This window comes from Rosa chinensis, chromosome 4 (assembly GCF_002994745.2).
Source record: "Rosa chinensis cultivar Old Blush chromosome 4, RchiOBHm-V2, whole genome shotgun sequence".
Taxonomy (NCBI): domain Eukaryota; kingdom Viridiplantae; phylum Streptophyta; class Magnoliopsida; order Rosales; family Rosaceae; genus Rosa; species Rosa chinensis.
Genome location: NC_037091.1, coordinates 21,830,117 through 21,902,205, shown reverse-complemented (window position 1 = coordinate 21,902,205; position 72,089 = coordinate 21,830,117). Strand labels below are relative to the sequence as shown.

General features: G+C 39.8%; 2 protein-coding genes, 3 long non-coding RNA genes and 1 pseudogene across 5 annotated transcripts; 1 reads left to right on the top strand and 5 right to left on the bottom strand.

Moving 5' to 3' along the window:
* LOC112200780 overlaps nt 1-835 on the bottom strand; it is a 2,904-nt pseudogene extending 2,069 nt beyond the window's left edge.
* Nucleotides 836-15,053: 14,218 nt separating this feature from the next.
* On the bottom strand, nt 15,054-19,204 carry LOC112196249. Its single transcript, XR_005810485.1, has 4 exons — nt 19,084-19,204; nt 18,390-18,858; nt 18,112-18,207; nt 15,054-15,421 (listed from the first exon to the last, which is right to left on the bottom strand). It is a non-coding gene; the product is annotated as an uncharacterized LOC112196249 (long non-coding RNA).
* Nucleotides 19,205-20,352: 1,148 nt separating this feature from the next.
* LOC112200930 (probable xyloglucan endotransglucosylase/hydrolase protein 23) lies at nt 20,353-21,779 on the bottom strand. The gene is made up of 3 exons (XM_024341938.2): nt 21,287-21,779; nt 20,993-21,186; nt 20,353-20,887 (listed from the first exon to the last, which is right to left on the bottom strand). Exons 1-3 carry the CDS (start codon nt 21,557-21,559, stop codon nt 20,473-20,475), a joined length of 882 nt encoding a protein of 293 aa, XP_024197706.1. The 5' UTR covers nt 21,560-21,779; the 3' UTR covers nt 20,353-20,472.
* A 7,783-nt stretch (nt 21,780-29,562) lies between these two features.
* LOC112198985 lies at nt 29,563-30,478 on the bottom strand. The gene is made up of 2 exons (XM_024340060.1): nt 30,351-30,478; nt 29,563-30,208 (listed from the first exon to the last, which is right to left on the bottom strand). The coding sequence occupies exons 1-2, from the start codon at nt 30,476-30,478 to the stop codon at nt 29,563-29,565; spliced, it is 774 nt and encodes a 257-aa protein (XP_024195828.1).
* Nucleotides 30,479-62,752: 32,274 nt separating this feature from the next.
* LOC112196786 lies at nt 62,753-63,378 on the bottom strand. Its single transcript, XR_002935380.2, has 3 exons — nt 63,301-63,378; nt 63,152-63,217; nt 62,753-62,816 (listed from the first exon to the last, which is right to left on the bottom strand). It is a non-coding gene; the product is annotated as an uncharacterized LOC112196786 (long non-coding RNA).
* Nucleotides 63,379-64,577: 1,199 nt separating this feature from the next.
* LOC121052699 lies at nt 64,578-65,336 on the top strand. Its single transcript, XR_005809818.1, has 4 exons — nt 64,578-64,708; nt 64,862-64,905; nt 65,030-65,144; nt 65,288-65,336. It is a non-coding gene; the product is annotated as an uncharacterized LOC121052699 (long non-coding RNA).
* Nucleotides 65,337-72,089: the final 6,753 nt, after the last annotated feature.

Here is a 72,089-nt window from a genome sequence, read left to right as displayed (position 1 = left end):
TATCAATCTTACCAAATAGATACTCATTCTTGGACTGGAATCCTGACCCTGAGATTCTGTCGAGGTAAAGTATAAGAAGCTGGTTGTTGTTTAGTATCTTAGCTCGGCCCTCACCCCATGTAATCTCAAAATCTTGATTGAAATTACTAGCAGAAGAGATAACAACCATCAAAGAACCAATGATAATAGTGAGCAAAAACACCAGGCAGTAGCTGCTAGCCATTGCTGCTGTTTTGTAAAGAAACTTGGAACTGACACATACGAGTCGGTAAGGAGATGAAGGGAAGGGGTGAATGGGTATTTACACGTGGGCATTGATATACGGATAAACACACAGGTGGCAAAAAAACGAAAGAAGGGCAAAAAGAAGAAATGGGTTGTCAAGATCCAGTAGTTAGCTAAGCAGGACCAAGCTATATAGGACAAAGTTTTATTCTGAAATACAGGATCTAAGAGCGTACTGATGTCTGCCCAGTTATATCACAATTCATCGTCTTTATTATATCATAATATCAGAAACACCGCCAAAAGGAAATTGTATAACAATTTGATTTGGGGTGTGGGGAGGCGGGGAGTGTATGTTTGCCAAAGAATCCCAGTTAATTGGGACATGCAAGGATATGGACTTGGATGTTGAACAGTTGGCACTGCCTTGTGTGCGTTTGATGTCAAGAGGGTTACATATTGTTAATACAAGTAACTGAGGGGTCTAATTAACGATAAATAAAAAGAGAGAGAGACATACACACACAAGAAATATAGTGGTTCGTCTCCGTCTTAGCGGGAGACTACGTCCACTTGAATATTGTACTATGTATGTTCCTAAGGGGATTACAAAATGTGTAATGGGGTGATGATCTAAGTGGGTGGAGGTCCCTTTTATAAGTAAGGAAGCCTCCCCTCTTACACTTGTTTTCCAATGTGGGATGCTAAAGCCACTATTCTAGTGTAGAAAGGTATATTGTGGAGGCATGTTGGCAAGGCTGGGAAGGTGGCTTCTTGGCGAGGTATTGACCGCTTCCGACTACTGTGGCGTAGCCTGGACATCGGGCTACGGGATGCATGTCTCGGTTGGGCCCCACCATGGCTTGTGGGCCCCCAAAGAGGGTGTTACTTATGCTTGGTGAGTAGCAAAGTAGCTTGCTAGTAGAGGTATCTACACATATATAGGTTTAAGAATGTTCAAAAAATAGCGGGATGACCACTTATCAAGTATCCTAGTACAAGTATTTTGACCCAAAGACTCGCATTGAGCAACTGTACAATTCAATTAAAGACAACTAACATCACCTATTCAAAACATTCTCTTAAATTAATGAAAACTCTTATTATTCTTTAGAATACTAGACTATTTTACCTGCCTAAACATGTATTTGTGGTAGAACAATATAATTCTCAAAAAAAAAAAAAAAAATATATATATATATATATAGAATAGTCATCACGAGTTATAAGCTAAAGCTCGAAAATCAAATTGATCAAGAATGGCAAGACACATCACCTATTTGAACAATCAAACCAACTAACCCATGATCTTCCCAAGCCCAAAAGTTGTGATGCCCCGGAAATTCGTAATTATTTTCTGAAGATTTTTCCAGAATTAATTTTATAACTATTGGACGGTTTCGTGGCTCGTGGATGGAGCGGAAGTGTTTCGGACGAATAATTAATTGAAGAATATGGTTTTAGGGGGGTTGCTAAAGGTTGACTTTTTATTCGTCGAGATTTTCCGAAAACTTCCTTCACGAAAGTTGTAGAGCGCGTCGATACGAGTTCGTGGACATGTGGAACGCGAGAATCGGAGTTCGTATGAGGAAGTTATGGCTATTGGAAAAAGTTTCCATTTTAGTATATAAAGGAAAAATCAGTTTTTTTTTCATTATTCCTCATTTCCTTTTCCGGAAGCCACTCCCTCTCTCTCTCTTCTCTCTCGTCCGCTCCCTCAGTATCGAAGAAAACCGCCTGACCCGACCCGAACCCGGCCGATCCGACCCGACTTTTCCGGCCAACTGCGGCGGTCTCCGGCCTTGAAAATTGGCCAGCAGGGTCGTCTCCTCCGTCTGGTCGTCCCTCTGGTGTTCTCTTACGGCGATTCTCCGTCTCGGTGGCAGTTCAAGGCGGTGCAGACTGGAGAAATCGGACCCGACCGGAAAACACAGTTCCGACGTCGGCACGGCTTCGATTTTCTTGGGTTGAGTTCAGAACAAGCTCGCTGATCGATCCATGGTGGTTGTTTGGATCGATTCACGTGAAAATTCGATCAACTCAGTTGGGATTACTGTTCACGGCTTGTGAGGTAGTTTTCGATCCCTTAAGCTTGTTTTCTGACTTCGAGCTAGTTATGAGAATTCACAAGCATGCTTAGATGAAGAACTTTGATGTTGGGAGTTTTGTGAAATAATGTGTTTTGGCCGGTGGCGGTGCACCACCGTCTGTGGTGGCGTTCCGGCGGTGTTCCAGCCACTTAAGGAACTGTTTTTGGTATTATATATGTTCTACTCGTTGATACGAGCGTTTCGATATATAATATGCAAATTTTGGAGTTCGTATGGAATTGTTATGATTTTTGCAATTTCATACCGATCGATTATTCTATCCGTGAGGATTTGAGCGTCCGATCGACTTGTGGTTTGGTCACATCGATCGTGGACGTATTCCAGAGACTTCGGGAGGTCTCGGATGTGGTTTTGCCTCGATTGGCGCCACTTTGGGGGATTTTAGTTCAAAACAGGGGTTTCGGACTTAAAATTGGTTATGAATCGTTACTGATTTGAGATCATTGGTGAATAGGTGCTTCTAGAAGGTGAATTGGACGAGTTGTTGGTGATAGTGCACTAGTTCGGTTCTGTATAGAAGACGCAGCGGGATTCTGAGGTGAGTAATCTCACGAAGTTCATTTCACGAACGGGAATACCCTTATTATTTTGAGAGTTATTTAGTTAACTGCAAACTATAGATGGTATTAGTGGCACTTTTGAGTAGATGATTACGTGTGTATATATGTATATTATGGGATGTATATATATACATACGTATTCATGAATTAGTAGATATATGTTTACGTGAAATATATATGTTTTGGGTGGTTTGTGGATTTATGAAAACAATATGCATGAAATGATGCTTTTTATTGTTTTGGGGTGTGGCTTTTGGAAAACAAATGATTTGTGGAAATGATTGATTTCGATTTGTTTTGAAAAGCGTTGAGGTTTGAGAAAAGTGTTGAGATTTGGGTATGAAAACAATGGGCATGAATTGATGCTTTTTATTGTTTTGTGTTATGGCTTTTTCGGAAAACAATGATTATGGAAATGTTGATTTCGATTGTTTTCAAAAGCGTTGCGATTTGTGTAACATTTTGGGTCAGATGCGACTCCTTTAATGTTTTGCTCCAAGGGACATTGCGGCCCGAGGATCGAAGGTCTAAGACCTTGGGCAGAATCTCAGGTGACCACGTCTTTGGCCGGACGAGTGGTTACGTTTTTCAGTTAGAGCTCTAATCTGTCTGCCATATAGGTAATTCATGGGGTAACGGGAATTGGTTATTTACAACTCATGACATTACGTATTTTTAGGGAACAAGGTGTGAGTTGCTTCCTTATTAATGGTTTTTAAGGGGACAAGGTGTGAGTTGTTTTCCTTATTAACGTTTTGATAGAAATCAAGGTGTGAGTTGCTTTCTATGGTACGATTATGGTACATTTGATAGAAAACAAGGTGTGAGTTGTTTTCTATGTTCTACTGATAGAAATCAAGGAGTGAGTTGCTTTCTATGTTCTACTGATAGAAACCAAGGAGTGAGTTGCTTTCTATGTTTTACTGATAGAAATCAAGGAGTGAGTTGCTTTCTATGTTTTACTGATAGAAATCAAGGAGTGAGTTGCTTTCTATGTTTTATTGATAGAATTCAAGTGTGGGTTGTTTTCTATGTTTCGATTTAAAAGGAAACAAGGTGTGAGTTGCTTTCTTTTATTTCGATTTGAAAGGAAATTAAAGTGTGAGTTATTCTCCTTTATTTCATGTTTTAAGGAATCAAAGCGTGAGTTGTTTTCCTTATTTTTGGCGTGAGTTGTGTGTGGTTTGAGTTACTCATACGGGCTTGCAAAAGCTTACCGGGGTGTTGTGTGGCAACCCGGTGCACCATTCCAACGGTGTAGGGGTTAATCCTGCAGGTTAGGATAATCGAGGTTGAGGCAGCGAGCTAGCAGCTTTACGGTAGGAAGCCAATTTTGTGACTTTACCGTTATTTGGACTTCCGTTGTAGTGAGCTCTGAGGAGCATTACGTTTATCTTGTTGTTGACAATTTAATTCGTAAGCTTGTGTAATATATAACTCTTTGGAGCGAGTGTATATTAACTTTGAGGGTTCAGGGCATCAATAAGTGTGTAAGTTAAAGGGAAAAAGATTCCAGGTATTTTGTATTGATGACTGGACGTTCACGCATATATAATTATGGGGTTATATATATCGATTTTCATGTGTGTAAAATCAGGGGCGTGACAAAAGTGACCCAAGCTTAGAAGCCGAGGGGTGCAACAAATAGTAGCTTTGCATTCATAGATATTAGTTTTTACTATTTACTTAAAGAGACGATCTTAGGTGACATGCTTCATGATCATTTTTCACATGGAATTATAACAAATATTACGGTGCTAGTGCGGTCCATTTAATGGGAGTACTATTTTTCTTTTTCTTTTTCTTTTTCTTTGTTTTATTGTTGCAGAATAAAGTCGACAAACTAATCGTTGCCCAGCAAAAAATTGGTTTACAGTCAAAAAGTGAATAAAAATTTACTATCAAAATGTTCATTTAATTTTTTGAACACTACCAAACTTGGAGACCTCATGTTTTGGGATAGATTATGTATCCTAAGATAGATGGTGGAATGGGTTTTAAGAATCTCCATTGGTTCAATATTGCAATGCTTGCTAAGCAATGATGAACGATTTTACAAAACCCTAATTCACTTCTTGCTAGATTGTAAAAGGCTGTTTATTTTCCATATGGTGACTTTAGTACTGCAGAAGCGGGTGCTTGCCCCTCATTTCCTTGGCGTAGCTTTTAGGAAGTTAGTGTAGTGTTAGTATTGGAATTAGGATGACAGATAGGCAATGCTAAATATGTTGATATTTGGCATGATTGTTGGCATCCGGATTCTTTCTATTAGAATTTGTGGCTTTGATACCACTATTGTAATTTGTTGCGGAAGCTTTTGATAGTAATGGGGTAGGATAGTGTGTTTAGAACAAAATATTTAGGAGCTAGAAGTTGGGAGAAGATGTTATTAGAACAACTATGTTAGGAGGATATGATTTGGAGGAGAAGCAATTGTTGTTATAGAGGAGGAAATGATAGCAATACTTTGAAACTTTCAATTGTATTGCTTAACTTGCTTCTTGTTCTTACATTCCTTAATTTCTTGATTACATTACATATTTATATACCTTTATGGATCATTCTATACCTTGCTAGACTTGTTAGATGCTTCTAGATCTAAATTACACTTGCATGATTAATCTAGAGCCTTATCATTCTAACATGATAGTTCTAGAGACTTCCTACACTTACTTACATGATAAGTGTAGAAACTTCTTGCACTAGCTAACATGATCATCATATTCTAGATTACTCTAGCAACTCTTAGACTTCTCTTGATTGCTCTAAACTTGATGTACGTAGATTATCTTAGATGATCAATGTGCATTAACTTTCAACACTTTCCCAATATGTCATTCTTCTCCTCCAGTAAGAGATGAGACACCAAAAATTTAATGAAAGTAAATTCATTAAATAATTCGGTCAACACTCAAAATTATGACCGAACAAATTTAGTCGGCATGTGGGTCCCACAAAATGTTCACGTGGCTTGTGAGTCAGTAAAATCATGCAGACTCAGAGAATGACACTTGACAGCACATGAAAGGCCCGACGGCAATAAATGAATTTGCTCCAGCTAAATCAATTGATATTAAAGCGGATCAATCAAATTAAATCAATTGATTCCGAGTCAAATCAAGTATTAAATCTCGTTTGCTGATTAGATATCAATTTATTTAAATTGATCAAGACGACAATCAGACATCCAATTAATTGACTAAATTCCTTAATAGTCATAATTAAATCGGTTAACCAAAACGGATTGATTTAATTGTGATATTAACGAAATACAATTAAAATCAGCATCAAATTAATTGGTTAATTCCTTAATAGTAGTGATTAAATCAGTTAATTAAGACTGATTAATTTGATTACGTAATTAAGGAAAATACAATTAATTACGTGTCATCAAGGCATTCCAAATTGAGAGAGACGCCGACACTATAAATACCCCCTCTCAAATCAAGAGAAGGACTTCAGCCAGAAAAGAGAAGAAAATACTCTCAAAATTCCTGAAGCCTCCCAAGCTCATGTGAAGAACCCTCAAGCTGCCAAATAGCCGGTTCATCACCAACCTCAAGCCAAAGCACTCGTCACGTGTCGACTCTCGTGACCATCTTCCAAATCAAGATCAAGCGTCAAGCCCTTGAGTGAAATTCTTCGTCGGAGATCGAATCAGAGGATTACCAAAGATTGTAACCCGCACTTGAATTAATAAAATATATTATTTTTGTACACGTGTCTGTATCTTGTTTGTTTTCAGATTTCCGTGTTTACAATGCTCCAAAAAAAAAAAAGTTTATGAACTAATTGATTCATGTACAAAAAAGTGGGATGTGAAGAAGGTCAATATATATGTGGTTCAATTTGGCTAGTAGGGATTTAATTTTGAGCATACCACTGAGTCGCATAGCTCCAAATGAGAGGGTTTTTTTTCTCTCCTATATATATTTCTTTTATATTGACTATTCTCGCAAGGCACAAATATTTAAATAATAAAAATTATGATCAAATAATAATATTTATGTTCAAGTAAATCCCTATTTGTGTGTCTGGCCCAAACTCTAGGTTACTTGACTTAGTGGTAATAGGGTTTTAATTTGAGAGAATCTCGGAGAACATCTTAGAGATATCCATTCATTATATGATTACCTTTTCCTTGTACAATTCAGATTGTATGCATTGTAATCCTCTATATAAAGATGCCCCTATTATCAATGAGAACACACTGCAATTTTCTCTCAAATATCGTTTCCCTAAAACACGTTATCAGCACGAAGCCCTAACCCTGAAACCCTAAATTTGTAGCCTTCAAACCCTAGCCACCACCGCCGCATATATTGAAGCCCTCAATCCCAGGATTCCAGAACCGGCAGCGATACCACTAGAACTGGCCGGAAAACCACCGAACCGGACCGGAAGTATCGAACCAGCCCTCCAAGAAGAAAAAAAGGGTTCCCTGCACCGGTTCACCACCTTCCGGACCTCTGATTGCTACCAAATTTTGCCACCAACAGCGTCTCGATCCCAGGATCCCGGAACTGCAAACAAAAAAGGAAAGGAAAAGAAGCCCAGCAGCCCAAGACCAAGCCAAAAGCCCACTGACGCAGACCCACAGACGCCACCGCCACGTCAGAACAGGGCTCACAGCCACTTCAACAACACAGTCAGCAGCCACGTCAGCATATCTGCCACATCAGCACCTGGTCAACACCACCGGTGACTTTTTCGGTCACTTTTCCAGCCATTTTTTCTGGCCAAATTTTCTGGCGACCTATTTCGAGGTACTTTTAACTAAAAGTTCCTGTTTTTATTTCATTTCTCTTCTTTTTCTCAGGGACTTGCAAACTCCCTTTTTCTATCCCCCCTTTCTTCATCATAAGGGAGACCTAATTAAGCCGAACTGTGGGGGTTTGTGCTCACTCCAACCTTGGTGCTTGTTGAGATCTCCAAACTTAGAGTTTGTAGAGAATTTATGATCGACCAATTATGTCATTATTTCGATCTAATCCAATACCTCTTGGAATTAAATTTCTTGGAAGTGATTACGCTTAGAAATTCCTAATTTCTTCGAAGTGATTACGCTCAGAAATTTTATATGTTTCGTGGTAGCCTTTTACTCTCCGAAACTAATCCTTTTTCTTGTTCTCTTTCAGGATGAGTAACTTGAACAAATTGGATTTTGCTCTATTGGGAACAACTGGTTCTGGATATCACAGGTGGGTTCATGATGTCCGCCAGCATCTCAAGGCCGATAGAATCCTGGATACGATTCTCGAGCCTAGCCAGGACGTGCTAACTGTTGAGCAAGCTCAAGCTTTGGAAGAAAATATAGCAGCCTTAGAGGCAAAAAACCCGAAAGCTATCATCCTAATGACTCGTCATAATGATGATTCACTCCAGTACGAGTATGAATGAAGAAGACCCCAGAAGGCAGTGGGTCTCACTCGAAGAAATATTTGGCAACGTCCGTGACTCACTACTTCCTGACCTAGAAGTGAGATGGCATAGCCTCCACTTCTGTGATTTCACGTCAGTTCTTGACTACAACTTGGAAACACTTCGCATTAAATCCTTAATGGATTTATGTGGTAAAGAGATCACAGATGCTATGTTGATTGAGAAGACTCTCTCTGCATTCCCCGTCTCTGCATTGATGGTTGCTAAGAACTATCGAATAGATGCTGCAGGACAGATCACAAGGTTTCTTGAGCTTATTGGAGCTATGAATGTCGCTGAAAAGCATGATAACATATTTGTGAAGAACTATCATTCGAGATCCGTGGAAACAGAACATATTCCATAATCCAATTATAGTTGCGCCCCCTAAGAGAAGGAGCTAAGAGCGAAACCCTAATCTTAGGGATACTTCTGGACGTTCTGGTCCATATAATCACTCTACTTGGGAAGGTAACCGCCAAAATAGGTGAACACATAATCAAAGAGGTCAACATGGAAAGAGAGAGGGAGGGAACGCCTCCGGCCATGTTGGTGGCACCACCAACACTAAGAGCCATCTAAATGACGCTTTCAAAGCTCCTCAATCAATAGAGTCTGAGCAAAGAGATGTATGCTCTCGATGTGGAGTATCCGGTCATTGGGCACACATTTGTAGAGCTCGTGGAGAAATTGTCACCGCCTACAAAGCATATTGTGAAGCAAGAGAAGCTCACGATGTGGAACAAGAATATCTAGATGATGATCTAGAGTGAAGGATTATAGACTACAAATTTGGTTTGGATCAATAGTTCGCCAATTCTATTTAAGTCTTTATTTTACCAAGAGATGTAGTAGGCAATTGTCATATATTTTTGTAGTAAATGCCAATGGTTTAGTCTTTCTTCAAAGAAGGCTCACCGAAAGTAAGTGTGATGTCTAGGAAGATTCTGAGATTAGTAGTACTTAAGCGAGCCTTAGTCCATCGACATCTCTCTACTCATCTGGTCACATTTATTTTGGAATTACCGAAAGAAGTTAGACGACTACCATTGTTTTGCATTAGCTAGCATTTTGGATTAGATTTTCTTTGGTCAAAGAGACAATGATGTAACTCCGTTGACTTATGAATAAAATTTTGAGTTCTTTTCATTATGACTCCATTTTGATTCTGAGCATATGACTTTGTGACTACGATGGTTGGGTCATCAGTATTAATTCAAGGACATGGAATAGCCCAAGTTCCCCTTGCCAAATGGCACCTTGATTACTGTCACAAAAACTCTCTACACTCATAGGGCAAATCACACCTATGAATAGTTAACGAATTCTATGCGAAAACACATGTAGAGAACAAAAATGTGTTCCTTTGCAATACCTTTAACGATTACGAATAAAGGCGCATCTTAGAGAAGTTTATGTGTCTCTCTAGTAGAATCTATGTCACTATTCGAGCTATTAAATCCAATGAAGTTATGAGAGAAGATCTCTTGGATTTAGACACATATTGGCTTTGTCACGACAGGATAGTCATCCTGATCCTGATATGATGATCCGTCTACTAAAGATTTCACACGGACATCCATTCTCTCGAGCGAAACGAAGCATGAATCAAATGTTGATTCTTGGAATAAGTTTGACCACCGCTGCTGCCTCTGGCACTGCCGCCGTCCTCCACCAGCCTAGGGCTGGTACAATCTCTATCCATGACGCCATGGATGGCGTCCATCATGGTGATGGCACCCCAGGTATTGCTGCAATCATCAACTTGCTTAAAATAGAGTTTTAGACGCTCAGGCCCAACCAAATTCCTCATTGGTTGCTTCTAAAGCCTCTCACTTGTTTTACAAAGCCCGTTCCTTAGGGAAATTAGGATGAGACCGTCCTATGCAAAGGATACGAAAATACTCATACTGTTCTTACATAGAATCCGTAGGGATTCTGTGGACTGTTTCAACCAACCTGCGGACGTTTAAATATCTCATGATGTTAGTTGACACGCAAACACGTTGGTCACGTGTTGTGCCATTGTCCACTTGTAATACTACTTATGCTATACTCCTAGCAAACATCATATGACAACGGGCTCATTCCCCGGATCATCCTATTCAGTTAATCAGATTTGACTATGCTAGAGAGTTTACATCGAAGACTTTCGATGGTTATTGCATTGGGACTGATGTTGGACATCATATTCCCATGAACACACCAAAATGGTTTCGCAAAAACGACTATGATGGTAGTCCAGACATTGGTAATGCGCCCCAATCTCCTTATATCCGCTTGGGGTGATGCAATATCGCATGCAGCTATGCTAATTAGTTTTCAACCCACCGCCACTCAATCTACCTCTGCGTTACAGCTAGCTAGTGACTGGGTACAAGTATCGTACTTACGCATCTTTGAGTGTGTCATTTATGTGCTAATTGTGCCACCACAGCGCTCTATGATGGGTCCTCACAGATGAATGGTCAACTATGTTGGATTTGAGATTCCAACAATCATCCGCCACTTAATGCCCTTGCTAGGCGATCTTATTGCTAGATTTGCGGATGTCACTTTGATGAGACAGTTTTCTCGTCGTTAGTGTGAGATAAGAACTTGGATGTTCAGCGGGAACAACAGGAATTGTCGTGGTCTGTCTCCACTATGTCTCATCTCGATCCCCGTTAAAGTGACGAGATCACAAAAATATGCTGCAAACATGCCTACAAGGAAGGACGTCCCTACGAGAGGACGTAGCGCCACCATACACGGAGGTAGGCATGGCACCAACGCCAAAGAGAATGACACTCTAGAGTTATAGGCCATGGTCCCAGCTAAGATGCTTGGGAGGCCTGTGGGTCGAAGGATACTTTGGCACATTCCAATCATTTGATCATCAAGACTCAAAATCCATCTCATGAGAATCTTTTGGATTAAGGTTACCGTTGGGGGACGCCTCAACGTCAAAACCTATTCCTGAGAATATAGAGCTCTTTTAAAATTACACTAGTGTACATGAGACGTGGGATAGAAACTTCATCATAATTGATGATGTAGTTGCGCATGAGTTTGTTGAGTTCAATGATATAGAACCACGCTCCGTTGATGAATGAATGCCAACGTAGAGAAATTTGGCCTAAATGGGAAGATGCGATCTAGGTTAAGTTGGATTCTCTAACAAAGAGGAAGGTTTTTGAGCTAGTGATTTCAACACCTCCTAACATAAAACCTGTTGACTAATGGGTCTTCGTTAGAAAGCGTGATGAGAAAAATAGTTGGTAATCTCACCTTATGGTGCAAGGCTTCTCATAAAATGCTCTAGAATCGACTACGATGAGACATATTCTCTAGTAATGGATGTCACTGCACTCCACTACCCTGTCAGTTTGGTAGTTTCCGAATAACTGAACATGCAGTTTACAAATGTGGTCACTATGTATCTTTATGGGGATCTAGATATGGAATATACATGAAAGTTCATGGAGAACTTCATTTACCCAAGTCAAGTGGCTCTAGACCACGGAGTGCGTTTACAATAAGGTTGAAACGCTCACTAAAGTGACTACTTGATTGGGAAGGGATATGCCCACGAGTTTTCATAACAAGTTTCGGATTCTATTGCGGTTCATGTTGGACAAGATCTTCATTAGAACCCCTGAAAGAGTTAAGGGAAACTGCTGAACACTTGAAATCCGAGTTTGAGATGAAGGATTTTGGGAGAACACTATTATGTCTCGGTTTGGAACTTGAGCATCGTGTTGATAGATGCTTAGGTATTTTGACAAGGAACCTTCAAGAACCCCCATGATCGTCCATAGTCTTGATCTTGAAAATGCTCCTCTTCGTTTGAAGGATGATGACGAATATGTGCTAGAGGCAGAAGTGCCTTATTTGAGTACAATATGCGCATTATTGTACTTAGCTCAATGCACAAGACCGGACATCTCATTTGCAGTGAACTTATTAGCTAAGGTATAGCTCTACGCCAAGGCGACGCTATTTGATTAGTGTAAAAGATATTTTTCGGTACTTGAGATGTACGATTGATATGAGCTTGTTCTATCCCTACAAAGAGATGATGGATTCAGACCCATCACACACCAAAAACATAGCCAACACTGGCCTGCGTTCTCTATCCCCACCCCAAAATGACATAAGTGTTTTGGAAAGTTTTGTTGATATTGGGTATCTCTCTTACCCACACAAAAGTCATTCCCAAACTAGTTAAGTGTTCACCACGGGAAAAAACCGTGATATTTTGGAGGTCTACAGAACAGACCCTAGTCGCTATATCTTCGAACAATGCAGAGATCATTGCTCTTCACAAAGTGGTTCGTGAATGTATATGGATCACTTAGTGAATGTATATGGATTGGATCCATAATTACGCATATTCAAACAATTGTGGTTTGAAGTCTACCACAGATGAGCCTAGCTACGAGCAATTAGAATAATGCTACTTGTTTTGAATATGAAGCAAATGCTACATCAAAAACGACAACACCAAGGATAATCAGCAACGACAAACTCTCCTCAAGATCAAAGTGAACTAGGTTTAATCTGAGGACAATATGGGAGATTTGCTCACTAAGTCATTGCCTAAATTCCTCTTTCGAGAAACATGTTGGTAGCATCATTTACGAAAGTTATCCGAACTCCCATGATTATAGTCATCAGGGGGAGATGTCTATGCGTATGGTCTTGAAACTTGAAGGGTGTGTTGTGCTCTTTTTCCCCTTCAACCGAGGTTATTTTTGTCCCACTAGGTTTTTGTTACTTGACAAGGTTTTTAGCTAGGCAACGAGAAAAGCACCGCGTTTGGGCGACACAAAGGGGAGTGTTCAAGTAAATCCCTATTTGTGTATCTGGCCCAAACTCTAGGTTACTTGACCTAGTGGTAATAGAGTTTTAATTAGAGAGAATCTCAGAGAACATCTTAGAGATATCCATTCATTGTATGATTACATTTCCTTGTACAATTCAGATTCTATGCATTGTAATCCTCTATATAAAGAGACTCCTATTATCAATGAGAACACACAACAATTTTCTCTGAAATATCTTTTCCCTAAAACAATTTCCAAGATAAATTTATTAGTTCTTATTGGACAGGGTACTAATAAGTCAAAGGCATCGTTGTATAGACAATCATCAATATGCTTTTGATTGTAGAAGTTAAAGCTTGGTTCCTTTAAGGCCTCGTTTGGTTCACGAAGTTGAGGGCATGAGAATGCAAAGTTATTCATTTCCTATATTTGGTGCGCACAAGGAGAGGAACGACTTTCCTTTAAGAAAGGAAAATATGAGGGAAAGTGAATCCTCTCATCCTCCGAATGATTCATTTTCCTTTCCACTTTCCCCACATTAATTACATAGTATAAGTACATTTATATCCTTGTTGAAAATTATTATTGACAATTTTATTTAAAAAGTTTATGATATTTTGTAATTATATATGAGCGACTCCAAGCTTCTCGGAGACTGCTACGGGAGTTGGTAATTATCTAGAAGAATTGGCGCTAGCCTGTGTGAGTTTGGATAAGCTTATATGAGTCTTCTATGACGTTTCTAATTTCTTGCTTGTACCACAACTGCATGATTGACAAAGGAGGGTTAGTTAAATGATTTCATTTCCGTAGAGGGCGAGATTTATTCCTTCTTAGATAGGCTTGCTTAAATGCGAGCATCCCAGATATTTTAATGATCTGCTCTACCTTAGATAGTTTAGTTTGGATTTTATTGCCGAGTTTTACTTTTGTAAGTTATGGTAGAATCTAGCCTATTGGCTATTGATCTATGAAATCAACTTATAATTCAAAAAATATAGATAAAAATAGAATATTAGTATGGTTTTGTTTCCTTTCCTTACACAAACCAAACACTAGAATGAAAACAAACATGCATTTTCTCCTTACTTTCCCAACGTTTCCAAACAACGGAAATGAAAGTTAGTAGGAAGTTCGTTTTCCTTTCCCATCGGATTTCCTAAAGAAATGATTTTATTTCCGCGAACTAATTGCGAGACCTAAAGTTATACAATATATACATTATTCTAAATTTTCTTTGTCTTTTTGTTGTTGGTATTTAATAAATGCCAAATACTCAATGTAGTAGACAAGTACTGTCAATTTCCATCGTAAACTTGCAATCGATGAAATTGACATCCAGACAAAACACCACTTTTAGTATGCCTATAGAGCAAGTCCTTACACACATGATAATGACTCTCCCAGATTATCCACAATTCTACAGTAGGCAGCCACTTGAATAGTATTTCGTAATGTAAAACTAATCCAAGGCACATTTAGGATCAAAGCAGTGCGTAGGACAGAAAGGTCGATGATAATAAAATTGCACAATTTTTCATTTTATAGCCTTATAGGTCGCTATATTTACAAGATGACATTGTCATGGTCATCGGAACTCTAGTTAAAAATTAAAATTTACAGCTTTCATCAAATTATGCGGTAACAAGGATAGTAGGCCCACCTTTAGTTATGTACTTGAGTAAAATCCAATCCCAAGCATTTTTGGCACGAGGGATTACATAGATTAACTAGAATTTGTGCCCGCGCGTTGCTGCGGGTTTTAAAACTGATGAAAGTGTGGCCTTCTAGTGAGAACTAAATTTAAAAGGATAGAGAATGTAACTGGTATGATCACTGCATAAAGTACAATATTCTGACGGCAAATCATTTATAACAGAAGATGCAGATCATGTCCTAGTAACATTACCACCAATACAAATGTTGTGGTAGTGTTCAAAAAAAAGGTTGTCATAGTTTAAGGCTAACATAGTTACAGTTGCTGCTAGAACAGCTTGCAAAAAATAGTTTTCTCCACTAACGTAGATGTTGTGGCAGTGTTCAAAAAATAGGTTGTTCTAGTTGCAGACTAACTTAGTTACAATCACTGCTTGACCAGCTTGCCAAAAATAGGTGATGATGTCTATTAGCATGTGTATGCTGAAAAGCTGTTAGCCTAGTGGTGGGGAGTTATGGAAGTTGTCCAAAAAGTTGCTTCCTCCAATTCTGTCCGCACAAAAGTGTCATGACACCTCACTCGTTTTTCTCCTAGTTGATGGTCTCTACGGAGGATGTTGCTGGTTCAATGCTGGCTTCCCTGTCATTGTGAAAGTAAGAAATTATTAAGTGTATTTAGTAATCAGATGTCATGCAAAGGTAAACTATTAACACAGATATTGGCGAAACTGAAAGATTTCTAGATTGAAGATCAGAGTACAGAATATAAACTTTAGGGTACTAATATTGAAAGGGAAGTCAATCTATTGAGTGAAGTTGCAAAGTTTATTAACTGAATGTAAAAGCATTTAAATTTATGCGACACGTTTCTATCGGATAGATGAGAATGCTTTCAACACTTTCAATATCAGCCAAGTTTGAAACCAAGTAAATTGAAAGTGCAATTCAAAAAGGGCCAAAACAGCACAGAACTGTAGAGATTGACACTAAAATCGTATTGTCAGAATATATACCCAAACTTTACAGCATTGTTAAATACATAACTTCCTTCAAACCGTCAAAAAGGGCCAAAACAACAAAGAAGTTTAGAAATTGACATCAAAACCGAATTGTTAGAATATATATCCAAACTTTAACTGCTTGCATTATAATTTACACTCATTACAGACTTTTTCCTTCAAATAATGATTATCACCAGAAACTCCAACATGTTTCTTTTAAGCGATCCTGCTGATCCCACTTACTGCGCATATCTTAAACCTGTATGTTTTGTTTTTTATCTTAAGAAACCAATAGTTCTCATCTTAAAGTTTATTACAGGGGTTTGTAGAAAATTATAAGTCTATTGATGGAGGTTAGTTTAGAAATAACAAAGCATTAGGTAAAACTTGCACTTACGTGAACCTAAGTAAACTATTAGGTCCATTAATAAATTGAAGCATAAGGTTATAATTCGCTTTGAAGGTAAACTATAAACACATATATTGACAAAACTGAAAGATTTCTAGAAACACATAGTTACATGAAATTGAAAGGGAACAGATAGTTGAAAGTGGAGGAATCAACAGAGATGCATTACAACTATATATGGCATCAGCAAGTTAGAGTAGATATCAAAACAGATGATGATCTTCATCTATCAATTCATTACAACTAAATGCTAGTGCTATAAGTTAGATTGCTTTTGATTTTTTCAGCTATTGGGGAACTGATAGTATTTTTTGCTTGCTACTTGTACCAAGTAATTTAGTTGCCTTAGTATGCTTACTTGCATGAAGAATAATTCTTACTTCAATGTTCAAATTGAATAGATAAAAGAAAGAAAAGAAATGATGAGGACACAGGTCTCAGTAAAAAGAAGAGAAACCAGAAACCAAAAGTTACATGGCAGTCGTGAAAAAAAAGTAACAAAACCAGAAAAGCAAGAAGCAATACTCAGTATAAATGCCATACCATGTCTATCCTAATTTATATCAAAAAAAAAAATTTAAATACTATGATTCATTCCCTATTGCTATCCCGAGCTAACAAAGTAATTTGCCTTTTGGAGTTTTGCAAGCTTCACTTCATCCAAATACAAAGACTGCAAATTGATATCTAAATTAGATAGACATTGATCTATAAATCAGTAATAAAACATGGATATGTTAGGCCTCCAAATATTGAATGATCACCAAACTTATGCATTGCAGGTCCTTCTCTAATTCAATTCTTCTACGTAAATCAGTTGCCAAAAACAAAGTTTTTAGCACAGAAGTAATTAGTCCATGATTACTATTTGCTATCAGTTAATAATCACTGTCATAGTAATATTCAAAGAGTGGAATTACCATACAAACTGATTCCAAAGTCAAAAACTATACATGAGTATGTAACTTACAAATCTTTACATCAACATCAATGAAAAAGTGCAGCTGCCTTGAAGAATTGATATGCTAATTTCAAGTAACTAAATATGCATAATCATATATGCTTTTAGTCCAGAAATTCATCTAACAAATCTCAACACAAATCCATGGTGGTCATACAGTTCAAAAAGATTGCTATACTTCCATGTTTGGCTAGCAATTCTCTCAATAGCATATCCTGTAGTTGAAATTAGCTCTAGAAAATCTTGACTTCTACTTTTGGAAAGGTAAAGAATATATGATTTGATTGATTTGGTACAATCAAATATAGTAGCACAGATATTATCCAAATATATATATATATATATATATATATATATATATATATACAGATTTTATCCAGAGCGGAGCTCCACTTTGAAATTAACGTGTGAAGTTCGAGTTTTGGATAACTTTTCGGTCGCATATCAACATCTCGACCGTTCAGTTTTTAGGTATTAGTGTATAGATCATCTCTGCAAATTTTCAGTCAAATTGATGATCATTAAGGTATCTAACTCGATTAAACCAATGGATAGACTGAATCTGTTAACTTGAACCGTACTAACTTTAAGGCAAATATCAATGTCTTAACAATCATCATTTCGGCTGAAAATTTGCAGAAACGATCTATACACTAGCACCTAAAAACTGAACGGTCGAGATGTGGATATGAGACCGAAAAGTGACCCAAAACTCGAACTTCACACGTTAATTTCAAAGCGGAGCTCCGCTGTGGATAGGATCTGTGTATATATATATATATATATATATATATATATATAGAGTAGCACATGTATTACAAATTACCAATGATGCAGGTTATCCATCAAGCCAATGCACAAATTTTAGAACGTCCTCAATATCATATCCTCCTATTAAAGGAAACTTGTGTTTAGTGTGAGATTAATAGCACAGTGTATATGAAATCAGTGCCCTTTACCTTGTAGACTGTGGGATCAAGGATGTTTCAATGTGAAACAAACCTTATCTCATTCAATGAACCCTGTTTATCTCATATCATACCGTCTAAACACAGCTGCAAAAGGATTTCCACCATAAATTAGCAGATGATTGTAGATTTAATAGGATAGTCTCAACTCTCAAAGTTCATTTTTTTCAACTTTCCAACAAAAGACATTGCAGTTTGACATAGAGAGGAAACTAAAACTGGAAAAACATAAGTATCATTACTCCATTGTAAGAAAAAAGTAAACTTACATGCAATTGTTTCGAACAGGTGCATTGGGGTGATAGATACCTAATGATTGAACAAATTCTCCAAACTCAATAACCCCATTGCGCTTGACATCAAGTAAGTCAAAAATCTAACATAAATCGAATTCAGTATGTAAACTATTTTGTAAAAAAAAAAAAAAAAGATGGATATGGAACACAACATATAGCTTGGATGCAGATTGAATTAATAGACCAAACTATTGCTTTAAGAGATCCTGCACTATAGTAGTATTTGTTTGTCAATTTATTGCAAGTTACAACTAAGAACCATTGATTAAGAAAACAAAAGCAAAACTACAAAACCAATTACCCAGATTTCTCTTCTCCTGCCTCAGCCCAAAACACATTAATGAAGAACGATGCTCTTCCTCCTCACATCAAAAACCCAATAACCCAGAATCGCCTCCCTCCTCCTTGCTGATGACAAACCCAATATCACAACCCTAAACCCCTGCATCATCGAAACCCCAAATCAGTCACATAACCAAGATATCTACATAACTTGAAAATCTAGATAGAAATTGAACACAGAAGCGCACACAATCACCCACAAAACCAAATTCAAATGCCAAAAAAATCCAGATAGATAAACCCACATTCATATGCACCACCCACCCAGAAATTGCATGCACCGAAATTCAAAACCCAATCAACCGTACCCAAAATTCAAGCTTACCTTCCCTTTTCTGTCTTCTTTCCCTTCTTCCTCTGCTCTCTTCGCTCTCTCTGTCTGTCAAAACTCCATAGAGCAGTACGGCAGGTGTCGAGGCAAGAGACAAAAGGCAGGGGCAAAATCGTCTTTTCACAATGTCGGCTTGGCTCGAGCCGGCACTGTTACTAAGCCGATGAACAGTTAACTGAGAATTAGTATATAGTAAATTATATGATCACCTGAAAATTAAAGATGGCGGTAAGTTTCATGAGATTAGTCTTTTCTTGTGTCGGTGCTGTTATTTCATGCAATTCATACACTTAAATTGATTTCACCAAAAAAAAAAACCGTTAAACTTTAATAGAAAGATCTATGTTGTAAACTTTTATATTTACGGTTTGTTTTCTTTTATGACCAGTGAAATATAGTAAAATTCTGAAATTGAGTTGTTTAACATGGTAGCAGACAAGTTGGCTATGTGTGGTGCAGATCACATTGAATTGTCTTAGTGGGATGACCCCCCAAAATTTATTGCAGATCTTGGTTTGAAGTACTCTTGTTTTCTGTTTTTTCTATTATTAATGTATTTGTTAACTATTCAAGTTGTTATGTTTTTCAGGACAATTACAAATTCAGTAGATCTCAGCCATTGTTATTTATAGACAATTTTTTTTAATAATAAAAATATATACTTGATGTTATTCAATCAGCTATTTCAATTGATGCAAGTGCATGTCGGTGCACGGAATACTCTCTATTTTTCATGAGAGTGGTTTTGGCCTAACTCCTTTTGTACCTTCTTTTTTATCAATAAAATTTCGAATAAGAGCGAGGATTTAGACCTTATTTCACTTTTATAAAAAAATTTAAAAAAAAAGGTGAAATATGGTAAAATTAGTTTTTAGGAAGGAAGAAGAAGACTTTGTTTAGGACAACCCGTAAATCCATCTATACGGCTAAAAAAATTACAAATAAAACCATTATGACGCTAAAATCACTCACACAAACAATAAAGTACTAATAATAAATGTCACAAGTTTTTTTATTATTTTTTATTATTATAAATGAATAGCAATCATATTTTTGTATAGAAATGAGATCCTCTAGATCGAGTTAGAGCTTTTGATGCTGACCCTGTCCTTGATCATCACAAGAGTTCGTTTTAGGCCAGGGTTTCAATCATCAGTTCTTGTTTTGGGTGGCTAGAGCATAATTAAAACTAAAATTTAAAATTTATATTTTTGTTACGCTGCTTTTTCACTATGTTAGATTAACTGTTAGGCATGCAACACCTTGCATATGAAATATTTATATTAAAATGTATAATGTATAGATACAAAAGAACTTGATTAACAGAGTAGTTTACAGCAGAAGCATAGATCAAAGAATTCATCGTACATTCAAGTGATCATTTTACGACTTGCATTCAGTAGGGAGTCCCTGGGGAAATCTCTTAATGTCAGAGCAGTAATTATAGATCATGTAGTTCTTCTGCACCCATCTCAGCCTCCCCTGCTTCGTTGTGTCGAGATCTTCTGTGAGCCATTCATTACCAGGTATTTTAGAACTTGACGATGACGATGACGAGCTGCACGAAGATGTTTTGTTAGTCCTTGACCAAATACAAGCCTTGTCGGCATTGAAGTTCCTGTAGGAAGCAGTGAAAGGAGCTTTGCTCCAGTCTGTCTTCACAAGCCCTCCCCTTGTTGCCCAATCATCAGCATTCCAGAGACTAGAGGTTAATCTCATTGGCTGGTTCTTTGGGAATGGAACTCCAATTGATTCCATGTTCTTGAACTCTCTAATGGGAGTTCCATCCACAGAGAAACTGAAACAGAGCAAATACAAAAGTTAATCTATATTCGAGAATCATATGCAGTATGAAGTTTATTTCGTTCATCGAACACAAAATATGAATTAATGGGTTACTTACACAATGCGCTGTGGATTCCAGAGAATGGAATAGGCGTGGAAATCAGCAGTTGGGTCGAACCAGAGATAGAATTGTTGCTCTCTGTTTCCTTTGCCTTGGGTGAACACATTGGTGTGAAGAATGTAAGGGTCACCACTCAGGTTTCCCAAGAACTCAAAGTCTATTTCATCCCATAATGATCCTTCTGAGCGTAACTGCAAACATTAACAGAAATTTTGTCATATAACTCGATCAGAAAATAAATAAGCAAATCAAAGTGAAGATCATATTCAAATTCAAGATGAAAAATCATACATAGTAGGCGGTGACAGTTCCAGCAGAGTTCCCAGCAACAAGCTTGAGCTGCATATCGATTTTGCCGAAGAGATATTCATTTTTGGATTCGAAACCAGAGCCAGAGGCTTTGTCGAGCGTTAGAGTAAGAAGTTGGCCATTGTTGAGTATCTTGGCTCGGCCATCTCCCCATGTAATTTGAAAGTCCTGGTTGAAGTTACCCGCAGAGGCAACCATAACAAGAAGAGGTAAAGCAAGCAGCAGCAGTGAAAGAGCAGATTTGAAAGAAGCCATGCTTGTTTTGGAAGTTGTTGTGGGATTAATGTAAATGGCATGTGGTATATATAGTAGTGGAGGCGGAGATGAATTGACTGGGGAATTGTGAAAAGTAATGAAATATCTGAGTAAGCCGCTTAGCTGTGCACAGGTAGCAACAAACTCATAAATTATAGGCAGGCGAATTGGAATTTGGAGCCCAATATTATTGCAGGACGCGTTTTTCTATTCAGTGTTTTCCCGGGTAGGTGATGGTCCCAATTAATCTTTAGGCCTCCACCAGCTCTTACCAAAACTCTTTCTCACTAGTTCAAGTTTTAAACCACCCCACCCACCGACCTTAGTGAGCCAAAGGCTATCACAAACTGGTCAAATCAAACACGCAAGAACGAACCAGGTACCAAAGAATGTCCCAATTTGATTTTCTTTTTCATGATGGTTTCCAGATAGCTGAAGTAAACAACCGCGTGATATGATATCGATCACTCAACTAAAAATGCCTTCAAGGCAAGCCCAAATGCAGAATCTCCTTTTGACTTACCTCCTCAGGTTCTCAAAATTGCCACCTTACCAGACCATTCTCGAATGATTTTTCGCCATTAGTCATTTATATCGTATGTCACCATCAAAATAATGACATTGTCTTTGACGAGGCATACGAAATCATTCTAGCATATTTGATTAATTTAATTTTTGAAATTTTGAGGTGCTATGTTTATGTTTAAATTAGCCAGTTTTGGTGTTGGTCCTGGTGATGAGGGAGGATGAGAAATTAAGTTGGAATTAGAATAGGACACTTTTTTTTTTTTACAAGAAAGAAAGATTTTGTTAATCTCAAAGCTAGAACGACACATACAATAAATTTATATACTTTTCCTCAAAATCAGTGACCAAGTAGGTAAGGGAATCAATACAGTTCTTAGTATAATGTTGCTCACTCATTCGAAGTGAGCATATAAAGGCCAAAAAGGCTCTAATCATCTAAACAAATAAATGAATCATCCACCGCCAATGCCCAATGCAATTGTGGTACGAATGAAAAATTCTTCGATTACATGATTATACAAAAGTTTTTCGTATTTGCAATCTCAAAAACCAAGCACATCGAGGTCAAAGGAGAGAGTGCAAAAACACCCACCCTTGGGAAATTTCTTTGATCCACCTCAGTTGAGGCCAAGATGAGACCCAAGACCCTCACCCCGACCCAAAGAGAAGCAGGCCAAACCCACCAGGCCCAATATTGGCTGAAGGCAATGCCGACCAACATGGAGGATCCGGCTGCCTATATCGCCACCAAACCGTCGCTGCCACTGCTAGGAACAAAACTGTCGCTGACACGCTGCTACTAGAATGTTGTTGCTGGGATCAACACCGCTAGATTAATTCACAAAGCTGCTGTTGAGATGGCGAAAGATTACTGTAGTTGAGAATGATACACAAATTGCTGCTCGAACGAGGATTGCTGCTGCATTGGGCTACGATGCAGGAATCGACACACAAGCTGTTAGGATACCAACCTCAATGAAATATAATGAATTACCAATACCAAATACCAAAAAAAAAACAAAAAAACAAAAAAAAGACTGCCCAGAATATAACGAAATACCAAAACAAAACACCAAAAAAAAAAAAAAAATTACTGCCACAAGGCACAATATAATGGAGTACCAACCTTATGGATTCAATTGTATAGCCCAGATCAAAGAAAAATTCCCACGATCTGGTCAAAGAAATTTCCATGCCCGCGACATATAGTAAAATACAAAAGGCGCGGAGAAATAAAAATGAAAAAAAAAAAATACAAATTATAATCAAAATCCAGAAATTTTTTTTATTTTTTATTTATATTTATTTTTTATCGAGATCACACTGCATCCTCAAAGACTTTTTAGGTCCAGAGAATAATTCATGAGGGCAGGTCATGTCAAAACTCCTCATTTGTCATTACCACCAAAAATAGATTGAGATTTAAACTCCAATCAGCCTCGGTGGGATTCGAACCCGGGTGTGTTGGATACTCTTACCAACTCGACCACCTATGGTAGTTGAAACCCAGAAACTTTTATTATTGTCTCTAGACTTTTTATACTCAAATCATGTGTATTTTATATTAGATCTTACGTTTTTAAAAAATTGAATCAAGGTGTGAATAATAGTCATCAATCTCCTACAATAATAGTGATTTGTTAATAAATATGATCATTTGAATTGAGGGTTTGTATTGAACCAAAAGAGACATACTTAAGGTGACCATTGGAAGACTTTCCCTTTCCCATCTATCTCCTACCAACCCAGGGTTTCCTATCGTGTAATTGGGCGAGCGATTTAGGCATGTCTTTTGGTTAATCTACTTGGGACATATGTTTGAGTCCAAAATGAATATTTGGAGCAGCCCAAACCTACTTTTGTTCGATCAAATCTTAATCAAAATAGAATTTCCAGATCAGAAGTGACCCATGGTTCAGGTTCCGCGAGATTTAGTGTTTGTGAGGCAATATTGTCTCCTCGTTAAACTGGGAAAGAGGTTTCCTTTGCCTTTAAGCAGGAGCACTTGCAAACAAAAAAGAGAACATCAACCTTTATGGATTGTCCTTGAAAAACTTGTTAGTTACATCGCTACTCACCAACTCATTCAGGCAAAGTAAGACCGGAAAAAGTATTCCCCAAAAAGTCTCAAAAATACCATTGACTAATAAAAGGGTCATGTTGAGCTAAAAATAAATAAATAAATAATAATAATAATAATAATAATAATAAAAGAAGGGTCATGCATATATTGAATGCTATGGAAAACTGAAAATTAGTATAGTAAAATAAGTTGAGGTTCATCTGGTCAAGTAGTTTACTGGTCTTACCATTATCTTTAAAACTGTCGTCTGATTTGAAGTACTACATTATTTGTGCCTTACTATTCTTAATAAGCTAGGATAATTCTATAATTGCATTTGCCTTTGATTAAGATACCAATTTATACTTCAAAGATAAATTATGCATGTCAACTCTACTAATTGGCCAGTCCTTGTCAAAAAGTTGAATCATGTAAGAGAGACTGTTGATATCTGAAAGGGCATTGTTTGCTCATATTAGCAGCCTAACTGGAACTATACCTCCCCTGTTGGTATCTCAAAAGGCATTATTTGTTCATAGGAGCAGCCTAACTGGAACTATACCTCCCATGGTAGGTAACATGTCCAACTCGAAGATCTTCGCATTGGCATATAATAATAAAGTTGTTCATAAGAAAAAATAAGGAGCATATTTGAAAAAAAAATTTGACAGTTAGATTCAACAATTATTATTATTATTATTTTTTTTTGGAGGAGAACGGAATCAAGTTCCATTAATATAACGACTTCTCACGGTCAAGTTAGAGGAATTCGAAAATCCCTCATATTACATTTCAATGACCAAATCAGACTGCATATAGCAGATCTACTAAAAAAAAAAAGTAAAAAAAAAAAAACAAAAGCAAATTAAAGACTCCTACACTTGTTTCTGGTGGCTTTCTCCGGGTACCTCACACAGAATGCTATACCACCCGAGGTACGATTCAACTCCTGGTCCCTGTATCAGGGACACAATGTTAGAGGGGTAAACCGTACTGGACGGTTTACGCCTCTCCAATGTCTGAGTAAGATACTAATATATAAATGAATTGAGTAATAGTAGATAAAGGAGTTATTACCCTCAAAAGGTGGTTGTGCTGATAATTTAATACTCGAGCGTGGGAAAGGGGTTTCCCATCTTCTCGAGGTGGGACGCAAGTTGTTCTTCTGCAGTTCTGTCAACTTTCTGATGTACAATCAGATGGGGTGAGGTGATCAGGCCCGGGGCCCTTGGTGTTGGAAACGTTGCCTCTGACGAGCACCAGCATGGTGGGTCATGAACCCGGCCCATGGTATGGTGCCTTAGGTGTTCCTATGGGTACCAGCTAATTGTGCCAAAATGTGGTGACATCAACCAATATCTACAAGTCCCCCAAGTTCTCGTTCAATAGATGTTTTGAGTGGGGACTTGATAAATATAGGCACAAGGTTTAGCACTGATGTGCCGGTAGGGAGTCCCCCAAGTTCGTGTGCAAGAGATGTTTTGAGCGGGTTGCTCTACAGATAGCTAATCTACAGGCACCCGGTGTGACCTATTAGGGTTAGACGGAGCCTCTAGTCCCCGCTGGGGATGGAGTAAGGACTTAAGCCTTTAGTACCCATTGGGGTTGGTGAGGGCTTGAGCCTTTGGTACCCGTTGGGGTTGGTGAAGGCTTGAGCCTCTGGTACCCGTTGGGGTTGGAGTAAGGGCTTGAGCCTTTAGTACCCGTTGGGGTTGGTGAGGGCTTGAGCCTCTGGTACCCGTTGGGGTTGGAGTAAGGGCTTGAGCCTTTAGTACCCGTTGGGGTTGGTGAGGGCTTGAGCCTCTAGTACCCGTTGGGATTGGAGTAAGGGCTTGAGCCTTGAGTACCAGTTGGGGTTGGTGAGGGCTCGAGCCTCTGGTACCCGTTGGGGTTGGTGAGGACTTGGTGCATGCTGGGCACGTGGCATGTATGATCCGGAGGGTGTAATAAATGCTCGCCGCCTCTAGTTCTGGCGGTTGGCTTGCTCAAGGAGTTAGTGGGACACGTGGCGTGATCCGACAGTTGGCGACGCTTCGTTATCAACGGTTGTGATTGCAAAGGAGTTAAATTTAAGAGGGAAAACCTCTGTTCCTCGTTTTTATTCTTCGAATACTGTAGAAAAACTCTGCCGAAATTTTGCGCTGGTTTCTGATACCACTGTGGAGAAGAGGGACAAGCAGCTGACTTGATTTCGCGGAAGGCTAAACCAGACTAGTGACTGTAGTAGTGCAAGGTAAGAAATCGTTTCTTGGCTTGTAGATAAATCTCATTTTCCTTCTTTTATTTTTTTTGGGTTTGTGGTTTGAAACTATCTGGGTTTCTAGGATTTCGTTTTGTGTAAAGAATGTGGTTTTTGTTTACCTGTGAACTCTTGTTTGTGGTACTAAATATGCTCATTAGTAACTGAATTTGCGTTTTTCAGTGATAGATAGATGTAGGAATATGTCTAGATTTTCTGGGTTTGATGAATATTTGGGTTTTTTCTTTTGGTTTCTGGGTTGATGGTAGTGGGGAGTGATCCACACTACCACGGGGCCCTAGATCTGGGTCTGGACTGATTCCCCCTTCTTCTGATTCCAGGTAGACTTGAAGACTAGGGTACCCGTAGGCTAATAGGATGGAATCAGAAACAAGAGCCACACTTGGAGGAGAGTCGTCGTATCAAGCCTCTGAGAGGCAGGTGGAGCAGGCCATGGATACCTATCTGGCTAGATGTGGTACCCACGGGGGCACCGGGGAAAGGAGACTGCTTCGTCAGCTGGAGTAGTATCAGTGAGTTCAGGGAGTGAGGGAAGCAAGGGTAGTGAAGGAAGTGAGGAGGTTTTGGGAGGGCTTCCGGGTACCGGAGAGGTGACTGTAACGATTCCCGAAGGCGCCAATACGTAGGTACATGCTGGTGGATGGGACGACCTGTGATGAACCGGGCAGGAGCATGACAATGAAAGAGATAACCTCCGTGAGGCTGAAGTGGGGAATACCTGACTAGGTGGAGCTCAGACTTCTTGGTCCCTGAGAGTTGGCTTGTAACCCTTCTCAGGGGTAGGTAGCACTTTACGAGAACTAGCTGCACCAGGGGTTATCCCTACCATTACCGAAGCCAGTTCAGTACCTGCTAAGGATGCTTAACCTGTCCCGAGGTCAACTAACCCCTAATGCGTGGCGATAACTCCTGAGTATGTTGGTAATGTGGGACCTATGCAAACAGGGTTGGCTAACTATAAATGAATTCAGAGCAGTGTACCGGGTCGCATACTCTAAGAAATAAGGAGGAACCATGACCTTTAACGAGCGGGACTATGAGCCGCTCGTTACCGATCTACCCACGTTGCAAAGCAAGAAGTGGAAGAACAAGATGTTTCTTGCTGGGGGTAGGTGGCAGATAAAGAATAGGAAATGGCAGGCTACGGGAACCTTTCAAACCATCGAGGACCAAACGTATGTGCTATTGGAGGTGGAGAGGAAGCGCATTGCTAGGGTGTACTCCGTTTGGGCTGATGGTGAGGGGAGGGGTTCCTACAGATTCATCCGGTACTCCATACTTGATAGGTTAGGTTTAGGGAGAGTACCCGGTGAGGAATCATCCAAGAGTTTGTAATTTTTTTATATTTTTTTTTTACCATATAACCGAACGGGATCTTGTTTGTATTGTAGTTAAAGTGCCGAAGAGGAAACCCAGAAAAGGCAAGGAAGAAGATAAGATGGATGATCTGAAGCTGATGGACAGGTTGCTGAACCAAGGAGAGGAGGCTTTGAAGATCGACATGGACCTGGGGGGCAAGACGATTAGGACTTCTATTGAGGACATTCTGCTGGAGATACCTGACGAGGGGTATGGTGAACTGGATCCCAATGCCCAAATAGAGAAGCGAGAAGGTCTCGTCGGGCCCGAGACTGTAGTAGAGATTGTGGGCTTGGAGAAGTCCAAAGGAGTTGGGGTGTCCCAGGGGTCCCAGGCCTCCTTGTCGAGCTGGTCCCTTGATAGTGTGGGAGTGCTAATCCCAGGGGAGAAAAGGAAAAGGATTCATCGGCACCGTCATCGTAGTGGTGGCAATGTTGAGGTTACCTATACCGGGCAGGACTTAAGGGCAGAGGTGAAGAAAACCAAAAAGGGTCACCAGGCCCCTCTAGAGTCCACACAATCCCTGGGGTTGCTGTCTTCAGCGGTGCCTATCATCCTCAAAAAACAGATCAAGCAGCTACTCTCTGAGTACGGTGTGGCAGACGAGAGGTTCGTGAGAGCAATGCTCGGGGACCTGAAGGACATAGACCTAGACTGAATCTGGGCCCAGGATAATACTCCATAAGAGAACAGGAAGCTGGCGAGGGAGTCAATGATGCGGGTATGTATTTGACGGTTGTATTTTGTGCCTTCATTTTCTTTCTAGTGTTAATGGTACCGTTATGTTATTACAGGAACTGTTTAACGTGTACGCCATTGATGCGAGCGAGAAGGATACTAAGCTGAAGGAGAAGGTGAGCAGTCTCTTCGGGCAGGTCAAGTACCTCCATGAGGAGAAGGTGAAATTGGAGAAGGAGCGGGACTCATTGAAGAAGCAAGTGTCCTCCTTGGCCACTAAGATTGAGAAGCTGGGGGAGTTGCAGAAGAGAGTTTCAAAGTTGGAAGGAATGGTCGAGGAGCTGAAGAAAGAGCTGGAACCACTTCAAGATGCTGAGGAGAAGGCTAATAGCTAGAGAGCCAAGGCAGAGTTCTTGGAGGGTTGGGTTCCCGAAGAGCGACGCGAAGCCATCTAGGAGTTCAAGGCTTTGAGTGAGCTTGTGGAGATGCTGCTGAGCGCTCAAGGCAAAGCAATCATCCTGAAGTACCGTGAGTGGGTTGCAGTCGGGTACATGGATGAAGCTAAGTTCAAGAAAGGCGCTCTTGAGAAAAAGAGGAAACAGCAGGAGGTTGCATCCAAAGGAGGTGCCGGTGGATCCTAGAGTACCGCTCCAGATCAGTAGTGTTTAGGGACCAGAGTACCTATGATACACACACACACATACATAGTAGAAATTGTCCTTGCTTTGAACAATGGCTTGAAGAGCCAGTGCCCAAGGTTAATCCTTAATTCCTTTGCCTGGTAGTCTACGCTTTTTGTGAATGGTAGTTTTTTGTAACTTGAATGAGAATTTGAAAGGAATTACAATTTCTAGGATTCTATGCCTCATTTTAAGCGTTTGTGCTTACATTACTTATTACTAGAATAGAGTAAATAACAATAGCTGTGTCCGGGAATGCCCGGTGACAGGTAAAAATGTAAGAAATGGTCTGAATAATTCATTTTTCCATTCAAGTACCATATGGTGGTTAGTACAAAATGAGTACCCGTTGAGTAGCTTGCCATAACTGGATGGTCAAAAGCAAAAAATCTAGGACAAGATGCTCCGGGAGCTACTTGTAATAGTAACGAAGGCGCTATGTGTTCCATGGGTGCCGTGATATCACTCCGTCCATGTCCCGGATGTAGAAAGTTGCGGGGCCTGCTTCTTCCACGATCTCATAAGGACCCATCCACAAAGGATCTAGTCCTCGAGGTTTTGGGTAAACCTGCTTCATGACCCAATCCCCCAACTTTAGCGTCTGAGACTGAACCTTGGCATATTTATAGCAAGCTATTCTTCTTTTGTTTGCGAGATTATGCATGTGCGCCACATCCCTTCGTTCTTCGAGTAAATCAGCATCGAGCTGTAGGCCCTCCGCGTTGGTACCCTCGTCGAAGTATTCGATCCTGGGACTTGGGATTTGCGTTTCAATGGGAAGGACCGCCTCAAACCCAAAAGCCATATAGAAAGGGGTCTCTCGGGTAGCCTCTATCGTCGTGGTCCTATTAGCCCACAATACCTCAGGGAGTTTAGAAGCCCAAAGACCCTTGGCCTCATTGAGCTTCTTTTTCAGTATCTTCTTGATTATCTTGTTGATAGCCTCAACTTGACCGTTGGTCTGGGGGTGAGCTGGGGATGCGTAGAGGATTATAGTTCCTAAATTCTCGGTGTAAGCCCTAAGTTCATTGTTGTCAAACTGAGTCCCTTTGTCCATGACAATGGTGTTCGGGACTCCAAACCTGCAGTAAATATTTTTCCACAGAAAGTTCTTCACTTTCTCCTTAGTGATAGCAACGAGAGGTTCTGTTTCTACCCACTTTGTTTGGTAGTCAACGGCTACAATGGCGTATTTAAATTGCCCCACAGCTGTAGGAAGCTTACCTATCAAGTGCAGGCCCCATTGGCAAAAGGGCCAAGGTGGAGAGAGTAATAGGCGGTGCCCTTGGAATATTCGCGTACATTTGACACTTGTGACAAGAGCTTGATATTGTTTGAGCTGGGGCCGACATTGTTGGCCAGAAGTATCCGGCCCTCAGGGTCTTATGTGCAAGAGACTAGGCCCCTGCATGGTTGTCGCATACATCAGCGTGTATATCCTTCATTATCTTGTGGCCGTCCTCGGGTGTCACGCACTTGAGGTTTGGGGAGCAGTGACCTCTTATGTATAATTTTCTATCCATGATTGTGTAGCGAGTAGACCTCAATTTGAGTCTCCTAGCCTCGACCTTGTCGTCCGGGGCCAAATCGTCAACCATGTACTTCAAGATTGGATCCATCCAGGAGGTAGTGTGGTCTACCGTAAATATTTCTGACACCGTTTTAGAAGTGCTTGGCTTTTCCAGTATTTCGACTTTGGTAACCCCGTACACGGGACTTGGAGAAGTTTCCGCTAGCTTAGCAAGGGCATCTGCTTTGTCATTTTTTGCTCTGGGTATTTGGGTAATGATGTAGGAGGTGAATCTCTGAATTAGTGCCCGTGCAAGGGCCTTGTAAGAGGACATATGAGGCTCTTTTACCTCGAAGTTACCGCTGACCTGATTCACGACCAACTGGGAATCGCTGAAGATATGAAGGTGCTGGATGCCTAGTTCCTAAGTGATCTGTAGACCCGCTATGAGTGCCTCGTACTTTGCGACATTGTTGGATGCCTTGAAAGCAAACTTGAGGGCATACTCGTAGACCTGATCCTTTGGGCTGATTAGCAAAATATCGGCGCCACTTGTCTTCCTGTTGGATGCGCCGTCAACGTATAATCGCCAAGTGCTTGGTAGTTGTGGGATTGGGGTTGGTGGTTTAGGTGTTCCCGTAGATGGATCATGAGGGGGGATAAGTTCAGAAATGAAATCTGTTGCTGCCTGGCCCTTAATAGCCGTCCGGGGCTGATAGCTAAATTTAAAGCTATTGATTTTCCTTATTCTCCTACAAATATGTCAATTGAAATATAGGGAAATAAGGGTCTCCTGCAGAGGATTAAGTTAAACTAAAAGCTTCAACAAAAGTCACAAAACGTGACTGCAGTTCCTACTGAACAGCAGTCAAAAGACAAACTACGAATCTAACCAAAACAACCTAGAAAAATATAAAAATTTACAGAGACGTACTAGATTTACAAGACGTCCAGAACACAAAATTTGGTGAATTTCGGAGTTGATTTTCTATGGAAATAAAATACAGAAAAACAGAGAACAGAAAGAAAAATGAAATTGAAGCAGATTTGAAGTTGGTTGATATCAAGATAATGAAACTAGCTAGGAAGGAAGTATCCACCCCCAACAATCACACACAACACACTTTGTCCAATTTACTACCAATTAACTTAGTTGAAGACGCTCAGATTGGCTCGATACGCTTGAACACAGCCTATTACTCTTTCTTACTTTGTATGCTAGGAAAAAAGTGCTCTACACCTAGACTATTCCCAAGCAATGCAACCTGAAGGTACGTTTATTAGATTTAACATGCAGAGATCATTAAGTTTGAGCAATCACTAGGCATCGCAATTGACTTAGAGCCTTGCTAAACCTAGGGTTTTGTTTACTTGCTAGTGAAAACTACCAATTACTTCTCTAGACAATTTGAGGAATCCAACTATGATCCAGGCATCAAACAATCAAAGTATTAGAACCCTAGTATGCATACTAAGTAGGCCTCCAAAGCATACAAACATAGAATTCATCAATGAGAAATCGGTAAACAAAACCTCAACTTTATTAATTGGAAAACAAATTGAATGTCAAAGCATGTTATGGATCATGTCTAGGGCTTCAACTGCTCCCTAACTACTGGAAATTTAGTTACACATAATGGGAATCAAAAACAAAAAGGAGTTCATGGATAAAGAAGACAAAAAAAAAATCAGAAAATTAGAAAATACGATCGGCGATCGATCTCGGAAATTCCAACGATCGATCGTTTCTGGTGTGATTCTGCAGTCTTGGTTCTCCTCCAGCTCTGGTGCGTCTATGCTTCTTCGTATGTGAGATGATCTGGTTCTTCAACGTCCAAGGAGAGATTTTATTCCGTTTGTAACTCTTTCCTTCTTTTTGTTTGGGACACTCACTCCTTGGCTTCAACGATAATCCCCTTAGTTATGTTCTGATTGATTTAGGATTAATTAACATCATTCTATGCAATAGAAGAAGTGATTACACGCATTTCTATGCATGTAATTGTATCTAAAACACGATAAATTAGTTAGTCCTCAAGTCAATTATAATGTAATTAATCCATTTTTATTTACTTGTAGGAAATAAGCGGAGTTGCGGAAATCGAAAGAAAATGACGCGAAAATTGAGCAAAATGAAGTTTCCAATAAAAGGAAGAAATTGTCAATGTGGGTCAACCGTGGTCAATGCCGATTAAGGGAGCGGAATCCAAATGCCTTAAAATATGAGTAGAAGTATATGGAGAAGAGAAAAGGAATGAAAAAGAAGAAAAAATGAAATGAGAGAGTCATGATTAATTAATCAATGATTTGATTAATTAGTTATTCATTTGATTTGATTAATTAATAAAATCATGATTAATTAATCATGTTCAGCCACAGTCATATTCAGGTGCAGGCGGTGCAGCATTAATCAAAGCTTTGTATAATTAACTTGAACCACTTATATGCTAGCATGTGGCAACAACCCACTTTTCCTCTATCTTCCCACGTGACGTTATCCTCTCAGCTTCTACTCTCTTCAAAATGGCAGCCACCACCTTAATTATGAGGATCTCTTCAAACACACGCAGCATATATACCCATCTATTCCTCTGAACCTAATTCTGCCGCACACACCACCAGACCCATCCCATCCCTTCTTCTCTCTTCTTCTCCAACAGACAACACTCCACCACACCACCATTTTCCTCCTCCTCATATTTTCACCACCACCTCACCAAGATCTATTTCTCACCTCACCAAGATTCATTCTCCATCTCACCAAGATCCATTTTCCTCCACACCAAGATTTATTTTCCTCCTCACTAAGATTCACCTCACCAAAATTCCATCAAATCCTCATCAGTTTCTCAAAGGGATTTCAAGGAGCTTCAAGGGATCTCATCTACATCAAGACTTGAGATTGGGTATAGTGGGAAGCCATAAATCAAGGCTTGTCATAATTGCTCCATAGCAAATTGTGACTTGTTCTTGTTACTTTTCACTCTTCTTCACCTTTACCTCTTTAATTAATTGATGAATATTGTTGTTGATTTGTGGATGGGTTGTGAGTAATCTATTTAGGAAGCTAGGGTTTGAGCCCTAGCATGGATTTAATGTAATAAATATGTTTTGATTTAATGGTTTTCAATTTCGTGTTTGGCATATGTTCTATTCTATAATATTTGGCTTAGATGCATGCTTAGGAGCTTGATTAACTCTTGAATGTATAGATGATCATGTCTAGAACAAATTAGGGGACCTAATCACTTCTCTAATTTATGGCTAGGACACTTGTTTAGAACATGGTTAGCTACAATACCAATTTCGATTGCCGTATTGGATAGCTTGGGAACCTTGATTCTAGGACTCTTCACCTTTTGGTGCAACTAGAGGCCCTAACAAGGCTCTAGATTGTCCCAATTGAGTTTCTACGACCCTTGATCCGGAGTAGGAATACCCTTTAAGGAATCTATTGACCCATGAGCCTTGAAAAGCCTTGGGTACGGTTCTTGATGCCATTATGAATTGAATGACCATTGTCGGAGCATATTTATGCATTAAATTTGGCTAGGAGGATACTCGAGTGACCTAATTTCCATTTCTTGATTAGTTTCTATTATCTTTATTTTTAATTTTAATTTTAATTTTCAATTGTTAATTTTATTTTCTTCGCAATTAAAAAAATCAAATTTCACAAACCACTTTCACTGTCCATACCATTTGGTTGTGAGCTTCCGCATTTATTTGTAGTTCTCTTGACCCATTTTAGGCTTGGTTGTTCCGAGCCGGGCATGTAAATAGCTTGGTGCTATTTTTAGGTTTTGTTTGTTAAATTGTTGGTGACTTAGTAATCGGCATAACCAAGGATTGTAGTTAGCTTTTCAATCCCAGTGGTACGATAATTTCGGGTCTAAATATTTCCCACTTCTTTAATGACCGTGCCCTTATTGCGCGTAAGTTGCATTTAAGCACTCAAATCAAATGGCGCCGTTGTCACTTGCATTATTTTCTTAATTTTAGTTAATGTTTCTTTGTTTGTTTAGATTTTAAAAAAAAAAAAAAAACTGTTTCTTTATTTTACTTTTCTTATTTAGATTATTTCCTACTTGTGTGTTTGTTTGTTGAGACATTGTGATTATTTCTATCGAAGTGACGGGCCTTGTATTACTTTGTAGTACATGTAAGACATGAGCATCGATAGCGATCGTCACTTCCCTTGACTTGTTTTCTAGCCTTTTATTAGGTTTCCTACTTAGTCGTTAATTTCTTGAGTTGTTGGTTTTCATCATTTCTTTGCGTTTGTTATTTTATTTTCTTGTTTAATTGTTGTCTTACTTTCTCTTCTTATCCCCTCTCATTCATTATAAAAAGTGAAATTGGAGTCTCATTGCCTATTTTTGTGAATTCTTGAGTACTCATTACGTGGTCTCATTTTTGTTCCAAGGTGTATGAACGAAGCATCCTCTTCATATCAACCGATCACTCTTAGAAGCGGAAGGGTATTGAGTGAGGACACTAGAGGGAGACCAAGAAGGAGGATTCGAAGGCCATTAGTGACCGAGAGTGCTCCACCTCGAGTTCTTGATCAAGAGAGTGTACCTCTAAGACATTCACAAGGAGAAGTCAACATGGGAGACGCACAAAATCCTCCCCAAGGCAAGACTATGAGGGAGTATACTAGCCCCACTATTGTTGATCACCCTTCTTGCATTGTACTCCCTCCATGTGACCATCACTTTGAGATCAAGCCAACTACATTGAGCATTCTACCCACATTTAATGGCATGGCTTTGGAAAATCCTTATGACCACATTGCGGAGTTTGAGCAAGTGTGTACTACTGTTCAACCTAATGGTCTCACTTCTAATGGTTTGAAGCTTAGATTATTCCCTTTCACACTCAAGAACCATGCAAGAAAGTGGTTGAGCAAGTTGCCTCCTAGATCAATACGTACATGGGTTGAGATGCAAGAAACTTTCTTAGGAAAGTACTATCCTCCTTCAAGAACTTCCAATGTTCGAGATGAGCTAATTGCATTTAGACAACACCCTCAAGAGAGTTTCCATGAGTGTTGGGAGCGCTTTAAGGATCTTGAGATGTCATGTCCTCACCATGGGTTAGAGAAGTGGTTTCTTGTGGAAAAGTTCTATAGAGGATTGATGGCGGACCAAAGACAAAGAGTTGACACTTTTAGCGGTGGAACTATTGCAAGCAAGCTTCCCGATGCTGCTTGGGACAGATATGAAGAGCTTTCACTTAATTCCCTTCATTGGGATGATCATGATGCAAGGAGACAACAAGCACCAAGCAAGGACAACACATCAAGCCGTGGTGGAATCTATGAGGTTCAAGGAACATCATCCGGGCCTTCTATCCATGAGTTCAAGAGGCTAGAAAGCAAGATTGACCAATTTCTAAACCAAGTGAACCGGAATCCTCCTCAAGCTCAAGTCAAGATGTCAACTTCTACATCATGTTTGCTTTGTGAGAGTCTAGCACATTCCACTCAAGAGTGTCACTTATCATCCAAGTTTCCGGACTTTATTGAAGAACAAGTGAACCAAGTGGGTAATTTTGTGCCAAGGAACCAAAGAAATGATCCTTACTCTAATACTTATAACCCCGGTCGGAGGCATCCCAATTTTTCTTGGAGAGACCAAGGAGGTTCATCTAGTGCGTTTCAAGGTGGAAAGCAAAGCTTTAGAGGTGGCCAAGGTCAAGACTCATCAAATGTTGCTAATTATGGCAATGCACACCAAGGAAGCACTCATTTTTCACAATATGGTCAACATGGACAGCAAGCATATGGGTCTAATTCTCAAGGCGAATCTACCTCAAGTCAAGGATTTCATGGTCAAAACACCCCTCCCGGCTTTACACAAGGTATTGGCTATAGTGGTAGCAAGTTTCAAGGAAATCCTAACTCATTTCAAGGCTCCCACCAAGGTGAGAACTACAATTCCCCTCCTATTCTTCAAGGCATTCCTATTCAAGCTCCAAGTGAACCAAAGAAGCCTAATTTTGAAGACTTGATGGGAGAGTTTCTCAAGGTTCAAACTTCTACTAATGCAGATACCAAGCAAAGCATCTCTTCACTAGTTCAAGGGTATCAAACTCTACAACAAGGCATGGCTAGATTAGAGGTACAAGTGGGCCAAATGGCCACCAACATGAGTGAGAGACCAAAAGGAGCCTTACCTTCACAACCGGAGCCAAACCCAAGAGGAAAACTCCATGAATGCAATGCCATCACCACCCTACGTTCGGGAAAGGTATATGATAATCATGTTTACATGCCTACATCTTCTAGTCTCCATACAAATCCTTTGTTTGATGATGATGTCAGTTTGCATTCATATGGGGCCAAGAGGGAAGAAAATGTACCTCTTGGCCATGTTGTTGATGATAATTTTCATTTGCATCATGATTCTTTATATTACAAGGAGGATGGGACCGGAAGGGAAGAAAATGTACCTTCCAGTAAATATGGAGTGGGTGATGTGACTTTGAATGCCAAAGGAAGAAATAAGGGGGTGGATAAGGTAGCCGGAGGGGAAGAAAATGTACCCTCCGGAGAATCTATTCTTGGTAAAGGTTATGGTTTCTTGTCATTTGAGAACAATGCAAGCAAATATGGGTTGATTGATAGTGGCAAGGAAAGAGTTTTATTGAGAAAGAAGACTTCTAGGGATGAGGATGTCTCAGACCCTAAATTAGACGGTGAGGCCATGAAGGCTAGGGACCCATCTAAGGCCAATGACACCTCTAGGAAGGTTCTTGATGACATTAGACCCACCACTCATGAGTTTGAGCCATCTACTTCTAGAGAAAAAGAGGGGAGGAATAAGGAGGAAGATTTACATATGCATGGTAGCTCTAGGGATAGGAGTGGTCCGGTCTACTCATCACTAGGCGAGGCCTTGAGGGCTAAGAACCCTAGTGGGACCGTGACTACCCTTAGGGGCACTATCGGAAGTCTCACATTTGATCCACCTCTTGATTTGAATGCACCGGAGCCACCACTTCCTTATCCTAATGCCGCAAGAAGAGATAACTCAAAGAGGGGTAAGAAGAAGAGTGGCTTGATGAGGGAGATACAAGAAATATTTAAGAAAGTGGATGTCAATATCCCATTGATGGACCTCATTCATCAGGTGCCGGTGTATGCTCAATTTCTCAAGAACTTGTGCATGAATAAAAAGAAATTTAAAGCCGATGAGACATTTGAGTTGAAGGAGGAAGTAAGTGCAATTATCCAACGAAGACTACCACCAAAGATGCAAGATCCGGGGAGCTTTACCATAGGGTGTACCATAGGAGAGAAAGTGTTTGAAGGAGCTCTCATGGACTTCGGGGCGAGTGTCAATTTGATGCCCTTAGCTATATACCGGAAGCTACAAATTGGTGAGTTGAAGCCCACATTGATTAGATTGCAATTAGCGGATCGTAGCACAAGGCGTCCGGTGGGAGTTGTAGAGGATGTGCTAGTGAGAGTAAATAAGTTTATTCTACCGGCCGACTTTGTAGTGTTGGATATGGGTGAAGACCCCTACCTTGATAATGAGTTACCTATCATTCTAGGCCGACCACTTATGGCAACGGCGGGTGTGAAGATTAATGTGTTGAAGGGTACCATTAGACTCAAGGTGTTAGGTGACAAAGTGAAGATTAAAGTGTGCAATCCATTCTATCCGCCGGACATTATGAAGGAGGTATTCTCTATTGATTTGGTGAAGGGTAATGAAGCCAAGAGTGAGCGGATCTTTGGACCTTTGAATCCTTCTAAGCCTACAATCCGTGCACAAGATCATTTCTCACCTATTTGGGGCTATGACCATGAGCCACCATTGAAGGATGATGTAGTTCCTACTTCTACTTTGGAGGCTACTATTGAGCTTGAAAAGCAAACAACCCCTACTCTTGAGACTTATGAGCAACACAAGAAGAAAAGTTCACCATTGAGTGAAGCACAAGAGGATTCCATCAAGAAATTAAGGGAGACTTGCGGAGTTGTGAAGAAGAAGGAAATTCCAAAGAGGTATGATTGGCCTCCACCTCCAAGCTACAAGCTCGCTTCTTCAATTGCTAGATGTTTTGGAAATGATGGTGAGGCTAGCACAATTGTTGTGGGTGGTAAGAAGACATCCTTTGAGCCACCTTGAGGAAGAAAAGTGAAGAAGACCGGCTTGGGGTCTTTAAAAACAAGCGCTTCTAGGGAGGCAACCCTATGTGGTTTTGAAATTTACTTGTTCATTTTGCATCAATAAGGCTTTTTCGCCATCTTTTTGGGAGGATGGGAGATCTTTGGAGTTGGAAGTGTGAAGAAAGCAAGAATGTAGTGGTGAGTAGTTTCTGTCCAGAAAGTTCAGTTAAATTTGGTTGACTATAACTTCCAATAAACATGTGAATTTCAGCTGAAATTTTTTGGAGATATAACCCTGGGTGTGTACTATCTTGTACCAAAATTTGAACCACTTTCAGTCACTGGAACTCAAGTTATTTAATGGTCAATACATGGAGGTCAGAACAGAGACAGCTACTGTAGAGTGACTTTGAGAAACTACACCCTCTACATATCAAGCTATTTGGAGCTAAAATTTTTCAGTGATGTATGTTCACATGTCCTCTATATACAGAAGAAACAGTTTTTGATTTGAACCTTCCTAACTTCAGATATTGTGTTCCAAGTGACAGGGGCCAGAAACAGGGCACAGCAGAAACTGCAGAACAGATTAGTGAGTTTGGAGGCCAACGATGTTTGACTCAGATATGATACTTCAGTGAAATTTTACCTTCAGATATATTCATGAGTCTACTTTCGTATCCAGTTGGTCTCACCCTCTTTTCACCTCTGGAGCTTCAGATATTACAGTTTTGGTGCCTGAGGGTCAGCAGAAAACTTCATGACAGATTGGCAAGTTTGACCAGCTTTAATTTTCATTTGAATTGGAGATAGGTGGCTCACTTTATATGGATAGAAAGCTCTCTGAGTCTACTTTCTAATTCAAGTAGTCTCACTTACTTATCACTTTCTGATTTTGAGATATGGGTATTAAAAGACAGAAAGGTCATTGCTGGTAGTTTTCTGCACTCACTAGTTTGTGTTCACTCGGGGTGGTTGGACTTCTTGTACTTCAACTCTTCAAGACTTCAATGGAGGCCATTATGGCTGTTGTGAGGTGTGTTGGAGATGATCAAGGCCATGTGCTTAATGAAGGATCTTGTCCTTATTCTTTGGTGGCTATTTATGACGCATTGATCTTGGACACTACATATTTTTCAATGGAGTTGATCTTTTCACAAGCACCTTGAGCTAGTATGGAGCATACATAAAGGAAGTCAAGGCCTTGTGCCTTGAGGTTGGTGTCTCATGTTAGTCTTCTCCAAGGATCGTGAGCAATGGAGGGTCGACAAAGGGGGTTTTCGTATCTTTTCTCCGCATTTAGATTTTCATTTTCATAGTTACTTTTTGTGCCTTCGCCCGGACTTCACTCTCATGCCTAAATTCGACACGGATTTAGCTTTCGAGCTCACTTTACAACATTGAGGACAATGTTGGTTTTAAGTGTGGGGGTGAGGGCTCGGGCGCCTATAAAAAAAAAAAAAATTAGATTAGCTTTATGTAATTATATTTTAGTGGTTAATGCCTTTTCCAACCCCAATGACGAGCCATGGACTTAATTTGTTATGATTGTGGATAGATTGAGCATGATCTAGGACTTTGAATTTGTTTTGTGATTAAGTGCATATGTGATCTATGCTTGACTATATGTGTGCACATAGCCTATGGTTAGATTCGTTCATCATAGTTAGAGAAGCATATAGATTATTCGATTAACTTGCATGCCTTATTTGTGAGCTTCTGAGCCTAATATCCATAGTGTATGCATTGTTCATTCACTTATTCTTTCATGTGTGTACAATTTCATGACATTGCATATCTAGAACTTGCTTGAGACCTCTCGAGGCTACTTTTAGCTTGCGACATGATAGAAAGGATGGAGGCATTAGGACTATATACCACCATGGCCAAAGAAGCATGTGCCTAAAAATATTTACCACTAGATTGCCACTTTGAGCCTATTTATATATTTAGCCTTTTTATTCATTTCCACCACAAATTCTTACCTAGCCTATACACTTTTATCCTACCCTTCCATGGTAGTTGATGAAGCAATTCGAGAGAATGACTTTATGTTTGAGTGCTTCAAAAGAAAGAAAAAGTCAAAAGTGTGTGGTTACAAAAACAATAAGTGTGGGGGTGAGTGATATTGTTTAGAAAAGAAAGTTTCAAAAAAAAAAAAAAGAGTTGTTTGAAAAGAAAAAAAGAAAAAAAAAAAGTGAAAAAGAAAAAAAAAGAGAAAGTCAAATAGAAGAAAATCCAAAAATAGAAAGAAAGTAAAGTATTGTATATAGTTTAGCGTGGGTTGTATATTGGGTTTTAGAGTGAGTGACTTAGCATTCGAAAGCAAAAGTCATATATTCTACAAGAGAGAGTTGCTTCACCGATTTCCATGGACTTTGTATTTCCTTATCCTTCATTTCTATTAGCCACTTGCCCTTAGCCCCATTACAACCAAATAAAAGACCTCTTAATCTTGAATGTTGTGGGCTACCCAGCGGAGATGAGATCGAAGAGCAAGCATATGGCGCCGCATGTTGTGAAATTGCTTTGAGTGAAACAGATATAGCCCCTAAACACTTGAGCGGTAATATTTAGTGAACCTATGTGAGTTTAGTGGGTTATATTGGGTCTTCTATATGCCTATTTGATTGTGGTGGATTGATTTGATACAAGGTCAACACATGCATATACTTGAGCATTTCTTACATGTGCATCTTAATTGCCTTACAAATTCATAATTCCTATGTTATGCTTTGTCGACCTCATGATCATTTACATAATTAGTTCTCCGAGGGTTATGGTTGGAAAGACTAATACTACACTTCCTTTATGTTTATAAGTTATTAGATTTTCAGATTATATTTCATTTAATTTGCTTGAGGACAAGCAAAGTTCAAGTGTGGGGGTGTGATTACACGCATTTCTATGCATGTAATTGTATCTAAAACACGATAAATTAGTTAGTCCTCAAGTCAATTATAATGTAATTAATCCATTTTTATTTACTTGTAGGAAATAAGCGGAGTTGCGGAAATCGAAAGAAAATGACGCGAAAATTGAGCAAAATGAAGTTTCCGATAAAAGGAAGAAATTGTCAATGTGGGTCAACCGTGGTCAATGCTGATTAAGGGAGCGGAATCCAAATGCCTTAAAATATGAGTAGAAGTATATGGAGAAGAGAAAAGGAATGAAAAAGAAGAAAAAAATGAAATGAGAGAGTCATGATTAATTAATCAATGATTTGATTAATTAGTTATTCATTTGATTTGATTAATTAATAAAATCATGATTAATTAATCATGTTCAGCCACAGTCATATTCAGGTGCAGGCGGTGCAGCATTAATCAAAGCTTTGTATAATTAACTTGAACCACTTATATGCTAGCATGTGGCAACAACCCACTTTTCCTCTATCTTCCCACGTGACGTTATCCTCTCAGCTTCTACTCTCTTCAAAATGGCAGCCACCACCTTAATTATGAGGATCTCTTCAAACACACGCAGCATATATACCCATCTATTCCTCTGAACCTAATTCTGCCGCACACACCACCAGACCCATCCCATCCCTTCTTCTCTCTTCTTCTCCAACAGACAACACTCCACCACACCACCATTTTCCTCCTCCTCATATTTTCACCACCACCTCACCAAGATCTATTTCTCACCTCACCAAGATCCATTTTCCTCCACACCAAGATTTATTTTTCTCCTCACTAAGATTCACCTCACCAAAATTCCATCAAATCCTCATCAGTTTCTCAAAGGGATTTCAAGGAGCTTCAAGGGATCTCATCTACATCAAGACTTGAGATTGGGTATAGTGGGAAGCCATAAATCAAGGCTTGTCATAATTGCTCCATAGCAAATTGTGACTTGTTCTTGTTACTTTTCACTCTTCTTCACCTTTACCTCTTTAATTAATTGATGAATATTGTTGTTGATTTGTGGATGGGTTGTGAGTAGTCTATTTAGGAAGCTAGGGTTTGAGCCCTAGCATGGATTTAATGTAATAAATATGTTTTGATTTAATGGTTTTCAATTTCGTGTTTGGCATATGTTCTATTCTATAATATTTGGCTTAGATGCATGCTTAGGAGCTTGATTAACTCTTGAATGTATAGATGATCATGTCTAGAACAAATTAGGGGACCTAATCACTTCTCTAATTTATGGCTAGGACACTTGTTTAGAACATGGTTAGCTACAATACCAATTTCGATTGCCGTATTGGATAGCTTGGGAACCTTGATTCTAGGACTCTTCACCTTTTGGTGCAACTAGAGGCCCTAACAAGGCTCTAGATTGTCCCAATTGAGTTTCTACGACCCTTGATCCGGAGTAGGAATACCCTTTAAGGAATCTATTGACCCATGAGCCTTGAAAAGCCTTGGGTACGGTTCTTGATGCCATTATGAATTGAATGACCATTGTCGGAGCATATTTATGCATTAAATTTGGCTAGGAGGATACTCGAGTGACCTAATTTCCATTTCTTGATTAGTTTCTATTATCTTTATTTTTAATTTTAATTTTAATTTTCAATTGTTAATTTTATTTTCTTCGCAATTAAAAAAATCAAATTTCACAAACCACTTTCACTGTCCATACCATTTGGTTGTGAGCTTCCGCATTTATTTGTAGTTCTCTTGACCCATTTTAGGCTTGGTTGTTCCGAGCCGGGCATGTAAATAGCTTGGTGCTATTTTTAGGTTTTGTTTGTTAAATTGTTGGTGACTTAGTAATCGGCATAACCAAGGATTGTAGTTAGCTTTTCAATCCCAGTGGTACGATAATTTCGGGTCTAAATATTTCCCACTTCTTTGATGACCGTGCCCTTATTGCGCGTAAGTTGCATTTAAGCACTCAAATCAAGAAGCCAAGAGAATTAATTGCTGAATATCTTTTTCTTCATGTTGCCTTAAGCTTCCTTGATTCATCAAGAGTCCACATATCTCCTTCATTTGCACATATCTCCTTCCTTTTGCTCTTATTTCTTTCCTTGCTTTGGAAAACCTAATAAACATAAAAACAACTAAATTAACCAGAAAATAAGATAAACTAACAAAGTAAATATGGGAATTAACAACATTATTATCGTATTATTATGCTCCTATCAAATACCCCCACACTTAGGTTTTGCTAGTCCCTAGCAAACAAAGAACTAACAAGAACAAAAGACATGCACGGACCTAATATCTTCCAAACATCTTAGAGAACTTATAATGCCCACAAGTATGGTCAACAAAATTCACGCAATCACATGTCAGAATTCACAACCTCACTTAAAAAAGCTAATTTATTTTGATAACCAGAGTGCTAAAGTTATAATACAAGGACAATCAAACTAATGCAACAAAAGAGAACCAACTTATTCATGGGTCAAACCAGCATCAACTCAATTTCTCACAAAGATGCTCTCAAATTCTTTCCACTCATGATTTTCTGACTTGATGTATAAGCATATATTTCACTCAAGTTATATGTGAGAGGAAGGATATAATAAGACAAACAAATAGCTCACATATGATAACAAGAAAGAAAGGCTTTTTCTAAAATTTTTTTACATATGATCCCATGATTGGAATGCCAAAACTCGGACGAAAGGCCAGTGACACCATATGCTCACCCCTCCACACAAGTCTCCACAAATCGAATGCACAACTTCAAAGATCAAAAAGGTCTTTATTCAGGGTTATAATGGGGCCAAGGGTTAAGGTTAGAAGAAAGAAAGGATAGGAAATTCAAAGATTCTAAAGAACCTAGTGGAACACTAGAAGAACATAAGAGATAACAAAGTCTTGAAACTCATCAAGGCAATCAATCTTCGAACATGAAGCAAATAATTTTTTCAAGGCCAGATGTCATCTTTTTTGTCCTTTGCTTCATTCTAAACCTTCTTTTAACACTTGTGAAATAGGACAAATACCACATCTTCTTGAACAGGCCTTCAATTCAAAATAAACTCCTTATTCACAAAAGGGAGACTAAAATCCATTCACACTTTTTTTTTTGCTTTTGCCGTATACTTTTTTCTTTCATTTTTTTTTTTCGTTTTCTTTTCGGCATATATATATATATATATTTTATATTTTTTTTATTTTTTTATGGACAAGTCTTACCCCCACACTTGCTTACAAAAGTACCTCAAACATAAATATATCTCTAAAAATATTTGCTCTACTAATTCCTTAGGATAGGGTAATGATACATCTATACTAAGCTTAGGGTTAAGGAATTTGTGGTGATGAAACAAAAGGCTTAATGTAGGCTCAAGGGGGTTAACTAGGGGATTGCACATCTTGTGTGCATAAAAGAGACACAGGTTAATTTGGCTATGATGTTAATCCTAGTGCCTTTATCCCTTCCCATCCATCATGCAATTCAACCATACGCTTCAAGAGGCTTTGGGGCAAGTTCTAGTATTTGTCCTTATGAGATATGCAAGTCGAATCCGAGTCTCAACCAAGATGAATAAAAGATGAGATCATGCAAAATCATCGTCAAGAAAATAAGATGATTCTATACTAAGCACTCAGAAAAGAAATAGCACATATACAGGCTCAAAAGCTCACAAGGTTTTAAATCAAGTTTAACCTATCATAGCATGCATCCATCAATTCTCAAGTATCACATTAATCCAACCATCAATGTATAAAAATCAAGCACAATAATCATCAAAATCTATTAACAATTATTTGAAATCAAGAATCTAACACATGCCTGCAATCCTTTTGTGACCAAAATATAAATCCGTGAAAATTTCATGCTCATCATAGAGTTGGAAGACTCCTAAGACTCAAAGAAAAATAAAACCTAAAACTAGACGTTTTTTTCTTTCTTTTTGACGAAGAATGACTCAATTTTGTATTTCCCTCCCCCACACTTAAATTAGACATTGTCCTTAATGTATGGCAATATAACGCACAATGCACAAGGAAAGCATAGAGAAAGAAAATACAAAAGACGGCAAGTAGGAAGATAAGAAAGGTTATAGAAAAGCTCCCCCTTGTAGACCTCCCACTGCTCATGACCTTTGGAGAAGACCAATGTTAGGCACCATCTTCAAGGCACAAGGCCTTGACTTCCAAAATGTAAGCTCTGTGCTATATGGACTCCAAAAGAAGTGATGATGGGGTGAAAGGGAGAGAAGGAAGGAAAATTGCACTTCCAACTTCGCAATATTGCGTCATGAGGCCAACTTCCAACCCCTATAACTTCTGCAGGGACAGCCTGATGGATGAGCTACTACTGGGAGCTGAAAATTGGTGTTACAATCTGTTTGTGCATATATGGCATGTCTCCTAACTTCAAATAGATTGAAAATGGCAGCCTTGCAAAGTTAGAAGAAAAACAGAATTTTGTACAGAAAAGCTGAGAAAAGGACCTTGACCCATTCAAACCTCAATTCGGAAGGGTTATAGTGCTCCATTGGAGATGATACTCTAGATCAATTTTGAAGTAGACATCTCAAGATTTAATTTCATATAATATTTGTCCTCATTGGACCCCCGCAAGTATTCCCTACTTCGCCTTTTATATGACCCAATTGCCCAAGTTCCTGCTTTTCTGGACTGACCTTGCTGTACTCAAAGTGGAACTGGGAACACAGCAGAACTCCGAATCCCGTTCTGTAAAAACATACAAAAACTAGACTCATAGATCTTTCTATGTATATATGGCACGTCTTCTGGTTCCATTGGAGCTAAAAACGGAAGCCAGCCAAAGTTGACTGACTGCAAGGCCGACACTCTGTTTTTGAGAAGGAAAGTGTAGTCTTCCTTCCCTTTCTTAATGGGTACACCTGCACACTCACAAAACACATTAAAATGAACTAAGAAGAATAATATTAAAAACCAAAAAGTTTAGGTTGCCTCCCAACGAGCGCTTGTTTTAATGTCCTCAGCCTGACGCTACCACCAACAATTAGGCAAAGATAAAGAAGCCTCCTTTCGAAGACTTCAGAAGAAATTTCACCATTTTCTTCATGAATGACTTTTTATTTGGATCAGGTGGATATGGGGGATCACCACTTGAAGTTCTCTTCAATGGAGGCTCAGTGAAACCACTTGAGAAAGGAGATTTGGTCGGAGGATAGCCGTTGCTTGGCTTAAAATCCCCACGAAGCCACCTATCATCAACACTCACACTCTCTATATTAGTTAAAGGAACAAATTCATTACAGAATATAGACTTTACCTTCATGGCATGGAATTGCTTGTTGAGCAGCCATGGTTTCATTTAGACTCTTTTGCATGGTTGTAGCCACCTCTTCCTCGACAATTGGTGGAGAATGACCATTGCTTGCCATTGCTAACAACTCCGAATCGCTGAGATCCCTTGCCTTGACTTTAGGTGATGTCCAAGTTCTAAGAAATCGAACATCTTCTCTTATTTTCCCACCATCACCTAAAAGATCTTGCTCATTAATTTGAGGCTTCAAGGGTTCAAACACCTTGAACGTCACTGTCTCCCCAAAAACCTCCATACTCAAAGTGCCTTTGAACACATCAATGTTGGTGTGAGCTGTGGCCATGAATGGGCGCCCCAAAATTAATGGTAATGATGTAGGCATAGGCGCTTCCTCCATCTCAAGAACAAAGAAGTCTGCAGGCAAAATTAATCCATCCACACGTATTAGTACATCTTCAATTACTCCCCTAGGATAGACGATTGAGCGATCAGCTAGCTCAATGATCACCTTTGTCTCCTTTAGCACACCTAGTTTAAGAGTTGAAAACACAGAATATGGCATTAAATTAATCAAAGCTCCTAAATCTAGTAAAGCATTATCAAACCTCTGTGCACCTATGGTGCATGAAATCGTGAAGCGTCTGGGATCCTTAAGTTTAGGTGGAAGCTTTCTTTGAAGAACAGCTGAGACTTCTTCACTAAGGTCCACTATCTCATTCCCATTGAACTTTTTCTTTTTGGTGCATAGCTCCTTAAGGAATTTGGCATACTGAGGTACTTGCTTGATGGCATCCAGAAGAGGGATGTTCACTTGGACTTTACGGAAAGTTTCCAAGACATCCTTCTCTTCTTGATCTTTCTTAGAGCTCACGAAGTAATACATGAAGTAACCAACTTAGAAGGAGTAGGAACTTTTACCTTTGGAGGGGAAAAAACATGGACATTCTGATCAGCCCCCGTGAGAACGATCGTTTTTTCACCAGCGTTGATTTTATTTTCCTCCTTCGTATTTCATTGCTCCTCCTTCTCTTCTTGATCTTTCTTGGATGTTCTTTGGTGCCTAGAGACTTCTTCCAATTGTCTACCACTTCTTAAAGTGATTGCATTAAGCTCAGCCATGCGTCCATCCCTTGGATTTTGAACGGTTGTGCTAGGGAGGGTGCCAGGAAGTCTAGTTTGCATCTCTGTTGCAAGTTGCCCAATTTGAAAAGAGTTTGAGCAATCACTAGGCATCGCAATTGACTTAGAGCCTTGCTAAACCTAGGGTTTTGTTTACTTGCTAGTGAAAACTATCAATTACTTCTCTAGACAATTTGAGGAATCCAACTATTGATCCAGGCATCAAACAATCAAAGTATTAGAACCCTAGCATGCATACTAAGTAGGCCTCCAAAGCATACAAACATAGAATTCATCAATGAGAAATCGGTAAACAAAACCTCAACTTTATTAATTGGAAAACAAATTGAATGTCAAAGCATGTTATGGATCATGTCTAGGGCTTCAACTGCCCCCTAACTATTGGAAATTTAGTTACACATAATGGGAATCAAAAACACAAAGGAGTTCATGGAGAAAGAAGACAAAAAAAATCAGAAAATTAGAAAATACGGATCGGCGATCGATCTCGGAAATTCCAACAATCAATTGTTTCTGGTGTGATTCTGCAGTCTTGGTTCTCCTCTAGCTCTGGTGCGTCTATGCTTCTTCATATGTGAAATGATCTGGTTCTTCAACGTCTAAGGAGAGATTTTATTCCGTTTGTAACTCTTTCCTTCTTTTCTTTGGGGACTTTCACTCCTTGGCTTCAACGGTAATCCCCTTAGTTATGTTCTGATTGATTTAGGATTAATTGACATCATTCTATCCAATAGGAGCAGCCAAGAGAATTAATTGCTGAATATCTTTTTCTTCATGTTGCCTTAAGCTTCCTTGATTCATCAAGAGTCCATAATTCTCCATTATTTGCACATATCTCCTTCCTTTTGGTCTTATTTCTTTCCTTGCTTTGGAAAACCTAATAAACATAAAAACAACTAAATTAACCAGAAAATAAGATAAACTAACAAAGTAAATATGGGAATTAATAACATTATCATCGCATTATTATGCTCCTATCAGGGGCTTGTACTGAATGTCGAATTCTCCCAATTCAATGGCCCATTTGATTAATCTTCCCGATGTCTCTGGTTTTTGCAGAACCTGTCTCAATGGTTGATTGGTGAAAACGGTAATCGAGTATGCCTAGAAGTAGTGTCTGAGCCTCCTGGCCAACAAAAGGAGGGCCAAGGCTACCTTCTCAATGTCCAGGTACCTTGACTCCGCGCCAGTGTAACCTTTTCCAGCATAGTACACCGGGTACTCGCAATCAGAATCCCGTCTGATCAAAGCTGAGCTTATTGCGGTAGAAAATGCCGCGAGGTATATGTAAAGCATTTCTCCGGGAATAGGAATGGGTTTAGACAGCAGAGGTACCACTGCCAAGTATGTCTTTAGGCCGAGAAAAGCCGCTTCGTGCTCGGCGGTCCAGGCTATTAACTCAACGTGCTGGGTTTTCAATAACTTGAAGAAAGGAGTACTACACTTATCTGTGAGTCATGAGATGAATCTTGAAAGAGCGGTCACCTTACCCGTAAGGGATTGGACCTCGTTCCGGTAGGTGGGGGATGTCATATCTAATATAGCCTGTACCTTCTTTGGTTTCACCTCTATTCCCCTATGGCTAATGATGTACCCAAGGAACTTCCCTATTTTGACCTCGAAAATACATTTTTGTGGGTTAAGCCGCATACCGTTGCGTAATATGATGGCGAAGACAATGGATAAGTTGGTTTAGTCCTCGGCGGTTAGGCTTTTGACCAGCATATCGTCCACGAATACCTCCATGATAGTACCAATGACATCTGCAAACATGGAGTTGACAAGTCGCTGATAAGTGGCGCCTGCATTCTTCAATCTGAAAGGCATGACCTGGTAACAATATAGACCTTTGTCTGTGGTGAAAGCGGTGTGCTCCTCGTCTGTGGGGTTCATTCGAATTTGGTTGTACCCACTGAATGCATCCATGAAACTGAGTAACCGGTACCTAGTAGTGGAGTCGATTAGTTGGTCAATTCGTGGGAGCGGGAAACTATCCTTAGGGCATGCCCGCTTGAGATTTGTATAGTCACACATATGCCATGATCCAGGCACCTTCTTTGGTACCATGACCACATTCACTAACCACCAGGGATACACTTCCCTCACAAAATTGATGACCATCAACTTCTTCACTTCCACCTGGATAGCCCTGTTCTTATCATGTGTGAAGGCTCAACGCTTCTGCCTACAAGTGCCGAGAAAGGAACAATGCTGAGGTTGTGCACGGCTATATCAGTTGGTATACTGGGCATATCTTCGTACGACCAAGCGAAAGTGGAAGCATTAGAGCGAAGGAACAAGATTAGGTTTTCTCTGATGGCCGGAGCCAACTTGGTACCTATCTTGACAATTCTGTCAGGGAATTCTTCAAACAACACAACCTCCACTATGTCTTCTACGGCACCGGGCCGTTCTTCATCAGAATCTGTGTCATCTCTGGGATCCTCGTACCTGTGCGTGAGAAGGTCGATGACTACATGCAACATTTCTGACTTTCCTTACCCCGAGATACCGTTAAAGAATAGCACTGCCTTGCCGCAGCCTGATCACCCCGTATGGTCACAAATCTAACTGGGGTTGGTACTTTCATCATGAGCATGTGGCTAGAAATGAATGTCCTTAAACGCCAGAGTGCCGGGCGGCCCAAGATAGCATTATAGGATGAAGCACAGTCAACCACTATGAACTCTGTTTTGATGGTGGAGCATTTTGGACTTTCCCCTACCGTGATCGACAATTAATCTGATCCCATTGGTCGAACGATATCTCCGAAAAAGCTGATAAGGGGCTCATTATCCTGTGATAGCTTGGTTCGTCCTATGTTTTTGTACGCATCGCGAAATAATACACTAACAGAGGCCCCGATGTTTACCAGCACACGAGAAGTTATGTAGTGGTTTATCTGGAGAGTGATCAGGAATGGGTCATCATAGGGCATCTTAAGGTCAGCTTCTTCCTGCAAGAAAGTGATGGATTTCCACCCAGCATCGCTCCCTTGCTGTGGGGTCTTGTGGAAATTGAAAACTTCCGGGTGGCCAAAACTAGAATTTCGCCTCTTCGTCTGGGGAGGTAAATCCTTCGGTCCTCCCCCGTGGATCATGAGGATCCGGCCATATAAGTCTATAGCTCATATCTCTTTAGCGGGTAGGTACCGCTAGAGCTTGCCCTTCTGAATTAGCGACTCGATCATATTCTTTAGAGCTATACAGAGGTAGGTATTGTGCCAGGCATCTTCGTGATATGTACAGAACCTTCCGGTCTCCTGCTGGGTAAGTTTGCTTTTCGGGAACTTCCGAGGTGGTGGTCTAGGTATCTCATCTCTGTTCTGGTTCCAAATAGTTTCGTACGTAGAGTTTAGGAGAGTGAATACTTCATACCGGGGTGGGGGTGGTGTTCGCTGGCCCTGCTGTGCTCTTTCTTCCCGGTGGGACCGAGTGGTCTCGTAACCATTAGATCTGGACGAGGATTATTTGTTCCTCTTGCTTGAGTTGTGGGGTGATCGTCCCTGATCATGGACCCACTCCCGTTTTCGTGGCTCATCCCTAGCCACTGGGGCCGGGTTGGAGACTCTTCACTCTGGCCTGACGCTATCCCCGTATGTTTTGAATTAGGCCTGAGCGTGTCTGATGGCTGTGGCCATTAGCTCGTCGTAGCTAGCCGAGGGATGATGATTAATCCTGTAGAGGAAATCCCCGGCCTTAAGCCCCTCCTGGAATCTAGTTTGGCCAGTTCCTTGTTAAGGTCCTAGCACTTAGCGGTAGCCGCCTGTACATACCTCCAACAATATGGAGGATTTGCTACATCACCAAGCATAAGTAACACCCTCTTGGGGGGCCCACAAGCCATGGTGGGGCCCAACCAAGACATGCATCCCGTAGCCTAATGTCTAAGCTACGCCACTGTAGTCGGAAGCGGTCATTACCTTGCCGGGAAGCCACCTTCCCGGCCTTGCCAACATGCCTCTACAATATGGCTTTCTAGACTAGAATAGTGGTTTTGCATCTCATATCTAAGAAAATGTAAAGGAAGGAGCCTCCCTCCCCTATAAGGAGACTCCTTTCCATTTACTCAACATCCCATTACAACTCATGTATCCCCTTGGGCCGCAAGGCCCAAACACTAGTTAAAGCTTTCAAGTAGAAATAGTTTCCCGTTAAGGCGGGAAACGAACCACTATACTTCTTATGTCTCTCTCTCTCTCTCTGTTTTACGTTAATTAGATCCCCACGGATCCAAACATTAACATTGGCGCCGTCTGTGGGAAGCCAACACAAAGCCTTTGTCACTTACCATTGAGTTAAGTCATCTTAACGGAGCTCAAAACAATTTTTTTACTTTGTTATATAATTAATATTCTTGGCGGCAACCTGTGCCCAATTTTGATTACCGCTACTCAAGCTCCATTAGAGGCAACTTGTGCCATCTGCCAAGTCCAAGCTGGTCAACGTCAAGCATGGCTAGTAAATGCCTAGCACCTGTGGTCAACGCCAACGAAAAATGTTAAGCAACTTGGGAGCCTAGCTTTACACAAAACGAAAATTTTGTCCAATCCCATCCTTGGCTGCAACTCGCTTAGCGGTAACCAAAAATATTTTATTTGCTTCTCTACACAAGAAGCTCATTCTGGTAGCTCAAATATTTTCTCATGAGAAGCTTGCTTCGGCAACTCACCAAGCGCTAGCTCTAATCTCAAAAAAAAAAAAAAAAAAATATTGGGTGCTTCTTACTCTGGACACCCAGAGATCTACTATGGACACCTAGCCTCCATATTCAGCTTTACCCAGCCTTCTATTCTTTGGGGTTCTTCAATCATCATCGGCGCTTAGCACTCTGAGTAAGGTCAGCGCCAACAAGCATCACTATCCCACCAGCCTTGCATTCTTCTTTGCAATAGCGCACACTAACGACCGTTAATGCACATCAGCGCCTGCCTAGCGGGCCTAGAGCATAGCGATAACACCAGCAGCGAAACACTGCTAAGCACAAGGGCCAGCAGCGATCACCGCCAAGCTTCCTCCGCTAAGCACCATCAGCGGCAACCCAGCATCGCCAAGCTTCTTCCGCTAAACCGCTAAACAAAGCTTCGCCAAGAGCACCATTATGCAAACAACTCCAGAGTCAACAATTTTGACATAGTCGGTCAAGCATCGCAGCAGCTCCGTTTAACCGCTGGCCACCACTGCTGGACAAGGCTACCGCCTACCAAAACTTCTTTCCTAGCCGTACACCGCTAGCAAAGCGCCAGCAGCACCAGCGGCCTCCATTCGGCCACCCTCCCCTGGAAAATCATCTGCTAGGCACCACCGCCATGGCTAGCTTTGGACCAACGCAATCACCTACGTTCAACTCCGCTAACCAATTACGAACAAGGTCATCTTAGCAGACGCGGTCTATCAATGTAATCAAGTCTCTAGACTTCAATAAAATTCTCGGCGTTCAACCCACGGCCACCGAGCATTCAAGCAATTGGCCAGTACTATCTGGACTATGCTCTCTGCACCCAGCTATCTAACAAGTTACTCAAAACACCCAACTCTCTTTCTAGCCAAAAGATCATATGCTAGCTGCCTTCTTCCTACCACAAGGATGCCTCCGCTCATGCTTATGTCCTTATCCGAGCATCCAGCTCTCACCTACTACAATTCATAGAAGAATTCGAATTCAAATCCGAATCCAAGATCCTCATCTTGGACCTGAGAACCCTGCTGACCAGTGAGCTAAGTTTTTTTTAAAACCAATGGCTACTCGTGGTTTCTCTATTTTTGACTTATAGAATCATAATAAAGAGTCGATCAAACACTATATGCCTACGTGTGCTGACTATATGAAGCCACACATATTATACTTGCTTCTTTACACGTAATCTGCTATGCTCTAGATTAATGACACACATAAAGTATTTGTCTACTTCTAAACACCTATAGCAGACATGTAGTTGATGTGTTCTATATGCATAACCCGCAACACACTATTTTAGCTGCTTTAAACATATTCTCTGTACATGACACCACTACACAACTAGGGCATGTGGTCAATATTAATTGTCATGAATCCAAACTTCCAAAGTAACTCTAGCAGCTCACGAAGTTATGTTTAGCTTCTGTGTGCATGCCATCTTATTGAAAATATGTACCTCTTGGGCGAGAGCTTATCACTTGTCAGCCTACCGTCTTGTTGCAAAGTACAAGGTACACTACGAAATGTCATTGTAAATTTGAAATTCAAGACAGACATATGCATGAACATTTAAATTAATTACTTGTTGCCTTGCAATACTTGTAATTATCTGTATCTCATGCATCTATGCCATGACAAATTCATCTTAAATAGCACGAAGCACTTTAATACTTTCTCTGTGCACATGCTACACATATGTGTCGATGCCCTGTCCATGCTCTTTCATGGTTGATTTGCTAGCTACACATAAGAAGATCCATACATTACCACAAACTTCTATCAGTTGCTTGCATATATAATCACAAAATATAGCACAAACCTATCACTTGTTAGAACATGCTAGCTCATTGAAAGTCTATGTTCTTGTGACAAGTTGAGTACACATCATTAATATACCTCTACTTAGATCTTCTTCTTATTTGGTGCTTGTACAAAAACAATTTCCTCTTATTTAGTCAACTAAATCATGTGCATAAATAGCTAATCACCTATTTTTGTTTTGACTTCGAAGGAAATCGATGAAAAACATTTCTATGTAAACAAGGCCAAAAACAAACTATTTGCGGTCATTTGCCGATCACATGGAGTGTCATGCTTGGACAACTCCAACTTGATTTGGGTACTTATGTCAACTCCAACTCCAACTCCAACCTACTCCAAATCGGCATAGGAAAGTAACTATATCTCGATACATGCTCTTGCAATTAGAGCTATTGCCATGTCTTTACATGTTTTTACTACCTTTAAGCATGCCTACAATATATCATACTTGATACGCCTTAACATGCTTCCATGATATCTAATCATGCTTATAACACATGTTATATGTCTAGTAGCACACCTACTATGCACACATCCCAGTGCCATGCTTCAAATGTCTCTATAATCCGTAGGCATGTTTACAACAATGCAAAAAATGTTATTAGCAACTTTACTACAAGCACAGGCTATATATATGCCATGCTTCTACTTAATTGCAACTCAATTAAACAAACATGTGACGCTTACTTAAACAAGCTGTGCCATGCTTATATGTTGCTCATGCAATTAAGCAATATTTATAGGAACATTATACATACTTTGTCAAAGTCTCCCCCTGGGAAATAGACTTAAATGGGTCTAGACTCCACGAGTCTATGGTCTACGACCAACCGCCAAGAGGTAAGGCAATGCCTCACAATGACAATGACCGCTTCGCGGCATTACAGTCAAGCTTTTCTCCTCCGAGAAAGAGTAAAAGGACCAGTTAACACAGCCCACGGAAGCCATTGATCCCACGGTTAACCCCGACGCTTGGGTATCAAAGATTAGGTTCGCTACCTAACGCCCATCTCCTCCGTGGCACCCCTGAGCTCCGCGCTCACAAGATCTAACGCTCATGCCTTCGTGGCACCCCCGAGCTCCCTGCTCACGCCTTCCCGGCAAACCCTCGAGCTTTCCTCTCAACCCCGAGCTCCCCCTCACGAGCTTCCGCTCACCTCCGAGCTCCCCGCTCATGAGTTTCCTCTCACCCCCGAGCTTCCGCTCAACCCCAAGCCTCCGCTCACGCCTTCCCGACAAACCCATGAGCTTTCCGCTCAACCCCGAGCCTCCGCTCACGCCTTCCAGGCAAACCCTCGAGCTTTCCGCTCAACCCCGAGCTCCCCGCTCACGAGATTTCGCTCACCCCTGAGCTCCCCGCTCACGAGCTTCCGCACCCCCGAGCTTCCACTCAACCCTGAGCCTTAGCTCACGCCTTACCGGCAAACCCCCGAGCTCTCGTTCACGCCTTCCCGACAACCCCCGAGCTTCCACTCACGCCTTCCCGGCAACCCCAGAGCTTCCGCTCACTCCTTCCCTGCACCCCCGAGCTTCCATACTCTTGCCTCTCGGCATTCCCTAGTGTTATACTCACATCCCCTCAACATAATACACATTAATGGAACATTGAATTCTTCTACCATTTGTCGCTCACAACAAATTGAATTCTTTTCGCGTTCCATTAATACGAACGAAAACCAAACAAACACAAATGTTCTCGTATGCATCATTCACAAAATTACAAATGCTTGCCTTCATGGCACTCATGCAACTTACACCGAGCGTAACCTCGTCAACTCGACTCATTCATTTTCTTGCGAGCACCACGCGCGTCATATGCTTATTCATGATATGTTCACACAACCATACTCATTCTCGACTATATACGTCATAACCGATCATACTCGGCATCATTCATATACATCAACATGTATCATGCACATCGTACATTCGTATATGCCAATGCATATCCGCGCAGCTCACATACGTTGCCCAATACAACAAGCATTTTACGTGCGATGCTCCTATATTTGTATTGCAGGTTAAAGAGTCCCTTCTTGCTTAAGGAGTTTGGGGACTTGTAGGGGCTAGACGCCTCTCGGACGTTACTTACACTTGATGACATCATGTGTATAACTCCCCATCCAAGAACCTCCTCTTACTTGGGAACTTCGGGGACTTGTACATACCTCCAACAATATGGAGGATTTGCTACATCACCAAGCATAAGTAACACCCTCTTGGGGGGCCCACAAGCCATGGTGGGGCCCAACCGAGACATGCATCCCGTAGCCCAATGTCCAAGCTATGCAACGGTAGTCGAAAGGGCCAATACCTTGCCGGGAAGCCACATTCCCGGCCTTGCCAACATGCCTCCACAATATGGCTTTCTAGACTAGAATAGTGGTTTTGCATCCCACATCTAAGAAAATGTAAAGGAAGGAGCCTCCCTCCCCTAGAAAAGGAGACTCCTTTCCACTTACTCAACATTCCATTACAACTCATGTAATCCCCTTGGGCCGCAAGGTCCAAACACTAGTTAAAGCTTTCAAGTGGACGTAGTTTCCCGCTAAGGCAGGAAACGAACCACTATACTTCTTGTGTCTCTCTCTGTCTCTGTCTCTCTGTCTCTCTCTCTCTCTCTCTGTCTCTCTGTTTTACATTAATTAGATCCCGACGGATCCAAACATTAGCGCCGCCTACCACCGGTTCACGAAGGATTTCAGCGTTACATTTTCTCCGTGCTGAACTTTCAACAGTCCCTTGGGAGTGTGAATCCGTCAGTTCGTAGGATGAATCGGGCTACAAATTTATCAGCGAGCTCCTTGAAATTCCCTACAGAACCGGCCGACAGTTCGTAGAACCAACTCAGAGCTTCCCTTGATAATGTCTCCTGGAACATGTTACAACACACCTCATCCGTGTATCCTTTAGCGCTTGTCTGTGACCGGAAAGCCTGTAGGTGCCGATACGGGTCTCCAATTCCCGTATAGTCAATCTTCAGCGGCTTTGATACGTTCGAGCGAATTGCACCTTTAATCTGTTGGGTGAAAGGGCCTGGACAGTCTTCATAAGTGGTCAGGGGACGAGAGGTATTCTGGTTCTCTGCTGCTTCGACCTTTACTTGGAGGGCCCTCAAACTTGTGCTCATTTGTAAGAGCAATGCCGTGTTTGGATTGATTATTAGCGGTTCAGTTTGGGGTGGCCGGGGTAAAGGTGGCGGTGGCATGTGCCTCAAGTTCTCCGGGTACAAATTACGGGTATGTGGATGATGTGCTGTCGGGTATCGGTGGACGTGGTTGGTTCGATACCGGTTGCACCTGTAATCGGTGCGGTATTTAACTTTGTTGTTGTTACTTGTGAAGCTCTGGCGAGAGCTTGAGTGAGCGCCTCGTTAGGCTGATGTCGTCGATCCAGTGCCCGGGCGAGTACGGTATTCTCGTCCTCCAACTCTTATAGCCGCTACTGTGAAAGGAGTTTAGTTTCTCTATCTAGTCTCTACTGTTCCCGATCGATCAGAGCCTATTCCCGGAAGGCTGCAATCTCAGCTCGCATGGTTTCCAGCTCCGACACTGGGGCTGTTGGATCGGATAGTTGTGGATTGCTTGCATTCTGCGAAACCAAGGATCCTAGACCATGTGTTTCCATTCCAACACTTGGAGTCCCTGCTGCTGAAGTGCCCAGGCTGAATACTAATGCTCGGGCAACATTTCTGCCCTCACCTGCTGTTTCTTCCTGCTCGGTCATGATTCGGGTCCCCTATCTGGCACGCCAATGTTTCTGTTGGCTTTCTCCGGGTACCTCACACAGAATGCTATACCACCCGGGGTACCGATCCAACTCCTGTTTCCTGTATCAGGGACACAAAGTTAGAGGGTAAACCGTACCAGACGGTTTACGCCTCTCCAATGCCTGAGTAAGATACTAATATATAAATAAATTGAGTAATAGTAGATAAAGGAGTTATTACCCTCAAAAGGTGGTTGTGTTGATGCTTTAATACTCGAGTGTGGGAAAGGGGTTTCCCATCTTCTCGAGGTGGGATTCAAGTTGTTCTTCTGCAGTTCTTTTAGCGTTCTGATGTACAATCAGATGGGCTGAGGTGATCAGGCCCAGGGCCCTTGGTGTTAGAAACGTTGCCTCTGACGAGCCTCAGCATGGTGGGTCGTGAACCTAGTCCATGGTATGGTGCCTAGGTGTTCCTACGGGCCCCAGCTGATAGTGCCAAAACGTGGTGACGTCAACCAGTATCTACAACATCTAACCAACCCTAAATCAGAGCCACTAACTTGACAAGCATTGACGCCTAAGACCCTCGTGGCATACATCTCTACTCATCAACCAGCAAATAGCTATAATCGAGGGTAGATCAGGTAAGGAAATTATTCAAACCAAAAGAAAGCAAAAAAATGAAGGCTTTGCTACCCCTAAAAACCACCACGTACCGGCCCGATCCAAAAGGAATGAAGGAGAAAATGGCCCAGAAGGCAACCAACAGGCCCATAGCCCTAGGCCTAGCCCAAAGCCCTAGTTTAAAACTAGGGTTACCACTGAGAAACCTGGAGACGCAGACCAGCCGAGTCTGGCACCTCTACCGAAGCTTGGGCCAGAATACTAAAACACTAAAATAATAGTTTTGAGTGAAATAAGAGGACACGTGGCAACTAAGTGAAAAATTTAAAACGAAAAGATAGATGAGCAAGATTGCTAGCTTTCCTCTTATATAATACAGTACCATAGGTAATGACAAAGAGAGAATATAGGTAATGACAATAGCCAAGATGATGTAAATGCAATCAATAATTTCCTTTTATGTTGTAAATGCAATTCATGACTAAAGACATTTAATAATTTATTTTTGACTACTTGATCAAAAATAAAGATTTATAATTTGTATAAGATGCTGATGACCGTAGCTACTAGAGACAAGCAAAAAAAAAATATCTAGCCTCCTCCCTCTTTTCTATCCATTTGGCGACACTTTCTTTGCATTGTTAGACAGACTATCCCTTTGAGATGTGGTATCATTAGTTTGATGCAATTGTTGTCAGAGGTGATTTGCAAATAGAGAGTGGGCTGTCGGACAAGAAAGTGTTGAAAGTCGTGATATCTGTGGTGATCGGTGGATCAGCCAGTGCAGATCGTGAATCGTGTGGTGCAAATCAACTACCTACAAATCATTATTGATCGGCAACGTGTGTGAATCTAATGATAAGCATAATAAGGTAGTAGCGTCTTTTCAGTTCATAGTTAATTATCGTTTGTGTGCGGTTTTTAGTTGCCTTTAGTTTTTGGATTACTGTTTAGATCTCAAATAAGTTCATACTCTTTCAAGTTAGGTTATCATCATGGATTCCAGTGGATGTCTAAATTTGGGTAGTTGGTCTGATTTCAATAGAACGCAATTTTAAGACTGTGCTTTTCATTACCAACTTGCGTTGATGTGATTGGGAGACCTTGGGATGACCGACGTGATTGTCTTTATTGTGGTCATATATCCCAGATATTGTTAAATATTTTAGACAATTTCGCTTAGTTAGTTGCAATGTTGTCCTCGTCGTTGGACCCAATGACATGTTACTCTATCCTCTTTTGAGTGACGATATTTTAATTTAGCTTATTGATGTCTATCGTTGATTATAATCTCTTAGTGGGTGCCTTGATTGTGGTCAATTTATAATTGCAGTTTATTGGAATGAAATTTCTTTACATAAAAAAACAAAAGATTTATTCAAATATAGCAAAATTTTAAGTATCCTTTTAAGTAATATTTGTTAACCAAATAGTCACCCTCAAGTATAAGAGCCAGGTTATAGTGTAGGCGATTATGAGTAGGGGATATCGTACCCAAGGAATTGGAAAACTCATCACCCTAGCTAGGGAAAACCTAAAGGGTTCTAGATGAATATGCAAATGTACAAATCTCAAACCAGGGCTCACAAGTAATGGCTAAGTTTGGGTGATGCCTTCTTCTTTGAGAGAATGAGTACTTAAATAGATGGGGAGGGAGGTGTGAAATGGTGTTGAGAAGCAAAAGAGAGCAGTTCAATCCTTGTAAGAAGCATGAAGGTGGATTATATGAGTGGTAATAGATCCCAAAATCAAGGGAAAATGGCATGAGAGTGATGGTGTAGGTTGGAATAGGAAATGATGAGTGAGGGATAGTGATTAAGCCTAAAACATGATAGATATTGAAGTGTTGATGATGATGGACTTTTGGGTAATAGGGAGTGTTTGGTTGAATTGGAACCAAAAGGTTTTGGAATTTGGTTAAGATAGAATAATGGTGAATGGATGTAATGGAATAGATGGTACTCATCCTCCTTACTCATCCATGAAAGTGGCCGGAAAATACATGGCATCACCGTGAGTAGTGGTGCGCCGCCTCTTGTGCCGCCAAAAGTGGTGGTGCACGGAAAATTTGTTGGAATTTCACTTTTTTCTCCACTTGTCAAGATTTTCTATAAAACATGGAATTAGATTAGTCAACATTAAATTGGACTTTAGAACAACTACTTCCAATGTTTTCGGGCACAAATATGTATATGAATTATGATCCAACAAAATTATTGGAACAAATTTTCAAAAATGTTTTCTAAAATAACTTCGAGCTATATTTTTAAACAAAACAAGAAAATTTTAGGTAATGTTGCTAGAAATGCTCTAAACCATCCATATAAATACATAATATACATAATTTCACTACTACAAAAAGGTCATCAGACGACGGTGGATTTGTGTTGTGTGATGACCAAGCTCACCGTGGTCTAAGTGAGTGTTGTGTGATTGAAACATCCGACAATGGTGATTTCACCGTTGTGTGATAGTACTTTGCTCAACAGAATACTAGTTTCCGTTGTGTGAATTCTGCGCAGACATGTGCCTGGCATGGCATGCGCGGGGATACCGCGCCACAATAAGACAACAGAAAAGGAAATTTGCCGTTGTCTGAGATTCATAACACACAACGGATATAACTCATTCTTTGTTGTCTGAGACTAATAACAGATAACGGATATAACTTAATATTTGTTGTCTGAGGTAAGTAACACACAACTGAAGTAAAATTATCTCCCTTGTCTGTTGATTACTCAGACAACAATGATCATTTTATTTCTGTTGTGTGTTATGAATCTCACACAACAGAATTTTGTTTTCTTTTGTCGTTGGTTGTTAGTTCACACAACAACTATATTTGGTTATCCGTTGTGTGAATATTGTAATCAAATTGGGTACCAACCAGTGACTGTTGTAGGAGAAGCCTCAATTTTGAACTCTTTTATCATCATACAACACATGGTTTTGTACTGTGTTGTATGACTGAATATTAGATAGTAATTAACACATAAACAGTACTCTAATCCATATCATTCAATCACCATTTTTCAAACATCCATACATTCAAGATAGATAATGTACCAAACAAGAAATCATTCCTAGCTACCTATACATGAAACAAAAGCTGATATAATATCTTTTCGCTTCAACGAAGTTTCCTTTTGAAGAAGAACAAGGGCAATCACAAGAGACTTGGCATTTGGCCTCTCATGAGGTTCATACTGCAAACACCATGATGCTAACTGCACCAACTCAATTCCTGGGATCACTCTTTCTGCCAGAGAAAAGATATTAACATTTAGATCAACTAAAAAGTTTCACCTCGATCAAGAAATGTGTTCAAAACTCATCCATACAAATTGTACACATTTCCAAATAGGAGTATGATTTACTTACATAAATGAATGAAGTTAAAATATGGGACTTACATAGTAAGCTGTCACAACGCTAGTAGAGTCACCTCCAACCAACTTGAGCTTCATGCTAAACCAACCAAATCAATACATCTGTTTCATTTGAATCCTGTACCCTATTCAATAATAGCTACTTGATTTAGCAATGAACCTGGAAACTAATCTTTGAAATGATTGATATTCAAAGTTTCAATCATTTTTACCTGCATTATTGTCAAGGGAGAGGTACCAGATCTGCCCATCTGCAGAGGTTTTGAAATGGTCCTCGGACAACATTATGTCAAAATTGTGGAGGGTGAGAACTAGTCTAAGATTGGGAGCTTCTTTAAGCTGTTATAGATGAAGAACAATAAGCAGCAACCACGAAAACTGCAATGTAAACAAGAATAGCAGTCATCGGAGAAGTTGCTCTTCTTTCCATTTTGGAGGGAGAGAATTAGTCTGAGATTGCAATCCTGTAATGGCTCAGCAAAGTGGCGAAAGAAAGAGCTACGACGGCATTGTCTTTTTGACTGTAACAGAAAAGACCAATAGTTAACCACACAGTTAACACATTTATTAAAAATGTATTTGGGACAAGGTAGAATTGTTGACTAATTATATAACTAGAAGGACAGCAGAATGAAAAAGCAGGTCAGAACACATATCACGAGTAAACTGGTAACTTTCGAGTTGTGTTAGGCTTCACCCTACTCCATAGTTAGCTTCATGGTTGATGTTTGGGTTGGGCTAATTTTCATATACCATAAACGTGATCCAACAAAACCCCGCAAAACAAGACCTATTGCAAGGTCTAGTTTAAGTGGACCCCGACACTAAATATGAAGCTTATAATGCAGGGCACTACCTGACAATAGCGTACAATGTCATAAAGGTTCTGCAGTCCGGAGTTTTCATAGAAGACCATTGAACTCTGCTCAAAGGAAGGTCATACATATACATTACGCAGTGTTTTAGGAATTATAAATGAAAAGGTGCAAATGGTAGAAATAGCACCTGCCTAGGCATGTCAGCAGGTCTAAAGTAAAGTAGGCATTGAGAAGGGAGTCCATCTCGACCAGCACAGCCACTTTCCTGCAGCAAAGAAGGTTACAAAACGGATAAAGTTCAAAAAGTATGTAAGCTTAGCTGGAACGGTAGAAAACACTATGCCAAAAACTACATCACACTACACTTTTTAGACAACGAAAAAAAAATTTCCGTTGTGTGATCACTGAAACTGCTTCACACAACAGGTTTAATGATATTGGCGTTGTATAAGGAGGTCGTACATCAATTTTTTTGGGTCCAAGATTATTGTACAACAGTTTTAAGGATTGTCTGTTGTCTGAATGTAAAAAAAAATTCCCCCTCACCTTGCTCAAATTTGGGTCGAAAATTTTGACTCACCTTGCACAACAGTATTGTTGTATATGTTGTATGAGAGTAAGTTGCAAAATAACATACAACGCATTTTTTTGTTTCCGTTGTGCAAGTTTGGAAGAAAATCACATGTACCCCAAAATGTGAGTGAGTAGCCCCAAAAAGGCCAATATTTGAGTGAAATGCTGGTACACGATTTAAGCTCCTACAACGGAATGACTTATTTGTGTTGTCTGAATGAGAAATGTATGTCCCTAACGTCAAAACTGTTACTTTAATTGCACATAGGCGGAAATTTTCCCTCCTTGCTCCCTTTGAGTTAATTTAACATGTACATGATGATTAGACAACTTAACTTCATACATGCGTTGTATGAATTAAGTCATAAAAAAAAGCGGAAAACACTAAGTTGAAAATTTTCACACACGCGGGCACTTAATTAAGTCAGATTTCCCACTTTTATCTCGTTCACTTCATCTTCAAAAATACATAGCAAACTAGCTCTTCCCCGAAACCCTATACCTTTCCTCCTTCCTCTCCCGCTCTCTTTCCACGGTCACCACCGCCTCCTTCTCTTCCGAGCAGAAAGTCGGTCACCTAGGCGGTGCTGGGCGTCTCAGTCTTTTATTTTGATTTTTATAACTCTTGTCTCTTGAAACTTAAACCCAATCTACCCAAATCGAAGATGAGTTCTTTTGGTTTTCTGGGTTAAACCAAATCGAAGATGGGTTCTGGGTTAAACCAAATCGAAGATGGGTTCTGGGTTAAACCAAAACGTGAAGGCCGGCTCTCTCTCTCTCTCTGCGGACTCCGGCACAGCCGCACGACCTCTGTCCTTGACTTACTCTCTCTGTCTCTCATGAATTTTTGGGTTGAATTGAATTTCTGGGTTCCCTGTTTTCAATCGATCTGTTCTGGGTTTACAATCGATCTGTGTCTCACTCTTTCATTAATTTCTTGGTTTTCAGTTGAAGTATCGGGCTCGTGGTCAACTGATCTTGCTCTTGGAGACTTGGTTCGATTCAGAAATTTTCAAGCTCGGGTAAGTTGCTGCTTTACTCTTGATTAAATGAATGAATGTTCTAATTGCTCTTGCTGCCTTGCTGTTGGTTCGATTTCATTATGTCAGTTCCAATTGGTTTGGATGCTGAGTCCTAGTTATTTCGCTTATCAAGTTGTGCTTGGATCTTTGCAGATACAAGAGTATGTTGAAGCTGCAAGCTTCTGTCAATTCTGGAGGTAAGGAACAGAAAATTAATGTTGAGATTTATGAATAATTTTCAGATGGGTTTGTTTTGATTTTTGTTGTGTTCTTGATTTTATTTGGTCATTTTTGTTTCCTGGTGGGTTTTTGGGAGAGAAGGGGCTTTTGAATGCCAGGTTTTGCAGCTTTAACAGCTTTAAGATGAGAGCAACCCAGATGTGTCTCTGTTCTTCGATGATTCTGAGAAGCTTCTCAATTATATCACCAGAGCTCTGTGAGGCCCCAAGATTTTTCTTTTTCAATCTTTCTTTATATCTTTTGGATTGGGTTGCTTTGTTTTGTGCTAATGCTTTGCTTTTGGATACTTCGATTTTGTTGTTCATGAGGTTTTCCCTTTTTTGTTTTCATTGCACAAAGTTCAACCAAGTGTAGACTTCAGAAAAATTGGTGGCCATGTTCACCAGTTCAAAGTTAGCAGCTCCAGGTACATATATAATTCCCTTTTTTTTTTTCTTGTAAATAGAAAATTACATAAAGTAATGTCAATTACTCAGTCTCTCTCTCTCTCTCTCTCTCTCTCTCTCTCTCTCTCTCTCTCTCTCTCTAAATGTAGATATACATAGAATGTGTACTTATGGTTTTATGTGTACTCTGGGTCTTCACTCTTCAATCGATTTATGGCTTCCTCTTAATTTCTGCTTCTGGGTATTCAATTTTCAGTCTTCAAGTCTGGGTTTGACTTAGGGTTTAGGGGAAGCAGCTTCGATTTCAGTTTTCGACTCGATTTCGGAAACTTCAAGCTTGGTAAGTTGCTGCCATCTTTCTTGCTTCGATTTCTGGGTTCGAATTGCATCTGTTACTTTTGCTATACGCTATACATACGACTGATATGAGATGAAAATTGGATATGTGATCTGTTTTGTCCTTCTGGATTTCTGGGTTCGAATTGCATCTGTCCCTTTTTGCCTTTCTGTTTTGACTTTTGACTTGAAAATGTGGATATATGTGGGTTCAAATTTCTGGTTTTATGACTGATATATGTGGATGCTTACTGGACATTCTGATTAAATGATTTTCTCTTTTCATAGTTGCGTATTTGCTGGGTCTTCCTATTCTGGGTTATTCTCTAGATATTGGGAAAGAGCATGTAAATCTCATTGATCAATGGCTGGAAAAGCTGATATACAGTGGGTAGCTTGATGCAAAGGAACTAGACATGTACTTATATCATAGTTACAGCTACTACAATTTAGCATTTTGCTTCAGTAGTTTCACTTCTTTGTGTTTGTCTGAGATTGCTTTTATACAAAATTTTTAAATAAGAGTAATGTGTTTCTTCTGAAACTGTAACAAATGCAGTCTTTACAATAGTGCATCTTTTCTCTGTACCCCCATTAGTCTGAATCAGTGTTTCCATAATCTGATTTGGTAGAGGAGAAAAATCAGTCTATTGTATCATGTTCATTTGTGTTCCAATCCTTTTTTTGCTTGTACATAGTGCACTCCATTGAGGCATTATAAACTATACATTTGAATTCATGACTGGTGGGGACAAATTGAACTAATATACCCTTTTAATTAGGTTGGCTGTGGTAGCAATGGCTGGACTCGCAGCAGAAGGTCTGAAGTATGACAAAGTGATTGGTCAATCTGCTGATCTCTTCACTCTTCAGGTTTATAGTCACCATTTTCCTAGTGTTCATTCTTGTCTAGATATTATTTAATCTCAATCTGAGAGACTTAATTTTATATCCCAGAGATTTATCAACAGAAGCAAGCCACAGCTTAGCAAAGATCAGCAACAAAATCTTACTAGATGGGCTGTAAGTGACTAAGTTCCTCTTTTTACAACCTGCATGCTCTACTGAGTTATAAGTTTCTCGACAAGATTAGTATTTCTTGACAACCTGCATGACAGTCGAAAATATTAGTATTTCTCTCTGTCTTGATTGAAATGGAAAATGAGGAAGTGAGGAACTAATTTGCCGTTTTCTGCAATAATATGTGAAAGTGGGGAAGAGGCTAGAATGATCTTTTGAGGTTGGGATTGGGATATGTTTTTCTAGGGTCATAGATTAGAGGTCATTACTAGTTAATGTGCAATTTATTAAACATCTAATGTCTCCTTCGACAGATAAAATAGGAACATAAAAGGGTTATGTCAATAAATATATACATGAACATGTAGGAAAACTTTTCAGATAATTGGCAACTTGAACCAAAACTTTAAGGACTGTTTTTCATTTTTTGGTAATTATACTGCAAGGAGTTTAGAGAGACATGAGGTTTCAAGAAGCCCTAGATAGTTGGACTGGGTTGCTTCCATTTTCTACAAGAAATCCCACAAATGACACTGAAAGTTTTGCTCTCTGTTTGGTATAACCAGCGCATCACATGACATGTAATGAGTTGAACCAATGTAATATCTGATGACATGTATTTGTAGCAAATCTTTTCACTATTTTGAAACATTATAATACCTTTTATATTTTATTAATATAATTATATGTTATAAAATTAAAATTAAAAAAAACAGCCTAGTCCCCGACTAGGCTCCCGCCTAGGCCCCTAGGCGCTAGTCCCCAGGCTTCCGCCCGACTAGCGCCTAGCGTTTTTTAGAACCTTGTCCCTCTCTAACAATTACTTCATTACATTTCAAATTCAGAGTAGTAGGTTACTAGGTTTTGACAGTTTTGGTTAAACTATTTAAATCCTATATGCATCACAAATTTACAAGGGTAGAAAGGATCTGAAAACTTGCAACTGTGTGGTGTGTAGTTGTTTTCAGATATGCTATAGAAATCTGTGAAATAAGTGGCACATTTGGTCTTTCATTTGTGCTGTGGTGAATCAAATGTTGAAAATTATTTGTGCTGTGGTGAATCGATGTAGATGCAAGTCTTTTTCTTTTTTCTTTTTCTGCAACTTCTTGCGTGTAGCAACTCATGTGTAGTGTGGCTTTTGATGTGGGAATATTGCATGCTACCTCTAGAAATAAGTTGTTATTTTTTGTTTGTGGTTGTAGATTATTCAATTGTAGAGAAGTTAATTTATTCTCTCAAGTCAATTTTTTAAAGGTTTCCTTCCCTTGGCTTGTTAACTGACATTACATCAGTGGTGGCAGAAGTAGAAGAAAGAAGAGAGGAGCAGCAGGAGTAGGCATATTACATCAGTGGTGGCAGAAGTAGAAGAAAGAAAAGAAGGGCAGCAAGAGCAAGCATTAGTAGTGGGTGAAGTGGGCAAGCAATCATAAATAGTCCAATGATCACTGTATCCATTTCTAGCACACTTATGTTTTTGTCTCTGATGCAATGTAAGACAATAAATTGTCACTGATTCATGACTTTGTGGAACAATGACTAATACGAATGTATATATCTTGGTGGATCCAATGTATTTTGAAGTTTAAAGTATGGGTTAAAGTACTGCTAGTTCATTTGATGGTTTGCATCAAATTTTATTTCCATTTGATCACTATTGTTTATTAGGTAAATGGATGTTTAAATGATCATACAACAGATTTCTCATACATCAGACAATGGTTTTTTGAAAAAATAAAGTCTTCTAATTAACTCTCACACAACAGAAAACACTAGAGCTCCGTTGTCTGAAAAGCTTAACAAACAACGGACTTAAACAAGTTCTGTTGTCTGAAGACAGCACCGCAGCTGCTGTGCAGCTGCGCATAGCATCTGCCGAGCCATCTGTCAAGTATCACACAACACGTTTAACACATACACGTTGTCTGTGTGTTTCTCAGACAACTGTGTTCCACCGTTGTCTGAATTTTCATCAGACAGCGGCTCGGTCTACAACGGTGGCTCTCCATATCCCACAACGGTTTCCATCTGTCGTCTGATAATGTTTTTGGCATAGTGAAACCTGGTAGTATGTTTCCATTGATTTACTCAAGCTGTGATGGATGACGAACCTGACTACAAGCAATAGCCAAAATATTAGATAATGAAAAACAAAACTGTCAGGAATATCCTGTGAGGGACTTTCCAGGTTATATAAAAGTATTCAGACAATTTATTACGTATGTAGAGTGTATATAAATGGACAAAAGATAAGGGTAGTTTGGAATATTCTAGCCAATTAGTGTCCCAATAGGAAGTATGGTGACAATTATACTGTTAAAAGTATCAAGTCCTGACATACTCTCAAACTAGCAAAGTATACTTAGAGACAAATTCAAACACATGGTGGACGATGTCAAATACTAACCATCAGGTTTGTTGGTTGCCATACCAAATGCTACCTGGAATGCATATGTAACCTTGGGTTAAGAAAGATAGATTTCCAAAGACAGATAACTTTCTGTAAGAAAAGGGTCAGTCCAAGCAAACATACAGTGCCAATGATGACCTGTAGTTTGCTCTTGCTACACCTGTTCATCAATAAAAAGGGATCGACAAATTAAAATAACATAGAGTACGCACTACCGCACAATAATGCATGATCTGATTATTCGACAGCAGTCACAGCACTCAATAGAATTAGATAACTCCAAGAAAAGTCAGAGGTATCTAAACTTCCAGGAAGATTATACTAGTTCCTAAGAATAGACATCAAAGGGTGATAATTGCGTTTAAATAGGTTGCCTTGAACAATCAGAGCTGGGCATACAATTACTGCCAAGAACTTCTGTCAAATAGTAATCAAAATTGTAACCATTTTATAAAAAATCAAAACTTAGATTAACAAGTTTAAACTTAACTATAAAATCATTGGTATAGAAACCTGCCCCCAAAGAATTCAAAAAGGCTTCCATTAGAAATGAATAAAAAGGTAAAACGTACCTTCGACTGAAATTGAAACATAAAGGCAGAAACACCTTAACTTAAACACAAGCAAATCCTAAAGGATTAAAGAACATTTAAAAAGCCAGTTAACAACCAACCCATCTCAGCTGCACACTCACCATCTCACAGACACCGTTTCATCAACTAATAGAACAATGAGAACCAAACAACAAATAACCCAAACCAAAAGAATTACATAGTAAAATCGGAAAAAGATATAACAAAGCAAAATTCCAATTACAAAGTCACTCACAGTAGCAAGGAAGTCCAACATTAAGATGGAAAATTAACTCAATTATTTGAAAGGTAACCTCACATTTGGAACAACATGCTATTGATAAAGAATGAACAACAAGAACATAAAATCAAGAACAGAAACACAAATTCAGAAAATAGAAGCCACTCACCTAAAGCAAGACAACTGAAACTCAGTTTCAGTTTCAAGAGCAGAAAAATCAGACTCTCATTCCCATTCGTTCCTCCTCCTCCTTCTTCTTCTAACACTCAATCGAAACTCATATAATTCTATAGCTTCACTGTCCTCTAATCTAGAAATACCCAATCGCAGCCTTTGAGAAAACCCCAAACTCTCAAATTCTCTCTTCTCAATCCCTCTCCGTCTCCTCCTTTCTACTTCTCATTCTTCTTTCTTTTTCAACTAGTCGCTTCCCCCTCCCCTCTCTTTCTTTCTTCTTCCTCTTTTCATCTCCCTCTTCTCCCTTTCCTTTTCCCGTTCTCTTCCTCTTCTTTTTGGTTTCCATCCCCCACCCCCCACCGTCAGCAACCAAAACCCACTCCTTCCTCTCTCTTAACCATTACATAAATAAATAAAAAATAACAATAGATAAAAACAAATATCATATATATATATATATATAAAACAGAAAATTAGCAGGGCAAATACTAGATTAGCCACACCAACAGACTACCTGATAGGTTCATAATTTCATACATTTTTATACCCTTAAATGTAAGACTCTAGGCTTAGTTCTTATCATTTTTGAGTCATTTACTTTGTGTTTGTGTTTTGTAGGTTAAATTGGAGAAAAGAAAGATTTGGAGCTTAACATCAAACGCAAGATTGAAAGGGTCCTTGCTATCCTGAGCGTCCAGAATTGTCTCTGCTTAGCGTCAACTTCACAGATTAAACTGTACCTTCTCAGATGGAATTAGCGGGTAAGCCTTATACCATTGGAAAGATACGGATGTCAGCTTTCTGAGGAATTTTACGGAAGTGGATTCGCATTCTTGTGGAGGAAGTTATGATGATTTAAGTGAACCTAGTTCGGGAAGGCAGATTCTGACGGATTTTTCATATATTTTCGGAATCGGACTTGTGAGGCCCAAGTCCGTTGATCTTAGCACCCGAATAGAATAAGACTGAACGTGTTTGACATACTTGGAGTAATTACTTTCATTGACTATAGTAACCTTGCGTTTTCTTTGGAGAGAAGGAAGCAATTCCAAGTTGGACTAGAAGACCCAAGAAGCCCAAGTCAAATAGGAATTAAAAGGAGATATACAAGGAGAAACCTATGACGTTTTTGGGAGAGACAAGAGGCGGCTTGGAGAGCAGATTGGGACGCAACAAGAGCAAGAGGAGTCACCTCCATCTTTATTCCTCCTTCGCTATGTTTTTCTTAGTTATTTTTATTGTTTCTTTTTGCTAAACTTCTAAGCTAGGGCTGAGATGAAGCCCTTAGTATGACTATTCTATTGGTTTAGTTGGTTTGCTATTGAATTTCTAGATTGCTATGCTAAACTCTTACTCACCGTTTCAATAGAACTTTTATTCAAAATCTTTGCTCGGGATCAATAAGACCTAGGTTTTGTTTATGAGTTATTTGGTTGGAGAACATGATGCTTGATCAATGAGTAGATGTTTTCTAGGGTACCAAAAGATAATTCAATCTTGTGATTAAAGAGTTGTGAATTAAGGATACAAGTGCTTGATCATAGTCGATATTCTTGTTTGCATGATTTCCTAGTTCTTTTGTGCTTAATGGAGTTGAACATGTTTGCTTGAACCTGATCATTAAGTGAAGTAAATTATAGTTTGCCTACTTGAGTTTTATATGGGATCAATAAGTTAGAATTCATAAGTTAGAAGAACTTTGGCATATGTCCGGGATCAATAAGGCTTATGTACGGGAATCATTAGCATGAAATCTAGGGAATTCAATGGTTGTCAGCTAGCAATAGAGTAGAAGTACTAGGTGGTGGATTCAAAGTCTTAGCGTTCAACTCTCATATTTTGTTAACCTTCTAAAAAACCATTCTCTCAATTCTTTTGTTTCTATTCTTAGTTGTTTAGTTATAATTTCAATCATCACAATCTTCCCAAATGTTTGTTTATTTTTGTGTTCAATTGGTTATTTGAGTTAGAATCAATTCAAGTTTCAATCCTTGTTGGA

Coding starts and splice junctions, on each gene's coding strand:
- LOC112198985 (XM_024340060.1), bottom strand. CDS start 30,478: ATGTCGGCCCCAGCTCAAACAATATCAAGCTCTTGTCACAAGTGTCAA. Junction 30,209..30,350: donor ATGGGGCCTGCACTTGATAG/GTAAGCTTCCTA, acceptor TATTTACTGCAG/GTTTGGAGTCCCGAACACCA.
- LOC112200930 (XM_024341938.2), bottom strand. CDS start 21,559: ATGGCTTCTTTCAAATCTGCTCTTTCACTGCTGCTGCTTGCTTTACCT. Junction 21,187..21,286: donor GAACTGTCACCGCCTACTAT/GTATGATTTTTC, acceptor TAATGTTTGCAG/TTACGCTCAGAAGGATCATT. Junction 20,888..20,992: donor TGGAATCCACAGCGCATTGT/GTAAGTAACCCA, acceptor GCTCTGTTTCAG/TTTCTCTGTGGATGGAACTC.